We start from the raw sequence: 72,089 nt of genomic DNA on the forward strand, positions 1-72,089 counted from the left end.
TTCGATTTTATTCAAAAATCTTCTTCAGGGCTCTATAATAAATTACAAGATTTTTTTTTTTTTAAAACACTAATAAATAAATCATGTTGGAATATACAATGGGACATTACAATTGAATAAATAATTACATGAATATCTGAACAGTACAATGCAAAAAAGGAATTTTTTTAAAAAAACGAATAGTGAGAGAAACACTAAAAACAATCCAGCTCAGCATACAGGTACTTGATGATTTTACATTAAAAAGGGGAAACCAATTACTTACAGTCTATTTGCGGTTTTTTTGTCAGAATCATGAAATATATGAAATAAATATCACTTTTTGACACCATCAAATTATAATCTAAAACGAACGAAATGATAAAACGGGAACAGACCACTCTGATAATACATATGCTATAAGTAAATAATGAATAATGTTTATATCTACATACATGACATTGACATTCAATTTGAATAATTAGTTCAAGTTATTTTTCTTTTTATTTTGTTGATGAGATAGTAATAGGCCGTATTCAAACTTTCAATGTCTGTTCTCCTGTTAATGGATTTTTCATCTTGTTTAATTGAGATCATTTCATGTAGCAAGCGTTTCTTTAAAATTTTTTGGTGTCCTAATATTTTTATTGAATCGATGTTAAAATCAAAAGAATGGAGTGTATTTGACACATGTTCAGCTAGAGCGGTGTTGTTCTCCTTTTTCTTTTTTAGAGGGTTGAGTATGTTGAGGGAATCTCTCTTATGTTCAGAGATTCTGTCTTTAAGATATCGACCTGTTTGTCCTATACATATATGTAGATTGACAATCCTTGCAACAAATCTTGTAGATAACATTACTCAACAATTCTTTTTGAGTTGTACTCTTTAACCTTGAGAAAAGCTTTCTGTTTGTGTTATCAGATCGAAAAGCTATGTCGACACCAAGCGATGAAATAATTCTTTTGATCTGCTCAGATAAACCCTCAACGTAAGTCAAGGCGTAAAATTTTTTGTTTTCGATTATTTCGTCTTGAATCCGTTCTCGATTTCTCCTGTAAATAATTTCTTCAATAATCTTGGTGGGATAGTCATTTTTCTGTAAAATAGATTTTATTTTGTTCAAGTTATCTTGGTGAAATTCTGGAGATGACAGTTTCAGAGCTCTATTTTTCAAATTGTTGACAATATTAATTTTCTGTGTGATAGTGTGTTTTGAATTAAAATTTAAAACTCTGCCTGAAAAAGTAGGTTTTCGATACCAATTATATTTTATTTCATTACTGCGTCTTATCAGCAAAACGTCCAGAAAAGGTAAGGTGCCCTCCTGTGATTCGATTTCAATGGTGAATTACGTGAATTTAATCGTGAATGTACGCTGTTAAACACAGTGATGGTTTCATCTGCCTTATCGGCTGGTATCGACGTGCAGATATCATCCACGTATCTCTTAAAAATAGGTGTGCAGAAGGAAAGTCGGCCTAGAGCGATCTTTTGAATTTCTACCATAACAATGTCAGCCACCACAGGAGCAAGACAGTTCCCCATTCCAAGTCCAAAAATCTGTTTATAGTATTTGTTGATAAAGATAAAGAAACTATTTTCAACACAAAAATTGAAAAGTTGTAAGAATTCTTGCATTGATAGGGTTGTATGTGGCTCGATTTGATTCCACTTTTTCTCTATTAATGTAATGGCAAGATCAATAGGTATATTTGTATATAAAGATGTTACATCGAGAGAAACCAGAATATAACTATCTGGGAGGATTACATTTTTTATATTATCTATGAACTCGAACGAGTTCCTCACGTATCTTTCATCTTTGTCGAAGGCATAGGACAAAAGATCTGATAAGAATTTGGTAAGATTGTAGAGGGGACTCCCAATAAAAGCAACAATAGGTCTTAGAGGATGACCTTCTTTATGTATCTTTGGTGAAAAGTATGCTTTAGGACATAAACCATTATTACATTTTAAGAACTTATAAGTGGTTTCATCTATTTTTCCTGCTTTGTATAAAGAGTATATTATCTTATTAAGTTTTGCTTGAACTTTTTTGGTAGGATCTTCAGCTAATTCGCAATATGTTGAGGTATCATCCAAAATATTCATATATAAATATAAGATAAATGAGTTATCCCAATTTCATTGATGATCAAGATTAAATATTTTTCTCTTGATTTTCGATAATCATAACGAATTGAGCTCGCTACCACCCATATTGGCTCAGCTCTGATATTCATAATTCATATCCATTCATTTATTATATAGCAGTTATATTACTTATATCGTTGTTTATTTCATTTCGTACAAGAATGCCATTTAACCTAACATTCTAAAATAAATAATATACATCTGTGAAAGTTCTGACACAGACTAGTAGTCTGTGATTTTAAGTTTGAACCTCAAATTTCGAGTGTTGCAAATTTAAACAAAGTAGTTCGAATAATCTATGTTCTAACCTGAAATATTCATTTTCATTTCCTGTTTACACTGTTATTGTGATATGATATTTGATATTATGTTTGCATAAAATGAAAATCATCGAAGATTTGAAGAAACCTAACAGAATATTGAAGTTCCATACATATTTTCAAGAAATTTAATAACAATTTCCAAAATAATTCTGTGGATACAAAATAAATAAGTGTGCATTCTGATAGAAAGCAATTCCTTTATGAAATGGAGCATTTGATTTGTTCCAACTATCTCATAAAAATATTGATCTGCATCAATATTTTTGAAGCCATCAGTGTGAAAATATGGAAATAAAGTTTTATGGCTCTGTAATCAATGCAGAATGTTGAACTCCACTTGTAATCAAATTTGTACTATAATATGTACCTACATTATAGCCAACCCTACTACATGATTCATCTTGATTTTGCCATTGAAAATAAATGAGAAATATTCAATATAAGTATCCACAATTTCTGTTGTCTGTTTCTTTCAACTCAACTATTTGTTTTCACATTAAAACAATTATGGCACTCTTGGAAGTATGTCAATCATATGCTCTAGGATGAATTTATGGAATAGCAAAAGAATAAAAGTATTCAATCTCAATCAATTGAAAATTTGTCTAGTATGTACCTAGTGGTATGTTTCGATGTGAGTTTGAATGGCCCGAAGAAGAATATAGTGTTGTTCGATAGCAGCAGTCTTTAGTGGGATATTGATGGTTTTCATTATAATGGGACTATTTTGTGAAAACTTTCTTAAACATGGGCTTTATGGGTAATCTGGACTTTTCAAAAAGAATGTTGATTTTAATGAAGTATCTTCTTATTATCGGAGCTGTGCCAAAGCTCAGTAATTTGTAATCAAATTGAGGAGTTGAGGTGAGCTCATTCAAATAACTTCATTCTCAAACTAAGTTGGCTAGTACTTCAATTCTAAAACCTGGGACATGACATCATAGTAAATATTCATTTCTGTGGATTTTTTTCCACAACAGAACAGAGTTGCATTTAGCCAAAGTACCCAATTTTTCGAATTTCACAGATAATTTTTTTTTTAAGATCAAGTTACTCGAAAACGGCGCTTTGTACAAGAAAATATGAAGAATACTTTTATTTTTCAAATTAGCCAAATATTCTTCAATGAACGTTCAAATAACTTTTGAGAGTTGGGTTCTTTAAATTTCTGGTATTTTTATGGGATGTAATGTTCATAATGAAGAAACTGAAAGATGTGTAGGGAATCTTGTATTCGGAAAAGATGTATCACATCAAGGAATAGCTATATTCCAAAAATCATTTCCTTCGATAGAACCATTTACGAGATATAGCCGAAAATCAAATTTTTTAATCGATTTTCAACAGCCTGTACCTTTGTAACCGGGCCGAATCGGAAAAAATTATAAAGGAAAAAAGTGTTTCTTTTGACTTCAGGAATCTTCGGTTAGAATATATGTACAAGTCAAAGACTCACCCTGTAAATGAATATATTCATTTCGAGATCTAATTGATTTTGTGTCTATTGTATAATTATAATCAAGACTTATATAGGGTGACGTAGGGTGTCCTATTCAAAAAACACGAACTCTCCTATATATTAATTAATTAATAATTGAACGGTTCTTCTGAACGGTTATAAACCATGATAATCACTGAAAAAACAACAATAAAACAGTTCTACCATCAAAATAATAAAGTTGAAAAACTCAATCTCTTTGAACCGGATAACATTTTTGAAGAAGCAATACTTAAAGGAATGCTTCGACAAATCCTGTGTTCAAAAATATATAGTGTCCGATTTACGAAACACCAACTTCGATCTATATCTATAAAACAGTAATTATTTTCTTTGATCTGTCACGACTATCAAATAAACCCTCTTATAACCATAAAAATTACTATCATTTTTCAGAAATGCCCTGTAACTTGAGAGTTAATTAAGATATCTATGATCTGCTTTCTGAATATTTCGAAAAAAGAGCTAGGGGATCCTTGAAAATTTTTTTCTTTGAGTCTTATAGTAGTCGAGATGCTTTCAGAGGACATCGAATTTAGGACATCCTATACATAAACATGCGATTATTTCATCATACTTTTAAAATGACTCTAGTCAATTCCTAACTCTTCTTTAGACATTCTCTCATCTCTACATAAAATAAAATAAAATTTTAAATAAAATTATAAAAGAGATTTTGGTATATCAAAGTGGGTGTAAACCCCCCTCATGAGTCAACTCTAGTTACGTCAATGGTCTCTGTTCAAAAAAGCGTTCACGAAACTAGGTATCAGTATTTTTTCCAAGTTGCAGGAAAAACCACGCATTACAAGGTAAAATAATTTTTACTTTTTATTTTTCATTTTTTTCTTCTAAAATACTTGACTGTCCACAAAAAAGATAATCTGATATTAAACGAAATTAAGGTTAATTATAACCATAAAAAATCAATAGGAATCGTGGGAAGTAATAGGAAGTCATTGGGAAGTCATTTTACAAATTTCGGGTACCTGTTCGCCCCTCGGTGTCCGCTTCTTTTCTACAGAACATTTTTTGGGTGGACCACTGGTAACTCAGAAAAATGTGAAAAGAAACTTTGGTCCACTACTACACTTTATGGTTTCCTATAGTTTTGCCGTATATAAGCTATCGGTTTCGAGAGAAAAATTTTCGGCAATTCCCTAGTTATCCTCAAGAAAATCCGAATTATGATAAATCTCCAGCTAGTAGGCTGTAAGGAATAAAGGCTGGTTTTAGAGTCACGCTGACCGTCAGCGCTGAAGCCTACGTGCGTAGCGCTCAGCGCGTAGCAACTAGAAACTCGTTTCAGAGTCACGCTGAACGTCGTGAGGTACAGTCATGCCCAACCACAACTTCAATAAAAAAACCAGTATCAATATCGCGATTCATTGTTGCGTTGACTGTCCCCATCAGCGCGTACGTTTTACGTAACACAGTAACGCTCCCTGAGCTTGGTAGCGCGTCAGCGTGGCCCGGTCAGCGGCGCTGACGCGTGGCGCGTACGCGCTCGATTCCTCAGCGCTGAGCCGTCAGCGTTATTCTAAAACGCTTCATAAGTAATCATACATATTGGCCTGTCAACGCCGACGGTCAGCGTGACTCTAAAACCAGCCAAAGAAATTATAAATTTTGATACTTACTTATTCTGTGGCGAAGATTATAAAGATTTGATTGAATGGTATAATCATTGCAAAAACTACTATGAGAAACATCTTGTATCTCGAAAACATTTGCCTTTGTACCTCCAGTTTAGGAACACCAATTGTTTAGTTGCCGACAGTTTCGATAACTTTATTATCATCATCAGGGCTCTGAAATGAGATGTACACATTATTTTATGATGTTAATAAAAGCTATCGAAACTGTCGGCAACTTAACAATTGGTTTTTTCATCTACAGACCTAAAACCCATAAAAACACTAAACCTACTTTGGTCTATTTTGCTGATCAATTGCTTGTTTGACATTGACTTCTTAGTTCAAATAACCACAAATCCAAAACTCTTAAGTAGCAAAAGTGTGTGGCTGTTGAATTATTAACACCAAATCCATGGACCATCAAAGTACCAAATGGAAATGTATTCCATTCAGAAACAACACGAAGGAATACAGACAAATCCAAAGTCAAAAACCATCAAAGTTGCTAAAGGGCGTAATGCGAGGCGTAATCACTTTCGTAGAACTTTTTTTCAATTTATTGACACTAAAACTCATGAACTTACCATGCTTCAGCTATATAACGGAGATGCATCAATGTTGAAGGGAGACGTACCTACATGTGTAATTTTCTTAATGCCCGCCACTCACGAAGCGTTTCTTCGAGCGTTTGGTAGCAAGCGTCAAAGAGATTCCAGTCAGACAGTTCGGGACACGGCCGTACGACTGTAAATCAGAGTATGAACTTGACTGCACGACTGGAATCTCTTCGACGCTTGCTACCAAACGCTCGAAGAAACGCTTCGTGAGTGGCGGGCATAAGAAATAACTCCGAAACTTTCAGATATGATGTCAGATGAGAATGAAATATATCGCAAAAGTTCTTGACTTCACTAATTCCTCATTCATTTTTCCTCACTGTTCCTAAATTTGGTCAGATGTTCAAAAAATATTCTGCAGCTCTATTCATATCCCAAGATCCATAAATATTCCACAATAAAACTTATTTTCGAAATGTTGAAATAACACAAAGAAAATTTTGATATCCTACTTCTATTCTTTTGAGGAATTGATATAGCAAAAATTGAAATATATAAGATTAGGTGATTAACAAACGAAGAAATTATTTGTTCCCGAAATAACATATTGGATACATATGAAAAGAAATAACACGCAAATATGTTAAACAAATTTTATTTCAACTCAATAAATCAACATGCAACATCTCAAAAGTTAGTCACATTCAACATTAATAAGTACCAGATTCGATTCACTTCTCAGTTCAATCACTCTCTTCGCTAGATCAAATGAAGATACCATATCACCAGTAACCTCGATCAGAAAGTTCGTTTTTATCACAACCAGAATAAAATTTTCACATACGCAATGTTTCGGAAATATTGATTGCTGAAGATGGGTCTGCCGAAAATGTAGGTTTTATCATCGTTGCCTTTTATACATGTACAGAAACCACTCCTTCAGAGTCCAGGATTCATTCACATGCTGAGAAAGCCTCCGAACGGATTGGAACCATCACTTTTTCGGGGTTGATGCACTTTCAATTTACCCGGTTTCAAATGAAGAGAGTTTCAATCTCACCATATCAGACATTTTATGAAATCGGCTTCTGAAAGTCCCTCTGCTGTTTTCGGGTTTATTCTGCAAGAGATCGAAACAAAGAATGATTCAACATTTTCTCGAATAGAATTTGTAATATTAATTCTCTTTTCACATCTTTTGTCAATTGAAAGAAATTCATCGTGAACTTTCGAGAAGTTTTTTCTCTCGGGGAGAGGGAAATATCTATTTATTTTAGTTGGTGTCCCGAATTGTAGGGCTATTTATTATTGTTTTGAAATGATGGAGAATATTCCGAGCGAAAAACATCAAATGAAAGCGTTTCAAAAGTTTTCCAGTTCGGTTAGAAATAAATTCCGGATCTTATTACATCAGAAGTATTCATTCGACCAGAAATAATTAATTTATATATAAGTCTTCAAAAAATTGAAAAACTACTTATTTAAATTAGAAAATCCCCTGTTATAATGTGAAGAAGAATATATTATACTCACATTGCCTGAATATATGTTTGAAGACTAAAACACAAGTAGCAAGACTCAGCCAAACTTCATATCTCACCGTTTCGCCTGCACTACCTGAAACAGTCAAAGAATAATATTTATAAATTAAATCAATTATCATTTATATTCAAAAGCAAAAGCACGAACTTTATGAAATTCATGATGATTCACATCAAAATATATATTATGTTGAAAATATCTGTAAGATATATCTTCTTCGAAATTGATTGTTATACAATAAAATCCGGATATAACGACCTTCAAGGACCTACGATATCGGTCGTAATAGCCGAACGACGTACTAAACGAATATAATTATTTTTTTATCATCTCAAGAAATATATATATAAACATACATAATTCTAGTGAATATTTTATTATAACTTGAAACAAATTAGAATGTCATGAAAATTAAATACATATTTTCGGTATTTATACATTCATTTTATCGAAACTCAACAAAAAGGTGTTGGAACTAATAAAAATAATATTATTATTATTATTAGTATATTGTATTATACTGTAGTCCTTCGAATGATTATTCCTTAACGATTAAATATTCTGTTATTTTTCACTTATGGTAAAATTCTCTTAGGAAATTATTGATATGAGACATCATTCTTTTCAACATATCATCTTCATTTGCCCATTTCACTAGTGTCAAAGGTTTTGAAAAATTTTTGCATATTGACTGCCACCATAATAATAATTCTATATCCCGTTAATTCTCCTCCCATTTATAGAAGAGCCCGATTTCATCTGCATTGAATATTTCTTCATTTGAAAATTGTAAACACAAATTGGGCAAAATTTTTTCCAACCAATCCTTCACTCACCACTCCTAGCACTCACCAGTAATTTTGCCAGCTACTAGGTATATTGTGACTTTGCTTGAATCTGTCGATCCAAATCATTAAGCAATTGAAATTAGGATGTTTCAACTCTCGTGCGAAAAAATTAGCTTTTCCTTGAAGCAGACGTCCGTTCAGGGTAAAATCAGTAAATTGAAATGTGACATTGAATAAGAAATAATATACCTAAATATCCTATACTTCGAAAATCAATCACAAATTTACACCAGGAGAGAAGTTTACGTGAATTTCCTATCTTAATTACATTCGCTGGAAAACAAGTAAACATTGGGGATAATAACACCAATCAAAAAGCCAAACATAAGAAGAAAGTGATCAAAAAGGAATCACAATGTGGCGAATGCAACAAGGGAATTCCCAAATCAAAATACAAGATTCCATGTGCTGGAAACTGCGGAAAATATTTCCATAAACTGTGCACTAAATTGGAAAAGGATGATCTGAGACAATTAAAGCATGGTAACTTGGATTGGTACTGTACCCGATGTCAAGACTGTGAAACAGTAGAGGAATCATCGACAGGAGCGGACTCAACCTCTGAGGATAATGAAAAATCGGACTATGAGAATGAAGGAAGAATCTTATCCGATAAGGCCAGTGTAAAAAAAAGGGAAAAAATCTAGGATTGCAAGAGGACAACGTTCTCTACATCAATAACGAAGTTACCAGGGAAAACCAATACCTCTTTAAAGAAGCTAGAGAGTTCCGGAAACAATTCGATTATAAATTCGTTTAGGCTAAGTCTAAAAAAAACTAATAACATTGTTCTATCTAAATATAAGATCTCTAAAAACTAAATATAAACACGAAAACATTAATCATTACCTATGTAAGCACGGCTATCCAGAAACTCTAATTCTAACAGAAACATGGCTATATGAGGATGATTGTAAATTTATCAAATTTGAGGGTTATACAGGATACTTCAGCTGTAAGAAAACTAGTGGTGGAGGTATAGCCATATTCATACAAAATGATAATAAACATGACGATATATACAGGGTGAGTCTTTGACTTGTACATATATTTTAACCGAAGGTTCTTGAGGTCAAAAGAAACACTTTTTTCCTTTACCAATTTTTCCGATTCGGCCCTGTTAAAAAGATATAGCCATTTTAAATTTTCAAAATGAGCTAATTCACCCCTGAAAACCGGAACACTGAAGTTTTCTCAAGCATAAGATATACCTCTTGAACCTTGGAAATAAGCTACTAAATTAGAAAAACCATCATAAACTCACGTTTAACATTCCATTTGTTGAACAAAGTAGTGTTTATAATCAAATAAATGAGTTATTCCAATTTCGTTGACGCTAAAGATTAAATATTCTTCTCTTGATTTCTATTTCATTTTCGATAATTATAACGAATTGAGCTCGCTACCACCCATATTAGCTCTGATACTCATATCCATTCATTCATTATATTTCATTTATATGATATCGTTATTCGTTGTTTATTTTTCGTGCAAGAATTAACCTTAAAATCTCAAATAAATAATATTCATCTATGAAAGATCTAACACAGACTATAGTAATCTGTGGTTTTAAGTTTGAATTTCAAATTTCGAGTGATGCCAAATATAAACACAGCAGTTCGGTTCGAATAATCTATGTTCTAAGTTCTAACCTAAAATTTTCATTTACAGAATACAGTTTACACTGTTATTGTTATAAGATATTTGTTATGAAATGAAGCATTTGATTTGTTCCATCTATCTCATAAAAATATTGAAATGCATCAATATTTTTGAAACCATCAGTATGAAAATATGGAAAATATTCTGGCTCTGTAATCAATGGAAAATGTTAGACTCCACTTGTAATCAAATTTGTTGTTAATTTTTACCTACATTATAGCCAACTTTACTACTTAATTCATCTTGATTTTGGCATTGAAAATAAATGAGAAGTATGTATTCAATGTAAATATCCACAATAGAATATTTGGTTTCTTTCAACTCACCTAATTTGTTTTCACATTAAAACAATTATGGCCCTCTTGGAAGTATGTCAATCATAAGCTCTTAGGATGAATTTATGGAATAGCAAAAGAATAAAAGTATTCAATCTCAATCACATGAAAATTTGTCTAGTATGTACCTAGTCCTAGTGATGGTATGTTTCGATGTGAGTTTGAATGAGCCGAAGAAGAATACAGTATTGTTCGATAGCAGCAGTCTTTAGTGGGATATTGATTGTTGTCATTATAATGGGACTATTTTGTGAAAACTTTTTTAAACATGGGTTTTATGAATAATCTGGACTTTTCAAAAAGAATGTTGATTTTAGTGAAGTATCTTCTTATTATCAGAGCTGTGCCAAAGCTCAGTGATTTTTAATCAAATCGAGGAGTTGAGGTGAGCTTATTCAAATAACTTCATTTTCAAACTAAGTTGGCTAGTACTTCAATTCTTAAATCTGAGACATGACTTCATAGTAAATATTCATTTCTGTGGTTTTTTTTTCCACAATAGAACAGAGTTGCATTCAGCCAAAGTACCCAATTTTTTGAATTTCACAGATAATTTTTTTTTTTTAAGATCAAGTTATTCGAAAACGGCGCTTTGTACGAGAAAATATGAAGAATACTTTTATTTTTCAAATTAGCCAAATATTCTTCAATGAACGTTCAAATTACTATTAAGAGTTGGTTTCTTCGAATTTCTGGTATTTTTATGGTATGTTATGTTCATAACAAAGAAACAGAAGAATGTGTATGGAATCTGGTGTTCGGAGAAGATGTATCACATCAAAAAAAAGCTATATTTCAAAAATCATTTCCTTCGATACAACCATTTCCGAGATATAGCCGAAAATCACATTTTTTTAACGATTTTCAACAGCCTGTATCTTTTTAACCGGGCCGAATCGGAAAAAATGGTAAAGGAAAAAAGTGTTTCTTTTGACCTCAGGAATCTTGGGTTAAAATATATGTACAAGTCAAAGACTCACCCTGTATAGTTATCAAGAAAATTTTGTAAACATTATTGGTATAGAAATACATCGATATAAATTGAATCTATACTCAGTATACAGATCCCAAAAAATCAGACGGAATATTTTTTTCCCATACTTGAAAATCTCTCGAGTATAAAAAACAACAGCATAAAAGGAGATATCAACTTGGAAAGCAAGAACCATAATAACATGACAACCAATTATAAAGAAATTGTTTTATCTAATACTTATGAATTTTTGAATACCAAACAATATACAGGAGTAAAACGATTCGAAGACAAATATTGATCATATAATAATACCCCAAAAATTAACTGCATCATGTAAACTGTATGAGTATGACACTCCAATATCTTATCACGAAAAAAATTGTTGTAAATCTGCAAACGAAAAAGAAATCCTCCAACCATACGAAATCTATTACTACAAAAATCTTGGATAAATCGAAATTCGTGAATATTGTAAAAGAAAAATAAAAAAAGGATGACTTAGTTCTTTTGTTGGCTGCTCGGGTTTCTATGGCGTATGTCATAATAAGCCGAACGCAAGTTTTGTAAAACCTGGCCTTCGAATGTAGCAGCCAACAAAAGAACTAAGTCATCCTTAGATCAACAGAAATGAAGATACCATGAAGAACCGTATCTGGATAATTCATTCATTACAGCTTACCAGTTGGATCTTTATAATAATTTGAATTTTCCTGAGGATTACTAGAGAGCTGTTTGAAATTTTTTTTTTTCGAAATCAATAGCAGATACGATAAAACTATAACAAATCAAAAAGTGTAGTACTGGACCAGAGTTGCTTTTTACATTTTCCTAAACTACCAGCGGTTCGCCAAAAAATAATTCTGGAGGGAAGAATCAGACACCCTTCTAGAAAAAATATCATCCTGTGTATTTGCATTCAAAATTAGCATATTACATAATGAAAACTTCAAAATGGAATATAAATGACCAATTCAAATTACTTATATTGTGAAGGGAAGGTTCTATGAGAAAAAAAAATTAAACTTTAACACATCTCAAGAACAAAGAGTTTGGGGACTCATGTTTTAGGACTTTTTCATTTTTGTATCTCCAATTTAGGAACACCGTGCAGATATAGCCAATTCAAAACTGATGTCTTCACAAAAAAATTGCAATTTGAATAAAATACAATAAACCATACAACACATCCTAGACAATATTTCAGAATCTAATAACTACAGTATTGAAATTTTGTGACGAGAATGATACAAAAAAACGAAAACAACGGGTAAGTGCAGTACTTATACCGATGACAAATGCAAAAATCACAAATGGCAAATAAGAAGACGACAAAGCGGATAGATAAAAGAAAATAATAAACCTCGGACATAGACGTGCTCGTAGTGCAAAGAAAGTACTGATCTTGAAAGCGATAATAAACTCATGCCGTATGGATTTCGAAGGAAAGTAAAATGATTATTGGTTCATTTTATGGAAAAATTTTCGTTCTTCGTCTTTGCGAGGAGAAGCAATTTAAATTTTGGAAATCTTGGGGGGTAATTACCCCGAGTACCCCCCTTGTATGGCAAAACAATGGTCGAAGAAATGAAAAAAGGAAGTAAAATATTTCTATTCGTAATTTCAAAACGAAATGTATTGGTTTTTTGTCTATTAGACTTTTCGATTAAGTTTTATCCTTGCCTTCGGGGAATTAGAATTTCCATTTGAATATTCGAATTTGAATAGTCTGGTATATTTAAAATTGAAAAACCTTTACCCAACAGCTTCATACCCATATCAAACGACCGGGAATTATTCAAATCCCCGAAAACATCTTCACGATGTGAAAACGCGCCAAACCGTTTTCAATCATGTAAAACGTTCGCAGCTCCTCGTAACGAATTGACATAAGTAGGACTCACCGGGATAGATGACAGTTTCTTTCCTGACTGTATAGTTAGCTTGGGGAATCCTCAGTTCGCAGGAGAACTCCTCCGGCACTTCCAAAGCTTTTAACGTCGCTGACACTGAGATGTCGTACAGATTTCCCCGTTGTTTCGAGGTTATTTCAGTTTCGACCAGCTCCCTGAGGAAAAGAGATAATACAGAATTTTCCATAGAAAAATGACTCGTTAAAACTAATATGATAACGTCGACTGACCAAGTATTTATATTTTCTCTATTTCAGTATCGTAATGAGTTCATTACAGTTCTAAAAACAGTGCTGTAATGAACTCATTACAGCACTGTTTTCTGTTAAATTTTTCGTTTTGTGCTTGTCTACCCAGATTTCCAATCCTATCAAAATTCAACACACGTCAATTGTCAATGTAATATAATTTGCATTTAGTGAAATGATTTGCGACATTATTCGTAATTTCTCTGAATTATGTTGATGTTAAATCTATTTCGTCAGACATAATTAACGAATTTAATGCGTATTTATTAATTATTTCAAAATTCGAAAAGTACGATTCAAAATTAAATTCCGTAATCTGTCAATTTTCGTAACAGTCACACCTACTGCTAAGATACAATACAAATGTCACTAGGATCTTTAATCTGAGTTTTTCATTGAATTTCGACAATATTTCATGAAACTTGACTGAAATAGAGAAAATATTGTCTAATACTCGTTGCAGAAGGATGGGAGCCCATTCTGCAACTTGTTTTAGAATATACTATTACACACCGGCAAAATTAGGGCCGATTTTTGCAATTATGTTTTAGAATTGAAGCTTGATTCTCCGGGAACATTACAGTTCAGACGAAGTCCTCATTATTTTCTTGTTATATACCGGGGTGCACAAAAAAAAACGAAACGTGAAGTTATATCCAAAACACTTGTGCAGTGATTCGTTGGCAGACGAGAATATTTACGAACACTCAGATATCTAATCTATATTTTTGAGAAATGTTTGTTAATTTCATTATGAAGTTAGAACTAGTAATTTTTACTAAATTAAGAAATATTATTTTTATTATTACACCTTCAAACAATTCTTATTTTTATTAATTGCGATGTCTTAATATTGGAAGAAATTACAGAGCCAAAAGTGTTGGTACATGAATTCAATCAAAAATTGTATTTATGAATTCAGTCATCATTTTCACCCATAAACAGAAATATCAATTTAATGAAAAGTCATTCATCAAATTGCCGATTTGTTTTCACTAAAAAGGAACTTCTATTAAACCCATAAAATATTTATTATTACAATCTCCGGTTCATTATTCGATCGGTTGTATTTTGTATCAATGAAGTATTACAATTTATTGAAATTGTCCGAAGTAGTTGATGTACGAATCAAGGCCGTAGCTAGAAAAAAATTTAGGGGGAGGTCCGTTGACTTGAGCTCTGGAAAAATAATGTGGAGTTTGCGACCAATAATTTAATAACAGTTTTTGTTCAATCAGTCAAAAATCTCGAAAATGAAACATTTGATTTTTCCGTTTGAACAACCTTAACGTACTCGTTCCATTAATCAATGGAATTCGGACGTTTTCTGCTGAACTGTTTGTTTTCAGTGCATGTACCGTCATTGTTCATTTGAAAACAGCGAAATTATTTGTTTTTGTTTCGAAATATTCAATTGAAAAGGATGTATCAATTGAAAGAAATTTATTTGCAATCAAGTAGAAATATCCGTCTATATTTATGCGCAGAGCATTTTCCATTATTTCAACGAATAGTTGGACAATTTACGACTAAAATCTCATATGAATGATTAATGGAACATAGACATTCATGTTTTTTCAGACAGAAAATTCAAACTCGATCACAAAGCCATCAGTGACGATTCGTGAAAAATTGTTCGTACAATAGTTGTTTGTATTTTTTGCCGTAAAATACGAATCTTCAATAAAAATCAGTGATTCCTATTTGTAATTCCAAAGTTGACCCCGTACCCCCCACAAGGGGGAATTAAATGGAGGAGGTTTTGGCATAGAAGAAGTTCCCCCTCATATACACCTTTCATTTGAAACATTTTCCCGTAAGATGTTTTCGAGATACTAGACTGAGTTAACATAAAAAATTACCAGGTATATATAGGGTGTTTTTTTTTTTCGAGGTATGTAACTTCAAGTTGGCATTACTGTTCAAGATGGCGACCGATTTAACAGCTGTCAAGTGATTTATTCTCAGTTTGGTTTGGCAATTCATCATGAATAGATTCACGTCTGAACAACACTTGCAAATAGTGCAATTTTATTTCGAAAATAATGATTCTGTGCGGATTACGTATCGCGTTTAGCAATAAAGCGCACTTCTGGTTGAATGGCTACGTCAAGAAACAAAACTGCCGCATTTGGAGTGAAGCTCAAGTGTATGTCGAAACATCGTTACATCCTCAGAGGATCCTCTGAGGTTACATCCAGAAAAACTGACTGTTTGGTGCGATTTATGGGCTGGTGGAATCATTGGTCCGTACTTCCTCAAAAACGATGATGGCCAGAACGTTACAGTCAATGGTGATCGGTATAGAGCCATGGCTGATACTTTGTAATGAATGAAGAAAATACAAAAACAAAAAGAAATACAATTTCCAAGAGTGTAATAATATCATACGATATTAATTATCTATCTGGTTGATGTATCAGCAAAAATGCCATCAACATAACCATGGTCAAAGAGAAGAAGTTAGTTAAAGTTAGGTGTATGTTTATATTTGAAATTGAATTACCATAAACCACAGGACTATAATTGAGAATTATAATGGGTGAAAAAAATTATTCAAATTCATTAAATTAAGATAAATGGAATGAAATCGATATCAAATAATATATCCCTTTCTGTCAGAATGACATAGGTCATAAATTTCATTTTTCTATTTAATTTAATAACAAATGTTCTGAAGAAAAATGATCACTTTCCAGAGTTTCGTGAATAAGAAGAGTGTTATATTATTGGATCATACAATAAAATAAACATCCTTTGATTTCTCCCAAAATATTCTCGTTTTTTTACTATTAAAATGAAACCTTTTATTGGAAAATCCTTTATAATTTAGCATTTAATCCATCTGACGACTTGTACTTCAACAGAATTAAGTGCCCTCATGATTATAATGGAGGTAATTACTTACTACTGGTCTTGGAAATTTTAAAATGAATGAATTTTTCAGATAGAAAAGTTCAATTCTCTAGAAGACAAATGAATTCTATGTGACCTATGCATTTTTGCGATCGAGACATATAGAAGCGCTAATGTAAGTGTGGATTTCATCAAATAATAATCACGTAATTGATAGAAAGCTCAAGGAGAAATATTCAGTCGATTAAATTGTTTCAATTAACAATACCCAATATAAATTAATATTCAATGAATTAGGTCCTTGTGATGGAAATAAATTATCGAATGAAATAAACTAAAATTTAACATCCACAAATTTAATTGCTTCGACAATTATTTCGATGTGACTTCGTCAAGTGATTTCACATTGATGAATACCATTTTACCAAAAATCTAGTATCAGCTTCTAATAAATATTTAATGGTTTCGGTCATTTGATGGAAATATATCAACCGACAAAGAAACTGCAACAGAAGGAGCTGTCTAAATTTTAATTATTTTTTTTTTAGTAAAACATAGATAGCATAGCAAAGAGTAAATAATTGAAATTTGGAGAAAAAGTGAAGGGTTTACAATTTTTTTATAAATGGGTTAGTAATGTGTTTGTCCACTCCGATTATCTATACACTCCCCAAAACGTCCCGGCCATGATGAATTAAGATGGTCTATTTATTCTTGAGGGATACTGTCCTAAGCTACCTGTACTTCATGTTTCAGAGCCACCAAAGTCCGTGGGGGCTGGGAAAAATTTCCAAAACTTCTATCCATGATCTCCCAAACATGCTATATTTGCGAAAGATCGGGGGATCTGGGCGTTCATGGCAAAAGATTCACATGGGTCGCTTCGAAAAAGTTTAAACTAACTCTGGCAACATGAATTCGGGCATTATCTTGCTGAAATATTGGCTTCTCGAGCCGGTTGAGGTAACGGTGAACATTTGGGTCCATTTTTTCTTGAAGGTAACGCAGCGCTGTCATGTTACCTCGAATAAAGACAAAAGGCAAATAGCACCTTATACCATTATGCCTTCTGTCCGGTGTACATGACGCTCAACATCAAATTGACTACTGATATTTACGTCTTTCTCCCCGACGTCGTCTAACCCTTCTTCGGCTATCATATGCACCCAAGTAGAATCGAGTTTCATCAGAAGAGACGACCTGATGCCATTCCACATTCCGATGTTGACGTTCTCTGCACCACTGTAATCGTTGCCGGCGATGCTCAACCGTCAGAGGTAACACAAGATGGATTCCATAATGCTGCTCTCAAAAAGACCTTATCCGGCAGTAAACCGTTCAGACAGTCACAGGATGGCCTTATTCGCCTAACCACTCATCAGCCAAAGATCGAGTTGTCGCAAATCGCTCTCTAATGGCCGTAATAGACGTAATAAACTTCATTTGTACCCCTTCGACGTCCGGTGTAGGTACTCTTCTTCAATTTTGGGAATTATCAAACCACGCTCGACAACATCTCATAACAGTAGTTGGATTTCTGTTCGTATGGTTAGCGATCTCTCGAAATGACAACTCCGCCTCCCGTAGGGCGTAGACCAATAATTCGACCTCTTTCAAATTCACTTAGCTGGCGATAAATTCCGCATACAAGGGCTCTAGGTATTTTAACAACTAAACATCGACTTTGGATCTCCTCGAACAGCTGGTTTGTTGTAGAATTCAAAAAACTTACGAAAAACGACTACAATATTCAAGTAACAAAAATTGTTCACATGAAAAAATCTTCACAATTCTTTCCTCCAAATTCAATACTATGTTTTACAAAAAAAAAATTGAAATTTGGACAGCTCCTTCTGTGGTTGCAGTTTCTTTGTCAGTTAGTACCAATATATTATCAAATACAATAAAACATAACCTAATTTCCTCAGATTTATATGTTTCGACAATTGTCAAAAGAAATGTAAATTTCCATTTGTAAGTATATACGAATCAGAAAAATTTCCACAAAATAAAATTTAAACGCTATAGAATAACACTTCATTGAATAATTCCCGGGCTTTACAAGTGAAAACCCCTTTTTTTTCTTGAAAATCATAATTTATTCGTCAACGTAGCAACCTTTAAAGTTCTACAGGTACTCCAACCCCTTTTTTATGTGGAAAGATTCGTCGGCAATCGCTTCCTCATTACAGCCAAATTTCTTTCCCGGAACAACTTTTAACAGTGCCTGAATAACACTAGCCATTGCTTCGCTTGTTCAGTATTTTTTCATATCAAAAAACACTTTTTTATCAATGAACGAAATTCGTTTTAATGCATTTTTCTGAGAAAACAGCAACAAATGTAGCGTCACTTAACTTAACGTTTTTTCTGAATATTTTGGAGACTCTATGAGATAAGAGGAAATATTCAACTATGGTGCAAAATTTGCAGTGTCTCAACATTTTTACTGCTACTGGAAAACATTTTTAGTACCGAGCACTTCATAAGAAGCACGAAAGCAAAACGTAAAAATTATATTTAGTATCATCACCGAATGGGCCATAGTATACTATCACAATAAAAAATCGCGTTTAATTAACGTAAAAAAGTTGGTGATTGTCCAACTTCTATTTATAATTTCAAGAACGATAAAAACACACTGTTGAAATGAATTATTTAATCTTTGGCAATCGATTTCGGTATATTAACCATCATCAGGCCAGCTGAAAATATACATTTATGAAACTTTATGTTATTAATTTGACAAAATTTGAGGTTATCTCAGTGAGAGCGTGCAATCAATTACCTACCGTACAGTGCATCCCATTTTGGGTGAGACTGCCAGGTTTCTCGCTTGTTATTTAAGATAGAGCCTTGCGGTTTTCACGTTCCTGTCCTACTTTTTCGTGAAACTCAAGTTGGTCTAATCAGATTTTGCATAACTGTTTCCGTTCAAGAGATACAGGGTGATTTTGGAAATTGATACTTTTCGGACCCCTCCTTTATCTCCGAAGTTATTAGAAATAATGCTGAGGTGAAAACTACGTCTGAATCAGAATTCTGCGTAGAATCCAGTGGCGTACTCAATTTTTTTTTTCGGGGTATGGTTTTGAAGATTCAACACAAACCTATATTTTTTTCAATGGAACACCCTATATATCATTACTTCGTTGAATTCGTTATTTTTTTCCCTTCAAAATGATGTATGATACAATATAGGTAGAATGGTCAGAAATGTTAAAAAAACACTAAAACATCAAATAATTATGATTTTTTGTTAATGAGCAATGGATTTTAACATATGAAAAAAAGGTTCAATTGGATAATTTTAATTTGTGATTTTTATAAATAGTAGAGTAAGCAAACAAAGATAATACACTCATCACTAACATGAAAAACAAAACGTAGGTACCTACCTAATAGCAACAAATAAATAATACAAAAATTCATAAACATTGCATGATATCTTACAGCTCAAACTGTTCAAATTACTGTCCATTTTCCTCTAATACATAATTGACGAAACTTTTCAATACGCCTGAGTGCATTTAATATTATAAAAGGGCGGTTTTGTAAATCCTGGAAAACTGCCTCTGTTGATGCACGAAGTTCTTCGAGACTGTTTTGTCTTTTACTGTAGTATATTATATGTATAAGGGAAAATGGACAGCAATTTGAACAGTTTGAGCTGTAAGATATTATGCAATGTTTATGAATTTTTTTATTATTCATTTGTTGCTATTAGGTAGGTACCTACGTTTTGTTTTCCATGTTAGCGATGAGTGTATTATCTTTGTTTGCTTACTCTACTATAAATAAAAATCACAAATGAAAATTATCCAATTAATCCTATTTTTCATATGGAAAATCCATTGCTCATTAACAAAAAATCATCATTATTTGATGTTTTAGTGTTATTTTAACATTTCTGACCATTCTACCTATATAGTATCATACATCATTTTGAAGGGAAAAAAATTACGAATTCAACGAAGTAATGATATATAGGGTGTTCCATTGAAAAAGTATAGGTTTGTGTTGAATCTTCAAAACCATACCCCGAAAAAAAAAATTGAGTACGCCACTGGATTCTACGCAGAATTCTGATTCAGACGTAGTTTTTACCTCAGCATTATTTCGAATAACTTCGGAGATAAAGGAGGGGTCCGAAAAGTATCAATTTCCAAAATCACCCTGTATCTCTTGAACGGAAACAGTTATGCAAAATCTGATTAGACCAACTTGAGTTTCACGAAAAAGTAGGACAGGAACGTGAAAACCGCAAGGCTCTATCTTAAATAACAAGCGAGAAACCTGGCAGTCTCACCCAAAATGGGATGCACTGTACATTGAGGTGGATTATACGTATGATAGATAGTATATATTCATCGATTTGATCTTCAATATGCAATTTAAAGTTTTTATTTTGACAATAAATATCAATTATATTCTTCGAAGAATTTTTCTTGCGTGGTTGTGTTGATTTTAGATTAGACGAAAGTGATGAAGTCTGTTTACGTAGTATGGCATATGTCTATCTTTGGAACAATTATTGGCGGGAATTTATTAATTTGAAAATACTATTGTCGCGTATGGTGAAATCAGACATTTCGTTTAGTAAATGTTGACTATCTTTGTTTTTTAAAATTTCGTGCTGTTCTAATAGTGTTAATTTATAGTAATTACTTTCTTTATGTAGGATCTTTAAATTTTCAAATTTTGTGTTATGATTTGACTCATTCAGGTGGTTTCCTAGTGCAGATCTAGGTTGATTTTTTTGGTGTTCATTGAATCGCTTTTTCATGTTACGTGTCGTCATACCGATATAGAATGCAGGACAGTCTGAGCAGTTAATATTGTATACTCCACTCTGTTCTTCTGGTTTTTTCTTATTTTTGTTATTCAGTAATAAATTTTCTAGGGTTCTATGTCGGCTATTCATTATGGTGTAATCGTATTTATTCATAATCTGTTGGGTATGCTGGTGTAAGTCTTCGTAATATGGTATACTTATGAAGTGTTTCCTAATTGCAATGTGGGGGTAAATTTTCTTCAAAAGTTGTTTTCTCTTTATAGAAGTGAGAATTTGGTCAATGTATTCTCTTGTATACTGGTTGTCGTTGCCTATTTGATATATCATATTTATTTCTTTCTGGTAGTCCTCGGCTGACAGAGGTATGTTGAGGAGTCTGTGAATTAAAAAGTTGAAGGCGGCTCTTTTTATCGAGGGGGAATGATATGAATGATAAGGTATAATGGTATTGGTTTGTGTCGGTTTTCTGTAAATATCGAAAGAAAAATCATTATTATTATTTAATGTTACTTTAAGATCTAAGAAATTTATTGTGTTAGATGTAGGGTGTTCTAGAGTGAATTTTATGTTATCAGATAACATAACTTCAATAGGTTCATAACATCGGCTGTATCCAGATTCAGGAAGTTGTCTGATAACAGAACAGAACTTCTTCATTTTTGATGACGTCATATACACGATGAAAGATGGCTTACCCATGGGTTCACCATCTAGTGGTCTCATTGCAGATATTTATGTAGACCATGTAGAAGAACAAATAATGAAACTACCATATAAAGACAATATAATCATGTGGAAGAGATATGTCGATGATATATTTTGCGTTTGGACGGGGACAGACAAAGATCTCGACGAATTCTTTAAGATGATAAACTCAAAATTTAAAATAAAATTCACTCTAGAACACCCTACATCTAACACAATAAATTTCTTAGATCTTAAAGTAACATTAAATAATAATAATGATTTTTCTTTCGATATTTACAGAAAACCGACACAAACCAATACCATTATACCTTATCATTCATATCATTCCCCCTCGATAAAAAGAGCCGCCTTCAACTTTTTAATTCACAGACTCCTCAACATACCTCTGTCAGCCGAGGACTACCAGAAAGAAATAAATATGATATATCAAATAGGCAACGACAACCAGTATACAAGAGAATACATTGACCAAATTCTCACTTCTATAAAGAGAAAACAACTTTTGAAGAAAATTTACCCCCACATTGCAATTAGGAAACACTTCATAAGTATACCATATTACGAAGACTTACACCAGCATACCCAACAGATTATGAATAAATACGATTACACCATAATGAATAGCCGACATAGAACCCTAGAAAATTTATTACTGAATAACAAAAATAAGAAAAAACCAGAAGAACAGAGTGGAGTATACAATATTAACTGCTCAGACTGTCCTGCATTCTATATCGGTATGACGACACGTAACATGAAAAAGCGATTCAATGAACACCAAAAAAATCAACCTAGATCTGCACTAGGAAACCACCTGAATGAGTCAAATCATAACACAAAATTTGAAAATTTAAAGATCCTACATAAAGAAAGTAATTACTATAAATTAACACTATTAGAACAGCACGAAATTTTAAAAAACAAAGATAGTCAACATTTACTAAACGAAATGTCTGATTTCACCATACGCGACAATAGTATTTTCAAATTAATAAATTCCCGCCAATAATTGTTCCAAAGATAGACATATGCCATACTACGTAAACAGACTTCCTCACTTTCGTCTAATCTAAAATCAACACAACCACGCAAGAAAAATTCTTCGAAGAATATAATTGATATTTATTGTCAAAATAAAAACTTTAAATTGCATATTGAAGATCAAATCGATGAATATATACTATCTATCATACGTATAATCCACCTCAATGTACGGTAGGTAATTGATTGCACGCTCTCACTGAGATAACCTCAAATTTTGTCAAATTAATAACATAAAGTTTCATAAATGTAATTTTCAGCTGGCCTGATGATGGTTAATATACCGAAATCGATTGCCAAAGATTAAATAATTCATTTCAACGGTGTGTTTTTATCGTTCTTGAAATTATGACTAAACATACTATGGAAACATTTATCAACAAAGTTCTATTTATAAGTTGATGATAATCAATTGTCATTCGACTGCTTAATAGTATCATTCATATTTTAATTCCTTAAGTTTCATCTGATAATTGCTATTTTCTATTAATTATTTGATAGTAATAAATCCGCAATAATTCGTTGAGATTATTGTGTAAAATAGTCGCTTTATCTACAAAACTATAAATATATCCAATTCAAAAGTTCATTTATTTTTTAGATTTTAGTTGAAAAATTTACCTCTTCTTCGATTGTAATGTGATTACTGGACTAGGAAAGACTCCTTCTGCTGTACATATTATTCTAATAATTCCTTCATTGGAACTGAGTCTTCTTATAACTAGAAGTCTTTCTGGAACTGAAAAAAAGAGATTTATGATTTCATGTGTTGAAAGCAAATAAACTTTATTATTATTATTATTCGTTTCTTGAATATTTCATCAAGTAATTATTAGGGTTTTTTTAAGAAGAAGATAAAAATGTAATATCTGCTAGCGTATTTTAACATTCAGTCAAGGAAATGTTGGCACAATCAATCATCAATCAAATTTAGCTTCCTGACAATAACTTTTTGACTCTGAAAGCAGAATCACAAAAATGATTAACTGGGACTTAATGTGAGTATTCCGTGTTCCGAAAGCAAAAAGTTATCCGTTCAATTTATTCTTCAATATATCAAGAAGTTACACAATAATATGTGGCGCACTTCCGCTGCTAAAATACCCCAATAACGCTCAACAGTAAGGATCAGTTGCACCGTTCAAAAAATAAATAAAAATAAACATTTCCATAATCAATGTTTAGTACCTATTAACCGATGGTTATAATTTCTACCGATGGCACCGTTTGCTAATTGCTGATGTTTAGCTGAAAAGGAGATAATGTTAATCAGTTTAAATTTCAAAAAGAAGACATTTTATTGACAAATTTTTCTCTTTTGATTGTGTCGATTTATGCTACAACCTTTTCCATTTTTTCACCCTTTGGGTTTACTTTATAGCCGATTCGTATTTTACGGCAAAAAAAAGAAAAGCTATGTACGAATAATATTGCACGATTCGTCATAGATGGCTGTGTAATCTAATTTGAATTATCCTTATTATGTATGTTATGCGACTTTTCACGGTTTTCGAGTTATGAATTTTTTATGAACTTTGAGAATTTTCGACTTGAGCATCTAAAAGAAGATATAAAAAAAGTACAAGACTTTTCTGTGAAATTTTTTTTGTATCTTAATCTCCATGAACTGTACTTTTTTACATAAAATAATCAGCTTCGCAACTTTGATAAAAATTATGGAAATGTTAGTCTCAAGTGAAATAATTTCGTGAATTGGATTATGATCTAAATTTTCGAATCGAAATTGAAAATGTGAAAAGGTTAATTCACGGTTTCTTAGTATGCTTGAGAACTGCGCTCAACAGTCAGCATTTAGAATGTGTGATTTATTGCCATAGCATTTTTTTTTTCGAAAACTTTTCTTGGCCAACATCCAAAGCTAATTTTCAATAATTTTCAGCATTTTTCATCATAACTTGATCAGAAAAATCTTAAAATGGCAGAAAATAATTTTTGAGTAAATTTCTAGTTCTTTGATTTTTTCCACCTCGCTGACTTTGAAGGCTGATTCTATCAAAAGTAGACTGTTAAGTACCATTTTTTATTGATGATTCTAAAAACTAACTGTTGAGCGCAGTTTTTAAGCTTACTAAGAAAACGTGAATAATCCTTTTCACATTTTTAATTTTGATTCGAAAATTTAGATCATAATCTAATTCACGTAACTTTTTCACTTAACATTTTCATAATTTTTATCAAAGTTACGATGCTGGTTATTTTATGTATAAAAGTACAGTTCATGGAGATTAAGTAACAACAAAAATTTCACAGAAAAGTTTCGTACTTTTTTTTATATATTTTTTAAGATGGTCAAGTCAAAAATTCTCAATGTTCATAAAAAAATTTATAACTCGAAAACCGTGAAAAATCGCATAACATACATGTTGTTGATTCGAATAGCCCATGACACGAGGGACCTGTTTTTTCTTTTTGACGTCAATCTCTTGGCCACCCTGTATATCCGTTCGTTTAATTATTCACATGAAATTAAGTCGTAAACTGTCCAACTATTCATTGGAACTATGGCAAAAGTTCTTCGCATAAAGATAGGCGGTTTAGCGGAGAATTCTGCTGCAAATATAAAAGAGATCCATTGCAACCTTCTTTTAAATTAATCCTTTTTAATTAATGGGTATTTTGAACCAAAAACAAATAATTTCGACATTTCCACATGATCAAAGAGAGTCATGTACTGAAAACAAACAGTTCTTATTACTCGATCAACATAAAATTCTGTAAAAAGCTCACTATGATGATTGTATGGTATATCCAAAGTCACTTGGAGGAAGTCAGAATATTTCGATTTTACAAGGGTTGTCCAAGTTTCCTGAAATTCCTTTGGGACCAGTGAATTTATTGCCAGACAATACTTTCAAATAAACCCCGGTATTTAGCGGATCACGATATCCACTTCAGAGGGACATCTGGCCAAGCGTTTTTATGAATTAGTTCAAGTGACTTTGGATATACTATATATCCACATGAGAAATTTTAATTGGGTCGGATGTGTTGTCTTTGAAATATTATGTCAGAGGTGGGATCTGTTATTTCCCATCTAAATGCAAATAATCTCGTTCAAGTTTTTGGTTTTGAAATTATCAGGAAAGTGAAATTTCGAACGGCCATATGTACGGAACTTAAACGCTTCGAGAACTTAGCCTACCCTGAAATATTCAAGATTGTTCCATTCGAGAGTCATCGTGATCACGGACGTACAGGGTGTTTCACGTAAGCGGTTCACTGGATTTTGCGGTCTATCCTTGAAGCAAAATTGAAAAGTGACCCATCAATAAGATTTCTCACGGGCTTCCAAATATGTCATTGGAAAAACAATCAAACCAAGACATAGAAAGTCATTGAGGAAAAACCGCATTTCAAAAAAAAATTTTTTTTGCTGATTTGACTGGTTTTCAAAATAATAAGGTCTATAGACAATTTTTCACCAATTGTTTCTTCATTCGATATTTAGGTTTTCAAGAAAACGGAATTTTTTTTTCTTCGAAATAAGCCCATGATATTCATTAATATTTTCTAAATGCTTAATCGATTCTGAATCCGAATTTGAGAATAAAGTCATAGTTTTATATTTGTTTCAAGCTATTCCATTCAAAATCAACCTGAGGAAATTCAGATTCCATATTCGGAAAATATATCTATGTTGTCTATGGTTCTATAAATATTTGATTGTACAATTCTTAAGTTTTCATTCTCGATTATAATAGAAGCCACTATCGTGGTCAAAAAAGGAGAAAAAGAGGGAGAAATTATAGAATAGTAGAAGCTTCAGATTTCGGCTTTTGTAATCGAGAATGAAAACTTCAAAATTTGACAATCAAATATTTATTGAACCACAGACACATGGATATATTTTCTGATGTTTATTTTATTTGATGCATGAAATAAATATAAAACTACCACTATATTTACATATTCGGATTCAGAAGGATTGAGCATTCAGAAAATATGGGAAAATATTATGAAATAAATTTTGCAAGAAAAAATCTTCTGTTTTATTGAAATCTGAAGTTCAAATGAAGAAAAAATTGGTGAGAAATAGTCTCTAGATTCTCATTTCAAAAACCAGCCAAATTCACCAAAAATTTTTTTTTTGGAAAAACAGTTTTTCCTTAATAACTTGCCATGCGTTGGTTCGATAGTTTTTTCGATAACATATTTGGATAGTCCGTGAAAAATACTATCATTGTGATGGATCACTTTTCAATATTACTCAAAGGATAAGCCACAAAATCTAGTGACCCGCTCACGTGAAACACCTTGTACGGATATGGATATGGATATATTTTCCGAATATGAAATCCGAATTTTCTGATGTTGATTTTGAATGGAATTGCATGAAATAAATATAAACTACCACTATATTTACATATTCGGAGTCAGAAGGATTGAGCATTCAGAAAATATGGGAAAATATTATGAAATAAATTTTGCAAGAAAAAATCTTCTGTTTTATTGAAAACCGGAAGTTCAAATGAAGAAAAATTTGTTGAGAAATAGTTCTTCTCATTTCGAAAACCAGCCAAATTAACCAACATTTTTTTTGGAAAAACGGTTTTTCCTTAATAACTTTCCATGCGTTGGTTCGATAGTTTTTCCGATAACATATTTGGATGGTCCGTGAAAAATACTATCATTGTGATGGATCACTTTTCAATATTGCTCAAAGGATAAGCGACAAAATCTAGTGACCCGCTCACGTGAAACACCCTGTACGGTCTCTTGACACCACCGAATACAAACTGTCATTGCGATAGGGTATAACCGCTTGAGGAGCCTACATTTGGTTATTGATTTTATATGAGAGAGTTCTGAAGTATATCGAAGTATATGAAGGCCATATCATATAAATACGAAAGATTCACATTGAATAGCTTACAATTAAAATAATATAACAGTACCAGTCATCATATTTCAAATAAGCTACCAAAACTATTGATACTAGTTATTGTCGATACAGGGGTTTAGTTCAGATTATATGCTCATTCATACCTTCCAGCGTCTGGTCTTGATCGAAACAACAACGCATCAAGTTGCAACAACATCCTAATAGGCATTCAATTAAAGATTTCTCAGTAAACACCCTGATGCTCCGCCAATGACTCCCACTCATTAAAAGTTCGCTCTGAAGTAATCTCGGGCCTATTGCTTGTGCCCACTGGAGCTTGTTACATTAAATTTAGCGAATTCCATTAATTTCCAGAGTACAACTATGTAAACTATAATATAACTCGTTGGTATAAACAGAGAGGAAACCTATTTCGCGATCTGGAGAACCATCGAATGTTGTACGCCTTTTGGAATCGCTGGAATTTCTAGAATGGAAATGTGTTTCCTTATCAAGGCAAACTTGCTCTTCGCTCACCGTGCAGTATTTAGGTATTATCTTTCCGCAAACATCCCTTAGAGTTGATCCAGCGTAATTTCAGGAGCGAGTGGCAGATCAGCTTACTTCAATTTAGATTGATCCTGTAAGGGATCAGAAATATGTACGAGAATAATAAGAAAGATAATTCTTGGAAGTTGAATATCTGGAGGAAAAACAGTAGGGTGTGTTTCAAAATCGCGAGATCGCAAGGTTGAAATTCTACCTCAAATAATCAATTCAAATTTATTATGCGTGGAAACAATTGTTACAATTATAATAAAAATTGTAGGAAAAAAAGAGTAGTCAGTATGGTTACAGAATGGCGAATGCGCCAAACGGAGTGTAACGTTTCAGAATGGAATTATTAATCTTCTCACTCCGATTGAATCAAATGGATCAAGTACTCAGCATGGTCATTTATAATTTCATAAAACAAGTCCAGAAGGTACCGATATTCTTCCACGAGTTCAACAGTTTTTGAATGAACGAGTGTTAGAATGAACCTTCTCTACACCTACATTATTTTCACTAATTTTCATTAAGATTAATGAAATATTTCCATCCACATCGAGAAAGGTTGGTTGGCAGAATAGTTTTCTGTATCAAAAAGGACTAGGTGGCAGCCAAATGGAAAATTTTTCACCTGTTAATTTTTCAGAATTTTACGTTTTTTGTAGAATATGACCTTCTGAACAAGAAAGACAATGGGTCCAACTCAATCATATGTTTTCGAGTATACAGAGTGATGAAGTTGGAAACTCTCATTTCTTTGAAGTGACATATCTCGTAGGACAACATCTTGAATGAAACACTTTTGGGCGACAAATATTGCTTGCCCCTAAGATAATAATTTGAGACTAGTTTTTTATGAAAATTATCGTTAGATACGGGGTGAGTCAAACATTATTCAAAATGAGATTCGTACAGTTCATTCATCCTGTACATTCGTTCAGTTCAATTCATCCTGTAAGTAATTGAAAAAGAAGTCCGTGGAATCTTCCAATTTTTTGTAATTAATCTTGATTCAAGTACATTATTATAATGTCAAACAGTATTGGTTTTGCTATGACCAGTTTCTGAGATACAATTAGGTGGCCCAAGAGGGAATGTTCCAAACTCTGAATCCTTACGACTGTGAAGGTCAGTAGTCCAGGCCAATGACAGAAAAAAAATCTAATTTTGGTAGACCAGCGCCTAACCGTTAGATTTAAGGTGAAAAATCAGCAATTCTCTGGCTTAAAACCATCAAATCTCTCAGCTTCTGAAAAGGCTTGCACTCGCACAATCCAATCTGATCCAAGTTCAGAAATATTTGAAACTATCGATCACAATTTGAAAGTTACGAAAACAAAGTTATTTTCCTGAATTCATTGAAAAATTTAACATATTTATCAACTCCATCCAACGCCTCAGTGTTGTAAATAAAGAAAAACCATCAGCTTATTCTGTTTATAAATGGTCAAAGCCATAGCAAGAGTAATAATCGAAAAATTGTTTTAATATCAAGCAGATAGCTGCAAATTATGATTTATTTTTCATTTAAACTAATCCCCTAAAACAGTGTTATAAGGAACAAGGCAACCTTCAGCTGAAATTTATGTATTACAATAGCTAAGTGAATTTGATGCTACTGAGCTGATTTTATTAAGGTGTTATGATTAATCTGAGGAATATTGTAGATTCCATGTTTCAATATTGAATCAATTAACTACGTCGTTCATAGAGTATGGAATGCTGGTTGAATAGATATAGCCTGATTTAATAGAAATTTCAGGATGTCAATATGTAATGAACTCATGCTTGAGCTGGTTACATTATTCATGTGTTAAGAACCTAATCGAAATATCATGTACTGCAAAATGGCGAGCAGATTCTCATTAATTCCAATAAACAATACTTTTACTCGGGTATAATATTTTTATGATTTGAACTGTTACTAGAATAAAATTTTTAGAAGGAACTAGCTAAACCAACAAGTTAATGTGTATTTCTAAGGGGTGTTATGAAAATAAATAGAGAATGAGAGAATCGCGTACAGGCTCTAAAGCCTCTGAGATTAATGTTTATGAAATTAATTAAGGTTTTACCACTGAAGTGCTTTGTAGACTTTTTTCTTCTATTCAGAAATCATTATATTTATTCTTTCAGATATTCATACCAAACTTTCCTTCTTATATTGAAAATTTTCATAAGTTTCCCACTAATAAATTAATATTTGTGTGCAATTTTATATTTTAGGCAGTAATGAATGGAACATTTTATTCAATCTCTCAGATATTTACACCAAACTTGCAATCTTGTTTGAAAAATGCTCAGAAGTTTCTCATAAATGAATTAATATTTGGATCTACAATATGCAAATTTTTTAAACAACAATGCAAGTTTTGTGTAAATATTTGAGCGATTAAATATAATATTCCATTCATTTATTCGTGAATTACATAATTGTAAAGAAAATATTAATTTATTTGTGAGAAACTTATGAAAATTTTTATGTAACAAGGCAAGTTTGGTATGAAAATCTGAAAGAATGAATATAATGCTTCGTTTATTCCTCCCTAGAATATATACTATTACAATCAACATTGAGTCAACAGCTAGCAATAAATATTTTGTTGAAGAGAAAGAAATATATTGTTTGCCAATTGTTAAGATAAACAATATTGTACATGAACTTACGTAAGTTCGGCCCTATTCAAAGCAGATATTTCTTTGGTACTAATATATTTTATTGAATACAAATAAACGTTTCTCTCAGTGTATGATAAAATAAACTACATTATTATTATTATTATTACATCCAAATCGATTATCAAATGTGATCTATAAATTTCATGGTAACCTCAATAACTATAAATAATACAACAAAAGATTAATTAGACATATTTTCGCATTTTTTTTCCATTATTATAACTGTATAGCCGAGACCATATTAGAGGGACCACGTGAATAAGACGAATGCTTTGATCTGTCATCAATTTGAAATATAAAAAGCATTTTTCAAACAGCATGATTCATTGTTATACAGTTTAAAGTCCAGCCGGATGTTTCCATAAGAAAAAGTCTTTCTGGGAACGATCAAATCAAATCAATTTTGATTTGAAGCCGGCCATCCTCTGATCGTTGGTGTACGATCACCTTGATGTAAAGGGTTTTTCAACAAGAACTTTGTTTTTAAAAATGGTCACACCAGAACTATACGTGACAGTTTTAACATTTGGTTTTTTTGAAATATCTACAGATGCCCCCCGTAAATATGCGACAAACGGTTACCATGAACGGGGTCATCATAGAGGACTCGTATCAAGGAAATTCAATCGCCTGAGTGCCTTTGTTTGGGATATACAGTGTGATGTTCATCTTATGAGTAAAATTTCACATTTCAATAACTCTTTCACTAATCGACCGAATAATTTCAAATTTTGAAGTTTTGTCACCCTTTACTATCGCCTTCCTTCAAGTTTGCTGAAGTCGAGTAAATCAGATCCGGACTAGGAAAATTCCAAGTATAACCGTGGCAAACAGAGATGTAGAATTTTTATTATGAATTAATTCTTTGTGGTTACCAAAACGAAGAAAATCGTTCAATGCGATCCAATATTCAGGAAAATAAAAAAAAGTCTGAAATTTTCCTAGTCCGGATCTGATTTATTCGATTTCGGAAATATTGAAGGAATGCGCTATAAAAGATTGACAAAACTTCAAATTTTGAAATTATTCGGTCAATTAGTCAAAGAGTTATTGAACTGTGAAATTTCACTCATGAGATGAATATCACCTTGTGAAGGGTGTTTTTTTCAGAACTATAGAACTTTAAAAAGAAATAAAACAACGATGGATTATTCGATTGACATGAATTTTATTTATCCGCAAGAAAATCTTGTGGCATTACTTTAAATATGATTTCTGGCATATGACCGCCACGGCTGGCTCGGATGTAGTTCAATCTGGACGTACAATTTTCGATGTTTTTTTCCAACATTTGTGGCCGTATATCGGCAATAACACGGCGAATGTTGTCTTGTCGAAGGTTTATGGCTTATCGGCATAGAACCAATGACTTCACATAGCCCCACAGAAAGTAGTCTAGCGGTGTTGAATCACAAGATCTTGGAGGTCAATTCACTGGTCCAAAACGTGAAATTAGGCGGTCACCAAACGTATCTTTCAATAAATCGATTGTGGCACGAGCTGTGTGACATGTTGCACCGTCTTGTTGGAACCACAGCTCCTGGACATCATGGTTGTTCAATTCAGGAATGAAAAAGTTAGTAATCATGGCTCTATACCGATCACCATTGACTGTAACGTTCTGGCCATCATCGTTTTTGAAGAAGTACGGACCAATGTGCCCATAAAGCGCACCAAACAGTCAGTTTTTCTGGATGTAACGGTGTTTCGACACACACTTGAGGATTAGCTTCACTCCAAATGCGGCAGTTTTGTTTGTTGACGTAGCCATTCAACCAGAAGTGCGCTTCATCGCTAAACAAAATAAAATGAACGTAGTGCGCGATACGTATTCCACACAGAACCATTATTTCTGAAATAAAATTGCACTATTTGCAAGCGTTGTTCAGGCCTGAGTCTATTCATGATGAATTGCCAAACCAAACTGAGAATGAATAACTTGACAGCTGTTGAATCGGTCGCCATCTTGAACAGTAATGCCAACTTAAAGTTATATACCTCGAAAAAAAACATTATTCAACATAATAATGGACGATATAATAGAAGATTTGAAGAATACAGCAAGAGGATACAAGCTAACAACCGGTGAAATAAAGATAATCTGCTACGCCGACGATGCAGTAATTGTGGCTGAGAGCGAAGACGATCTACAGAGGCTCTTGTTTAAATTTTACACAAAGGCAACAAAATTGAACATGGAAATATCTACTACAAAAACTAAATCACTCGTTGTTTCAAAGGAACTAATTAGATGTAAACTTGTAGTTGAGGACCGACCAATAGAACAGGTTATGAGGGTTGCATATTTGAGCGTGCAGATCTCGTCTAATCAGGACAGAACTGGGAAAATTAAAGACCAAGCAAATAAGGCGGCAAGAATTTCGGGTGCTCTTAAAGACATTGTGTGGAACAACAAACACATGCGCAATCAAACCAAGGTCAGAATATATAAAACTATTATGAGACCAATTATGACATACGGTATCGAAACAAGAGCCGATACTAAAGTAATGAAGAACGCACTGCGAACTGCCGAGATGAAGGTGCTCAGAAACGTCCTAGGCCTCACATTACGAGACAAAAGAAGAAATGAAGATATTCCCAGCGAATGTGAAGTTCCGGATGTAGTCCGATGGGGTCGCAATAGGCGAAGATTATGGAATGCCCACGCGGAAAGAATGGGCGATGGAAGAATTGCGAAGATTGTGAGAGACGGAACACCGGGAACGCGCAGACCGTTGGGGAGACCACCAAAACGATGGAGAGACTCATGGACTTCGATCTCACAGGAGGCATAATAATTGGAGAATACAAGCCACGGCTTAAAATATGAAGAAGAAGAAGAAGAAAAAAAACACCCGTTATATCCCAAATGAAGGCACTCAGGCGATTGAAACCTCTTGATACGAGGCCTCCATGATAACCTTCATTCATGGTATCCATTTGTCGCATTCTTCCTTATATAATAGTAGAAGCTTGGTCAATAATTGTTACAATGAATTCTATTTCACTCGAAAAGCGAATTGAATTAACAAAAATGCTTCATGAAAAATGCGGATCTGTAAAATTTACATTTCCTAAAATTTAACATGATCGTCCTTCTGAGACTGTTATCAAGAATTTGGCCAATGAATTTGAGTCGATATGGTACCTCAGTACCTAATGCGTCATCCCCAACATGTATTCCATCAGGTATTTCAAGGGAAAACATTGCTGCCTTGAGCCACAGTTTGCAGAAGAGCCGAATTTGTCTATTCCTCGAAGTTCTCAACAATTGAAGTTATCTACAACAACCACATGGCGAATTGTGCATAAGATTTTGGCTTCAAAGTCTTACAAGGTGCCGATAGATCGTTCATATTGCTCAATTCATTCAAAAAACTCCTTGTTTTTTCTGGAAAAATCTTTTTTCAGACGAAGTACATTTTCTTTGTCAGATTACGTCATCGAGCAAAATTGTGGCATTTCGACTTTTAAAATAAAAGATATTTTGTTGAGAAGCATTTAGATGCTGAACGTGTCACTTTTTTTCAAAAATTTTGCTGAAATCTACGGAAATGCTGCTTACCCATCAGATATGTCAACAAATCAATTTTGGCCTAATATTGATAATATGTGCTTATGATGATTCAATTTCCTACTGAAAATATTTGGGAATTTTAATGAATTAAAAACGTTCAAAAAAGCTATATTATTATTGATAGTTGAACGTGAACCTTACACACTTTTGGAATTTAGAAACTACTTCTGTGGATTATAAGTTGAGGTTATTATGAAGAAATTTTAATATGCATTGTGTTATGTTCTAGTAATAAATAAAAATTACATATTGCATCAAGTTTATAATGAGTTTGTTACGTACAATTCTGGAAAAAAAAAATTATTAATATGGATATGACTAACATGTAGTTACAACAAAACGATGCCGCAAGTAACACAGCCGCTGAAACAAAGAATTTATTGCAAACCCAATTTCCCGATAGCATAATTTCACGAAATTCAGCCGTTAAGTGACTATAGTTCGATCATGTAATTTAAAACCGCTGGATTATTGATTATGGGGTTATGTTGAAGACAAAGTCTATAGGGAGCCAATCGATTGCAGCCGCAAAATTCAAAATTCGTGAAGTGATTAATAAAGTAGACCCACCATTCTATCAAAAAGTGATTATATAATAATAATAATAATAGTTTATTTTACCCAATAGGAAATTTCCCAATAACAGGGTAACATATTGACAATGAATAATATGAACAATTATTCAAACAAAATTACATATTCAATGATACAACAATAAACAATAACCGCCCCGAACTAAAAAAACAAATTAAACTTAAGTTCATCAGCAGCCCTGCACAATCGATAGACCGGAGCTTGCTCAAGTATGTTAGTCCGAGGTTTAGGGAGTCGAAAAGTTGTGGTCCTCGCTTCAATTCTTGGTACATTATATACTTAATCCTGATTCACAAAACAAAGTTCTTTTTAAAAAACCCTGTATAAGAAAAAAAATGATAAACCATAGCGTAAAATGAGCAGTATTTATGATTAAGGCCTTCGTTCTGAATACCAACCGAACAAAATTGTGTTAACAGATTAGAAGCGTCTTTTACTTGTTGCCACAGACTTTGAACCAGGCAGAAACGGTATGAAAGAGGGCGGCGCACTGAATCGTGTGAACTTCCACGCCACATTCTGACGGAAATCAGAATTTATGCAGACGCCGATTCCGGACTGAGGCACTACGATAAATCAGGAATGCGGGATTCCGGGACCCTTCCTAACCCTTCGAAAAGGGGGTTATTGACGTTATTGTTTCCTTATTCTTCTATTCCTTCAGATGAAGAAGAATTTGGCGCCTTATCCAACGAACGTACGGATGATGTGATATGGTCCAGGGAAACATAGGGTTTTTTTGCAGATATATTCACGTTGTCGAAACCCTTCTGGAATACTTTCATCGATAAATATTCAAGTTAGATTGGTTCAAAACAAGTTCGGAAGGACTGAATTTCGATATACATATAATTACGTAATATAGCCCCATTCTGATCATATGATATGTTTCACGAAGACGTATTGTCGATTTAGCTATTCAGTCTTTTGTTTAAAATTTGTCTTAGAATCATACCACTTTTATTAGAAATAAGAATAAGAGTTTATAAATACTAAAATTTTGTTTTGGTAGCGAGTCAATTAGATTCAAATAGTTAATTAAGCTTCTGTATTCTTTATAGACAAAGTGTTTTTTGAAAACAAAGCTTTCCATGTCAAATTCATAATTTTTTACATACAATGATTTCGGAATAGGAATGCAATTTCAACATATTTTTCTTTTGCAAATCAACGAAAATTTATTCGGAACCGTTCAAGAAAAGCAATGAAGTATTCAATAAAATACTGGAGGGTTAGATATACTGTCTTTCTAGCCATGGTCAAGTCAGTTCTGTACTTTAAGTTCGGCCCACAACTGTGGAGGTAGTGTTTTCTCGGTTGTAACTGGAAGCTGGATATATCAGAACAGGTTGTTCTTTGAGCTTTGAGAATCTTTTCTTTTGCAGTGAGACTATTAGCCTTTTACTGCTCTATTTCAATGTAATTCAACTCCAGTGAAGTATTCATTTTATTTATTTCCTTCAAACAATTCAGCGCATGTACTTGACCCCGTCAAGTGCAGGCGCTGAAGCGGAATGCAATTCACTCTCACACAAAGATTCATCGAATACTTAAATAATATACTAGCTATACTTTTATATAGGGTGTTTCAAGTTCGAACGCCTATTAGACGTTTCTGGAGAACGAGGCCCGATTGGAATCTGAAAATACGGAATATGACTTGATGCCTTATTCAGCTGGAATATTTTCGAAGCTCCGGAACTTCCGGTTATACCAGAAATAAAATAGTAATTTACGTAACAAGTCCGAAAAATAGGGTTTTTTTGGACGAATAGACAAAATTCCAGGACGAGCGTAAGCGAGTCCTGGAAATCTGGGAGTCCAAAAAAATTATTTTCGGGCGTGTTGCGTACAATATTTTTTGGGCAACCGTGTAGAATAACACTATAGCTGCTGCTTTCCATATTTTATTGCGATTGCGATCAAAAAACATGCAAATTTTTGACAACTATAATAATTTCATATGAACTGTCAGCCGTTAACTCGGTTGCTTTGGTAATGTTCAACTGCATTTATTAAAAATATACCTACCAAGATTTTCATATTTACAATGACACGAACGACGTGATTCTTTTCCGGCCTAGTCCGGGAAGTACGTACTTTCCGGACTAGGCCGGGAAATGCTACTTTCCCAGAGAAAAAGCGTCCGGAAAGTGAGCACTTTCCGGACGGTTGCCGAAAAAATCTTTTTTTTTCATTTTATGTTTTAGATATTATTAAGATTTCCATTCTCAACTACTCCTGCGTCAGTCCTTATAGTTTTCAAATTATTTAACTTGAGAAATATCATCACAGGGTGTTTCAAATATTGTGCCAAAAATTGTGAACAAAATTCGATCATAACTTTCGATTTTCAAATTAGAACCCTATTTTTTATGATTGCGTTGGATCAACGGAGAAAAATAAGGCTAATGTCGGAACATGATTATGCTCCCAAATTCAATAATTCAAGACAAGAACAATGTCGTATTCCGAATTTTCAGATTTCAAATAGGTCCCGTTCTCCAGAAACGTCTAATAGGCAGTCCAACTTGAAACACTCTGTATACAGTATAAAATTTTGCATGAAATTTAAAATTGTCGCTTCAAATAGAAATGCAACCTTTTCGTTCCATCGAACCTCCAGTTTTGGAACTATAAAGAAATCAACATTTGGAACGATCATAAGGCTTCCCTAGTTAGATTTTGTCCGTGGCATCTAAAATCCGAACTTACTATATTTCACCAACCTTAATGTTCGAGATCATTCCCGATCGAAAATAAAAATTTACAGCCATCGTGACCAATGACGGGAAATTTGTTTAGAAATGAGTGCACAAAAAGTGGTCTCACAACACAACTATATCTGACTTTTCATTAAAGCGAAGACTATTCAATGAATATGAAAAATTAATATAAACCAGTCAAAGACAATAATTGTAGAATAACTTTACTCACCAAAAACGAGCATGCTCTTCGTCCTTATATCCTCACTTTGGAGGGAAGACACAGAGCACGTGTAGTTTCCTGAAAGGTCAGGCTGAGCCTCCAAAATATGAAGCGCTCTATATAACCTGTTAGCATCAGGAGCTGCCACATTCTTAATATTCAAACGATCTTTCAACACTCCGAGTACTTGAGGTCGGTTGTTGGAGGCTGAAAATATTCATAGAATATCAATATTTATTTTTTCTCATTTTGAATTTCGAAATGAATCTCTGTGTAAGTGTATCTTCATCAACCTAAAGTGTTTGTTTATTATTAAATTATAGAAAACATCAAATCTTATTTAGATACCCAGTACTCAGTTGAAGAAAACAAAGACACGAAGATTCTTATACAGGGCAATATTCTTTGTAGATGTAATATTATCATAACTTCCTTATGTGTTACATGACTAGGCCACAACAACATATACGAATGTTCAATATGCCGCCTCAAAAAACACATTGCAAGACATTTAACTTGATATCGATAATAAATATTCAAAAATGAACAAAGTTACCCCCAAATGTATATTAACTTTGTAGCTGGCTCAAACCCGCTTCAGAGCTGAGAACTCATAATTAACATGAAAACGATAAATACTTCTTAACCCTTAAGTGGAAACGTGAAATTTCAGATCACATCAGGTAACGTACCATCTGTGAGACTACGAACTTTTGCGAAGAAAAGCAATTGAACAATTTTTATTTGTTTCTCCTTGAAAATTGTTACAACAAAGGGATAAATGCCATCGTGTTGGATGAAGTTTTTGTGATTATGTTTTCTTCATGACATTATGTTACTCTACAGTTTAATTGAGTATTATATCATAACAATTCAAACGATCATGATGAAATCTTGAAAACATTACATCTTTACGAATTTGCATATTCGCGTAAGAGTTTCTGACTTCACTGTTGTGATTTTCATTTCATTTCATGTAGGTTTTTTTTGGGATTGTATTTTGATAGTCTTAAAAATATGCACTCCAATTATTGAGTAATAGTTAATCTTTTCTTCACCTGGAATCCACTGATAAACCAATGTCCTATTATTTCTATTCAAGTACCATTTCACGACCAAATCCTGCTCGGAATCTTCTACGCTAAAATCACAGTCCAACACAACAGAAGTCCGATGTTTGATAACTTCAGGCACATGTAGATCGTTTATTCTCACACACGATGAAATTGAAATTGTACCTGAAAAAAAATAGATTTATTATTTTCCATATATTATATGCATCATATGGTAGGTATCTCCAACACATCACAAAATAAATAATTAAGGGGAAATTCGTGAGAAAGAATAAAATTACCATCATTTACTTTCAATATTTATAATTAATAAATGATCAGATAGAATTCCTAATTCTTCAAAATGTTCTCATGGCTAACGGACTATCAATGGGTTATTCACTTAGCGGGGTTCTCGCAGATGCCTACATGAACTTTGTAGAAAAACAAATTATCTACCCCTGAGTGAATTTATAGTATTCTGGAGAAGGTAAGTGGACGATGTTTTTTGTATTTGGTCCGGCAACGAAAGAGACCTAGATTTATTCTTAAAAATTTTGAATAGTCAGTTCAATATAAAACTCACTTTGGAAAAAGCCATTGACAACACCCTCAACTTCGAGTTCAATATTTACAGAAAACCTACAAGCACTGACTTTATTATTCCTTATGACTCTCATCATCCTTCACATATAAAAAAGCAGCATTCAACTTCCTGATACAAAGACTGAATGCTACAACTTCATCAGTTGAAAATTATAAAAAAGAACTTGAAACTATTTACGAAATTGGCCTGAATAATAAATATCCAAAAACTTATATAGATAAAATATTAAAACAAAAAAAGAAAAACGAATTGATTGATAAAAAGTTCTCCCCTAATCATAGATAGCATAACTCTCAATTATATCTCCATCCCCTTTTGTCAAAGCCTCAATTACAATATCAACTCAATCCTACAATATAACTACTACGTTACTAATAAAGGAGGTAATACTCTTAATATCCTAATTAACAACAAACCAAAAATAAAAACAGAACAAAAAAGTGGAGTCTATAGGATTGAATGTGAAGATTGTCAGGCTTATTATGTTGGTATGACTACACGCGCTGCTAATATAAGATTCTCCGAACACATGAAGCATAAACCTCCATCAGCATTAGGAAACCACCTCATTAATAACAACCATAAAACTTCAATTCAAAATCTCAGTATTCTTCACCACGAAAGGAATTGTTATCGATTAACCCTTTTAGAACAATTAGAAATATAATATTTTCAAGACGTTCATTTAGAGACTACAGCCAGAAAAAGAACAATTTTATCTCTATGTTTGTATATATTTCTATACGGTTCAGACTTGACGCATGCCTGTGTTGTATCAACGTCTGTCATCCAGACAATAAACCTCATTTTATATGTTTGACTGGTGAAAATTTCGATTTATTGATTGAGAATCCTTGTATTTTTGTACTGCATTTTATGATTTGTAGCTTGTTGATGTGTTTCATGACAGTATTATTTCGTTTTGTATGTACAGTGCATCCCATTTTGGGTGAGACTGCCAGGTTTCTCGCTTGTTATTTAAGATAGAGCCTTGCGGTTTTCACGTTCCTGTCCTACTTTTTCGTGAAACTCAAGATGGTCTAATCAGATTTTGCATAACTGTTTCCGTTCGAAAGATACAGGGCGATTTTGGAAATTGATACTTTTCGGACCCCTCCTTTATCTCCGAAGTTATTAGGAATAATGCTGAGGTAAAAACTACATCTGATTCAGAATTCTGCGTAGAATCCAGTGGCGTACTCAATTTTTTTTCTCGGGGTATGGTTTTGAAGATTCAATACAAACCTATATTTTTTTAATGGAACACCCTATATATCATTACTTCGTTGAATTCGATATTTTTTTCCCTTCAAAATGATATATGATACTATATAGGTAGGATGGTCAGAAATGTTAAAAAAATACTAAAACATCAAATAATGATGATTTTTTGTTAATGAGCAATGGATTTTCCATATAAAAAATGGATCAATTGGATAATTTTCATTTGTGATTTTCATTTATAGTAGATTAGGCAAACAAAAATAATAAACCCATCACTAATATGAAAAACAAAACGTAGGTACCTACCAAATAGCAACAAATAAATAATACAGAAATTCATAAACATTGCATAATTGAAAATCTTACAGATTAAACTGTTCAAATTACTGTCCATTTTTCTCTAATACATAATTGACAAAATTTTTCAATACGCCTGAGTGCATTTAATATTATAAAAGGGCGGTTTTGTAAATCCTGGAAAACTGCCTCTGTTGATGCACGAAGTTATTCGGGACTGTTATGTCTTTTACTGTAGTATATTATATGTATTAAGGAAAATGGACAGCAATTTGAACAGTTTAATCTGAAAGATATTATGCAATGTTTATGAATTTTTCTATTATTCATTTGTTGCTATTAGGTAGGTACCTACGTTTTGTTTCTCATGTTAGTGATGAGTGAATTATCTTTGTTTGCTTACTCTACCATAAATAAAAATCACAAATGAAAATTATCCAATTGATCCTTTTTTTCATATGGAAAATCCATTGCTTATTAACAAAAAATCATCATTATTTGATGTTTTAGTGGTTTTTTAACATTTCTGACCATCCTACCTATATAGTATCATATATAATTTTGAAGGGAAAAAAATAACGAATTCAACGGAGAAATGATATATAGGATGTTTCATTAAAAAAAATATAGGTTTGTATTGAATCTTCAAAACCATACCCCGAAAAAAAAAATTGGGTACGCCACTGGATTCTACGCAGAATTCTGAATCAGACGTAGTTTTTACCTCAGCATTATTCCTAATAACTTCGGAGATAAAGGAGGGGTCCGAAAAGTATCAATTTCCAAAATCGCCCTGTATCTTTTGAACGGAAACAGTTATGCAAAATCTGATTAGACCAACTTAAGTTTCACGAAAAAGTAGGACAGGAACGTGAAAACCGCAAGGCTCTATCTTAAATAACAAGCGAGAAACCTGGCAGTCTCACCCAAAATGGGATGCACTGTACATAATTGTATATAATTTAGTGTCATTTCAGGACAGCCTGATGATGGTATGAGTATTTTGCCGAAATTGATAGCTGAATAAAGATAATATTTGAAACCAGTGTGTTATTCTTTTCATATTAGATCAAATATGCTTATCTACATCATTACAATATTATCATAATGATGAAAAATCTAATACGAATTCTACAACAAAACTTATTTCTCGTTAGAAAAATAAATGAAATCCGGATATATCTACGCTTCAATTAAAGCAGAGTATTGTATTATATTATCTGCATGAGACTATGTTTGAACCGGTCAACGTTTGAACAACCATTTTTTGTCACATTTTTCGAACATCCATGTCTGCAAATTATCGTCATAAATACGGAACAAATTAAAATTTATGCCCGTAGGGTAGCTCTACAGGATGAAGTAATGAAGGATTAAAGGAAGTACTTTAACAGATGTGGAAATCTGATAATTACCCGTACAATGTTGGGTTCCGTCACCATTGCAGAGCAGGTGGACTCATGTAACAATGTGACAAAGCCCAATTCATTATTTAAAACTCAATTCCAATGCTAAAACCACAAAGCCGGGTTTATATTGGGACATTGAAGTTGACTAAACCCAGTCTGGGAGGTTTTAATATCGTCGTCGCATATTTCGAATAGTAATAAATATAATTTACGAACGAATCTGAATTTTCCATGACAAATGACCTAGCTGAAACAATATGATTCGACCTACTACCTTCAACCTACTTAAATTGCAGGAATACCATTTGTTGTAGAAAATAATGAATAATTTCACAAATAATGAATTTTGCGACCAAGCTTCGACTGATTGTCGTTAATTATGACGTCAAATTATATTCGTACGGCAATGTTTATAATTATAAAGGGTTTTCTAATGAGAGGTTTCATCTTTACTAGCCCTCTATCTGGGCAGCTGTCACTTTCGAAGCTGTCAACTTTTGACATTTGACAAAGTAGAAAATACGCCATTACTAAAAATGGAATGATATATAATTCTATAAAGCGATCAAGTTGTTGAAACTCGCTACAAAAATGGTGAAAATTTTGCAGTCACTGACGCAAAACTTTTGGGTCGTCGTGAAGTACCTTCTCGACCGGCAATATTGCAACTGGTAGAGAAATTTGAGCTGTTGGAACAAGTTAGTGAATAGAAACGGTGTGCGTCGCTCAAGAACAAATGAGAATATTGCTGAATATACTGACGGCAAACCAGGTTTGTCGGTTTCTCGTCGATATTGGGAATAAGACAATGATTAATAATTTTGTGGACGGAACTTGAAGATATTGATGGGGCCAACGTTCATTTTCAATAGGATGGCGCTTCATGTCACATAAAACACGAAACAATAGCAATTTTGCGAGAAAAGATTCCTGGTCCTGTTATTTCCCGAAGAGTGAATCACAATTGGCCACACAGATCTTGTGATTTAACACCTTTAGAATCTTTTTTTTGAGACCACTTAAATGACGAGGTCTATGCAAATGCATCCATAAATTGTAGTGATCAACTGTTCTCAACCAATGAAGATTTTTCACTGCATAATAATTTCATTTGCATGTTTCGACCGGTTTCAGAGCAATAATAATAATAATAATAATATATTTATCCACAAAACCACATATTCACAAAGCAAATACATTTGGTATAGGATATGTCAATAATACACAAATAATATATTCACTAGCATTTACGCATAAGATATTCATCAATGAATAAACAGTCAGTTTTCAAGTAAAACACCCCGCACCTCGGAAAACGTTACATTTGCGGACAAAAGTTATTTAGCATAATGTCATTATTTTTTTATGTAGAACCACCTCCTGATGTTTGTTACACTTATTGACTAACACCCTGTATAGAAACTCTGAAAATCACCCATTTCCGTTCGTCATTGACGATGAATCAATAATTCTTTTTCTTTTTTTATTTTATTTTTGATTCGTTTTAGCCTCAACCCTACCGAGTTATTAAATCAAATGACTAAAAACTGAATTGGTTAATATGCCAGATACATTTGCGAAATCGCGATACGAAAGGGTCCATAACAAAAACCCTTTTTATATATTCCTCTACGCACACATTTAACATACGACGGATGGGGTCACTTGACTGGTTAATTCCAACCACCGGGGACCAATTATTTCAACCTTCCACCCCGACAGTAGAGGTTGGATCTGCCGACCACAACACCAGCAAACGGACATGCAAAAAAGTACTTTTTTCCCATCGAAAAAAGGCCAGTAAAAAAATCTGTTCCGACCGCAAAAAAGGGAGATCGCAACTGCTGAAAAAATGCATAGCACGGCCGATTACGGTCATGCGAGGTGGACTAAATAATTTCAGTCGCAGGTACAGCATCAGAACGAAAATAACCGTAAAAGGAAAAACATGTCAGATGCAAATAAAACGGGAGGTTGGGGGCAGAATGACATGACACAAACAAGCGAACAACGGGCGAGGATGAATACCTATGAAAATATTCAAAGGAATCCGCGCTGAATGGGGAAGAAAAGAAACGATTCTAGACACGCGACGGGTTGAATTCGGATGGAAAATCTGCTTTCAACCCCTGGCGAAAAACTAATGTCTTCAGAGTACGAAGAGCAAAGTTTCACGCTGCTCTTTCAGTTCAGATGAACTTCGCTCAAGTTTATGCATCTTTTTAAGGCCAAATTTCTTAGATTTTTATTAGGTTTCAAGTTTAAAAATGAGGAAAGCGTTGAAGTATAGTCAGCGCTTCTTTATTCATACACCAATTGCGCCCTTAGAGAACATACAGGTACTGTATATGAGAGTACGCGGTCCTCAAGGGCTTAATTAGCGCTTGAAGAGAAAAGCGCTCGAAAGCACCTGAATTTTCCTCATATTTTCGATATTCCGCTTCAATTTTCTATTTTATTCTTAAGGTCGATTCATATTATCCGACACGTATCGTTTCAGACACCAAGCGAATCGATTTTCGGAACGGAGAGCGCGTTCATATACACATTCAAAGAGCGTTTCAGTTTGATTCAGGCATTGGATAAATCGAGGTGTGAAAAAATGTTAAAACTTTCACGTAAAGAATGTGCTATTGCATTATTACTGGATGAAGATGAAACAAGAGAAAACTCAGTAAGAAGATTTAGTGTGCACCCAATATTCAAAAACAGAACCATCTTGTTTCAATTTGTCGGCAATTGCCCTCCAACTTTTTTCTCTTCATTAGTATCATGATACAATCTTTGATTAAGAATTTAGATTATATAGAATTTCCTGCTCACGCACTGAATACATTAATTTTTCGGAATCCATTAACAACGAAAATTACCTGTCTTCTGCAACTGTCTTCTAATTCACATTATCCGTTCAGGCACGTTCTGACACGTTCATACAGACTCCGCTCATAAGACATCAGACAAAATATTTTCTCGGAGAATACTGAACGGAACGGATGGCGAATGACACGATCGGTAACGGACAATGTGAATTACTTCATATGAAACGCATCAAATGATATTTGTCGTAAACGATTCGCTTGGTGTATGAAGCGATACGTGTCGGATAATATGAATCGACCTTTACTATGGTTCTGACGACGCTATCAACACGATATTTTTTACGAACATTGGATGGTATTGTTGTTCAATATGTACGAGCAAAGAGACCACGCACCTCATCAAAGGAAAATTGATATTCGGTGAATTTGCTCACATTTTTTATATGTTGTAAAACTCGTGAAGCTGATCAAATGTCTTCGTTGCATCACCACATCACCACATTAAATTCAACCGTTTAGATTATATATACCTTTTCTAAAATTTTAAATGGCCATTGTGAAGAAACAGTTCCGAATATATGAACCAAATCGTGTATAGTCCGTTCAGGAATTATTGACATCCCAGGCGGCTGTGGCAAATCGAAATTAAATTCGTAAGGGCATATTCGGTAATATTTTGAATTCCAGAATTCGGGTTGGTATTGGAAATGTCATTGACAGAAGATTGAATTGAGTTCAGTTTGTGTTGTTGTTATCTGTATAAAACTTTTTCAAGGTTCTTTACCTTTTCTTTATTGAGCACTCAAAAATACTTTGATTTGACCAAAGAACGTAACTTCAAAAGTTATACATAACTGACCACACTCAACAGAATATTGGTCAGAAATGACATTGCACACCCTGTATCTCGCTTATGCTTCGAAAACGAGGTATATGTCATAAGGCAAAAATGATTCTCCTGGTGTCATCTGCATGACTTAATAGGTTTGGCCGGTATAAAATGAAACACTCTGTAGTATCCGCACTCACAAGATATTCAACTGAAATTTGGCATAAATATCATTATTGATAGTTCACACCATGTGACATGGCAATTTCGATAGTAAGTCCACAGGATGATATTTTCTCTCGAACACTGTTTTCAAAATCTGGAGGAAAACAAGTTATAGTGTTCCAGAGAAAATATCACCCTGTGGATTTCCTATCGAAATTGGCATGTCACATGGTGTGAACTATCAACATGCCTAATTTCAGTTGAATATCTTGTGAAGTGTAGATAATATAAGATAAGAGAAAAACTTGAAAAAAATTCTAACTTTAACACACTGTTTCTCGAAAACGAATAACAATCGTATAAAAACATATGGATCTGATCGGATAGGAAGCATTCAAAAAAACTAATCAAAACTTTTCTAAACCCAATCTATAAAATTGGAATCATTGATGACAGATATTCGCATTTTATTAAAGCTTTTGATTCAATTTCAATAAAGCTAATTTCATTTACATTTACATTCAAGTTTCCAAAAAAATCATTGAAAATTCATGAAAATAAATGAAAATTTATAGATGAAATTTTCTGAATTCTGCAATATCTTTGCCTTATTGTGGATACATACATTAAATAGTGGATGGAAAAATTCAGAATCATCCATTAATACAACAATAATACGTGTTTAGAATCCAGAGAACCCGATGTTCCACAACGTATACCAACATAACGAAGCGTAAATAAATACTACATGTCTCATACCCAAAGGGCTTTTACTTCACTTCAATTATGTTTATTACACAAGAAAGAACTGAAGTTTTCCGAATATATTCCAGATTCGTTCGAATTAAAACGATAAAAGTTATCCAGTTTTGAGAAGTGTCTATTTTTATGAGAGTGGGGTAGATAAAACCTAAGACATAGAGTAGGTAGATATATGATTTACCTCGAAGTTTTCTTTCTAATCTCTGTTTCTAGTGACACTTAAGAGTTCTTCATCACAACCAACCCAAGTTTTCAAACTGAAATTTCGAACGGTACTTTCAGATAGCAGAAAATATATGTAACTTTTCTGCCTGAAGCATAAAATATTGAACCTACGTATTCAAAACTTGGATACTTTAATACGACAAGATCTTCATTTTATTCAACCATATTTTTTTTCTATATAATTACCATATTTCTCCTTCAAAGGTGATTGTTTGGACTAGTAGAAACATTTCTGTATTCGATAATACGAATTAAAAATTTAGAAAATATCTAGGACATATTATGGGAGCTATATCGAAAATTAATATATAATGCTTTATGATTTGGCTTTTAATAATCCACCTTTCAAGTGCTACAGTCCATTCAAATTTCGGGGTTTTCATTAGTAAACTCGCGCGATACTAACCTGCATCCTTATTATTAATTTTATTTTGTCTGCACTTCAACTTCTAGGATCTTTATTAATTTTTCTGATTTTCAACAAGATGGAGCTATGTGCCACACAAGCAACTAAACAATGACAATTGATCATCCATTGAATCCTTTCAAAATGTGCTCTTTTTCGATATCAAAATAAAACTTATTATTGGAAAACCCTTTAAAATCTCAAATAAACTATTATCTGACATTCAATTACAGAAATCATTAGATTAATATGTACGTAATATATTAATTGAAAAAAAAGTCATTGAACAGTCACAATGTTTTTCTACAACTCGAATTTCTGTACGCCTTCCAGCGCTCTTTTCAAAATGTAAAGAACTATTTGCATGAAATTTGAAACAAAATCGGTTGTTTTACCGCATTGATCCTCCTGGTTCGACAATAGATTCATGAATTTTCAGGGGAGAAACAAAAAACAAATTACCAAATTTCATTTCTGGGAAACTTGATACAATTTCATATTCAAATTGAAAGCAAGAATTATGCCGAATACAATATTTCCACTAGAAAGTAACTTGTACAAGTATTTCGGATCAAATTACCCCTATTCGAATCTCATCACTAGATATTTATTGAATTTTTTTGGTAAAAATAGCAGTTTCTTGTTTTCGGCAAATAATAGAATAAAAGTCATCCAGTTGAAATAAGTATTTTATACATTGCAACTTGTAAGACAATAGATAAAGTTCATCTGAAAGAAAAATATATCAAGTACGTCATGAAATTTACTCCGTTTGAATGCCTTTTTACTGGACAGGAAAGTTCAACGATCATATCTGAATTCATACGCCTATCACAACAAATTTCAATTGTCGCCATCGAAGAAACGGATGTCGTTGATTGATTTTTAAGTAGTACATTATTTAATTGATCAAGTTATGTAGATAACTACACCCGTATTTCATTCTTTCACTTCATTTTCAGGTTATAAAGACCTTATATACATAGTCACTTCGATCATTTTAAGAATTATAAATCACATTCAATAATATCAGCTAGTTATAAAAATCGCAGCCAATCGCAGCAGATTTGAAACCTAGGATTTATTGCGTCTGGGGAAATATGAAAAAGCTCTAGAGTATGCCGTCGAAATGATTAATGAGGAGGAACTTCAGGAAATAATTAAATAAATGAAATGAAATTTGAAATATTTCGGGACTATCACATTCAATAAGATTGCGATGTGAAGAATGAATTGAGAAGGCGAGAATTTATTCGATCCATATTTACAATGATTATATTTTCATCTGTTCAAGAGAAAAAATGTTACGAACATACGTACCTAAGGTCATCAAACATTTATAGCTTTTTCAGTGAAAAAATGTACCAGCTACAATATTGTGTACTGATGATACTGAAAATCCTGTTCATTGATGACTAATTAGTGGTTAAATTCGAAGATGTCTGTCCGCTCGACCGCAAACAAAATTTTCAGGATAGGTTTGGATCTCGAAAGCTGTGATCTGTGATGGGCAATAATGAATGTAGAGTTCCGTATAAATATGCATAAGTTTGTGTTTGGATGAAGAATGTCCATTTAAAGCTTCATGAAAAATTTCATTTCGTTAATAACCAAAACCATATAAATTCAAGTAAAATATTTAAAAAAAAATGGTTGAGTTTTTGAGTAATGATATATATTATTAATTATAAGTGATTTTTCTCGTGGTATCGATTGAGCCCATCAGATTTTGAATGCAAAAGGGCCTTATACGAGATAAGAGGCCCAACTTCGTAATTTCAAATGCAAACCCATCTTTTTTATACTAGATTTCAAAGTTGGGCCTCTTATCTCGTATAAGGCTCTTTTGCACCCAAAATCTGATGGGCTCAATCGATTCAACGAGAAAAATTACTAAGGACTTCAGAATCAGAATATGAACTTGTCTGAACAACTCAAATTTTTTCATCAGTTTCACTATTGCCGGACAAGAAAGAGGTTCAAGATGAACCAAAATTACTTTAGTTTTGCGGACTGTGACTGCTAAAATTTCATCACTTTCGTAGTAAATTTCGACAATTTCAATGCGTTGATGGAACGTAAATTGATTCATTTTTAGTAGAGGAAAGTCGCCTTAATCATAATCATAATCATAATCATTTATTGCATCCCATAAGACAAATTTACATTTATATAGGACAGGTCAGAAATTAAGTAAACAGGAAAAAGAAAATCAAACTAAATATTCAAATCAACCTGAAACAAAAATATTCTTCTTTGCTATAGAAACACTGCTCTAGTAATAAATCCTTGATAATTTTTTTGAAACTTAAATATTCAAGATGCTTAATTCGCTCTGGTAAGTGATTGAAAAGTTTGATTCCAGCATACATGGGTGATTGTTGAAATTTCGTGGTTCTGTGAGTTGGTAAGCAGATTATTTCCTTATGTCTGGTATCATACTTGTGATATTCAGAGCACTTTTTTAGGCTATGTATATTCTTACGTATGAACAGCAAGGAATTAAATATATAAATACAAGGAAAACAAAGTATTCGATTCTTGATAAATGATGGTCTACAAGACTCCCGGGGTTTTAAGCCGAACATCAACCTAATGATTCTCTTCTGAGAAACAAAAACCTCACTCTTACTAGGAGATTCTCCCCATAGAATGGTGTTATAATTCATATGGGAGTAGGCTAGTGAATAATATACTCCTATCAGTGATTCCAAAGGCAAAATATTTTTTAGTCGCTTCAATGCAAAAAATGCACTACTCAATCTAGTGCAGACATAAGCGCAGTGAGTTCGCCAGTTGAGCGTGTTATCAATTCGCAATCCCAAAAATTGTACACAGTGAGAGGACTTCAAGTCTCCATAATGGAGTCTCAAAGTGAGTTCGTTACTGTAGTTCCGAGTCTGAAAATACAGTAGGCCCGTTTTTTCAATGTTGAGAATGAGTAAATTTTTTTTGCACCATTCCGAGAAATATTGGACGAGCATCCCGCATCTCACACGCAATTCCGCAAGGCCAGGGGCGGCAATAAGAAACGATGTATCATCTGCAAACTGCAGGATCCGAATACCCGAGATTAAGTTTTGGAATTTTTCTTTCAAGTAACTTTGGATATCATTCACGAATAATATAAATACCAAAGAACCCAGAATAGATCCCTGAGGTACACCCATTTCAACAGGGTATTTATCGGAATTTATTTCTCCTATACGAACAAACATCTTACGATCTGTTAAATAACTTCGAACCCATTCAAGGAAAATCCCTCTGAATCCGAGACTATACAGCTTGTCCAAGATGGATTCAATATTTAAGGTATCGAATGCACGAGATTCATCAAAAAACATTCCCGCCACCGAAACGCCATTATCCAGAGAGTCGTATACGAACTTCACAAAATCGCATGCCGCTGTTCCAGTAGACCTGCCAACTCTAAACCCGTGTTGGCAGTTCGTTATGATAGAAAATTTGTCAAGGAAATTCATAATTCTGTCAAAAACTAATCTCTCGATAATCTTTGACATTCTCAAAGTGAGTTCGTTACTGTAGTTCCGAGTCTGAAAATACAGTAGGCCTCAACAATGATATCGGACGGTAATTAGAAATGTCCTCTCTAGATTTTTTCTTATGCACAGGGATAATCTTTGCAGTTTTGAGCACCGATGGAAATTCGCCGGAGGTGACCGAGAGATTGACCAAGTAAGCCATATGGTTAGAAATCTGTTCAGCCACGACTTCTAAAATCCTTAGCGAAACCATGTCATATCCACTGCTTTTCTTGTTTTTTAGGCTCTTTATTACTCTCAAGACCTCTTCAGGCATGACCGGGAAGAAGAAAAAATTAATGTCGGCCAACCTCTCGGTTGTACAGGAGGTAGAATTGTATGCACCATAGTGCTCATATACACTTCTTTTGCCAATGGTAGAAAAATATCTGGCAAACGCTTCAGCTACTTCACCGCAGTCAGAAACAACGTTACCATCTATTTTGAGGGCAATTTTTTCATTTTGAGAATTTAGACACATTTCGTCTTTAACTATTTTCCATACAGTCTTATTCTTATTAGAAGAAGACAGCAGCAGATTTTTATAGTAGGTATTCTTAGTTGCTTTCAACGAAAACGTGTATTCTTTTTTCGCTGACGAATACAGAGCTTTGACATTCGGAGAATTCGAATTGCGAAGCAGCCAGTGGAGATTCTTTAGATCACTGGCTGCTTGCCTTATTTCCGATGTAATCCAATGATGTCGTACGTAATTTCCGTTATTTTGGATAGTTGCCTAATTTTGGATACTGCATTATCTCAATATCCGTTCACAGTTTCCTTTGATTGAATCCACAGAACAAAGCACCCCAACATAAAATGATCCCGTGTGAAGCACATAGTTCGACTGTTCAATACTAGGTGGCACAATAATATGTGTTTATTTGTAAAAACGAGTTTTTTGTTTCACCTCGTGTAAACAGTTATAAAAAGGTAACTACTTAGCGTAGGATAGTGTAAGTTTACGAGGATGTAATAGAATAGTGGTAGAATAAGCGTATGTATCACTTAACCTAGAGTCTAGTGGGTTATTTACAGGCGTCGAAGACCTTCAGCGTTCCAAAATCAACTCTTGAACTATATTTCAAACGTGGCCAACCCTCAGAAGAACAATGCACACTACAAATAGATCGAAAACCAGTTTTAACGTCTGAAATGGAAGAAGACTTGGTACAACACTATTTGGAAATGGACAGAAGAAATTACGGTTTAGGACTCGCAGATATTCGTAGATTGGCGTATCAGCTTGCAATAAGGAATAACCTACCTCATCATTTTTCAAAGAGAGACGCAAATGCTGCGAAAAAATGGCTTAGAAATTTTTTCAAACGTCATCCCAATCTATCTTCGAGAAAACCCCAAGGAATTTCAAAGAATAGAATAAAAGGTTTCACGCCAGAAAATATTAATCTTTTTTTAAATATCATCTTCTAGAACTCGCTATGGAAAAGAGTGGGCTGGTAGTGAGAAAACGAACGCTTATGTGTTTGATTTTTGCTCGGAAAAATAGGTTCCCAATTTTGGATAGGGTATCCAATTTTGGAAACCCTTTTTTTTATTTGAAAAAGTGTTATATTTTACTTTGGTCTATTTATTATGTTCTTTTTTCTCTTGAGTTAATATAAATATTTTTGTGAGCGTATACTGTTTTTATGGAGTTGATAACATATTTTAGGCACAAAAAAAAACAATAAAATATCTTTTTTCCACACAAAATAGTTGAATAAGAGAAGCTATCCAAAATTGGGCGACCTTCCTCTAATGGCGTAATTTTTCCTAGTCAAATGACAGCTTCATAATGACATGATCAACAAGTTTAAAACACAAGTTCATCTGTTACCTAATAAATTTAAACGGAAATACAATCAGCCTGTTGAGGAAACACAACGGTTGCGAGGTTCATATTTCGAGAACAGAATGGAAGTTATCATCGTCCGGTCCGATGCACCCCACTGGAGCACATAGCAGGAGGACGCGTGGCATGTACACCAGCGGGCTGCGACGGTCTACTAGAGTTACGGGTGCAGTACCGTCCGTCTTTTTCAGCCTCGCGGATTATTTGAATTTGCCAGTTTACGAGTCGTTTTTTACCTCCGTGACAATAGGATTACACAGGAAACGCAATTCGCGAGACTTTGAACGGGAGAATAGACGGACATAGCGTCCCCTTTAGTTTATAGCACAAATGATCTAATGTACGCGATACGTGACCGGAAATAATGGCTGTAAAACATGACAAACGATCTATTTTTTCTTTAGTGAGAGGTCGCCACCCCCGCGATATCACCTGGTGATGTTGCACCATCAAGACATACATTTAGCAGCAATAATTAGCGACGGAACTAACTACAGACAACGGTCCAAAAAAAAAAAAATGGGGTGTACAGAATGTCTCAAATTCGATGCTCACTATAACAACTATACTACTTAGAAAACCTCTTTTTTCGAAATAATAAGATACCAGAAAGCAAAGTTCATTAGAGGGTGGGCCACGATCGATGGTTCACTGGACTTTTACGGAGAACAGAAAGTAAAATTTTATTGAAAATTTGGTTTCTTAGGTAGGAACCACTGCTCTCTCGATCTAAAATATTTTCATCGCTGCGGTTCAAATTTTCCTTAAGAATTGCGTTCTTCGAAATCCTGGTATTTTTATGGAATACAATGATAATAATAAAGAAACTGGAAGATGTGGATGGAATTCTGAGTTCGCAGAAGATTCATCACCCCAAGGAAAACAATATTCCGAAAATCATATCCTTCGATAGAACCATTTGTGAAATATAACTGAAAATTAATTTTCTTATGGATTTTCAATAGCCTGTATCCTTTTAACCAGGGCCGGATCCAAGGAGGGGGGTGGCATAGGCACCATGGCCCCCTCCCTAGCGGACCTCATAAATATAAAAATGTATCCTGAATTATCGAAAAATAAGCGTGGGCACTCAAAAGAGTGAAAAATTGGATATGAACTAGAATGGTTGAATGGATATTGAATGGTTGAATGTATTGGCATTAATGTTTATACACAGGCATTTGAATGTTGGAAATATCATCCAAAGATACGTTAGTCAAAAAAAAAGACTAGAATTTGTTATTAAGTTTTTGATATTTGATCATATGTTATATTTAATAGGTGTAGTAAAAAGGAATTAATTATTTTTCCAATAGATGGCTTCAATTATCTGTATCTCGCGTTGTAAAGTCCGATCGGGTTCCACTATATGGCGTTAGGGATAGAAAGATGAGATTTCGCACTACAGAAACGTTCTGACAGTTATATGATGAGTTGACTCAGTTAAGTTTGAGCGTGCCACAAAGATGGACACTAGCAGGAAAATATACGCTATATGTTATAGTTTTTCTCAGATAGAGACAAGCCAGGCGGCTGGAAATGTAAATAGCGTTTATGGACCTGATACTGTAATAGCCGATCACGTGCAATTTTGGTTTCGTCGATTCCAATCATGGACATTGTCGAGTCCCATTTCGATTGCTCAAGAGTTCACAATAAACCGCTTGGAACACTATTTGCATGAGGCTGATCTCAAGAAGGTACTATGTGTATGGGTACCACATGAGATAACGCAAAAAACCGCATGGACCCAATTTCCACTGCGAATCGCAACAAAATCGCCCAATTTTTCAAACGCTTGGTAACTGATGATGAAAAGTGGATCATTTACGACAACGTCAAGCAAAAACGGTCGCATATTTGACCTAAATTGGTTCATTCTAACTATGGTAATTGAAGTCTGGTTCTTCATGCAAAAATAATTGATTTTCTTTTTACTGCACCTTATCCTTTCATGAGCCTGAGTTTTCTTATGAGATAAATCACAAATAATATTTTTTTACCATTTCAATTTTAAATACACAATAGTCTTTTAGCTAATGATAAACAATATAGAATCCCCACAATTCATTCATATTCATTTGAGAAAGAGCAATACAAATTGTTAATTTCAAACATTGAAGCATGTGACGATGAATCTCAGTATTATCAAAGGAAATGTTAATGGGGCATCACACATTTCAACGTATAATACAAGGGAACAGATGAAAACTTTAGCAAAAACTCTATCTCCCTGAATAGGTGTAGTGATTGGTTTGTGTATTTTTTACAAAATTATTACGTCCTACAGCATTTTCCGAGTTACAGATTTTTAAAATTACCTATAAATTGATTTTTTTATCGGATAACACTGGATTCAAATCTTCTAGCTGATATTCATGTTTTTCATCTAGGTATATTAGCTCCTGTATTCAGTAGTACAAGAGAAAACAATAAACTCTAATACCAAATGAAGTTTGACTTTCTTTATGATGCTTGAAATATTACCTATTAAAAATTCAACTAAGGGATATTTCTTGAATGAGATTGATTTTTAAAATACATATGCTCATTCATGAGATCTGTTTGAGCGACATTTCAAAATTATACCAAAAGAGACCTAGTCAGCTTAAATACAACATAAGGTATATTCCAAGTAAATGATGACCATCTGATTTCCTATCTGATCGAAGACAGGAAGAGTGTAAGTTTATAATTCGACCAGCTGGCATTTCTTGGCACATGCCAGACTAGTGGTTCCGCTAGAACAGAAGGGGCAAGGAAGTTGAAGTATTGAAGGAAGTGAAGGTGCAACTAACGTCTTCTTGGCGTTTCATTGACCAGACATATTTTATCATAATTATTAAATGCCTACTAGAGAATAAATTTTCTCCTATAAAAATACTAAATAGTTACTTGTGCACGAAGTTGCACACTTCAAATTTACTGTAGGTACCATGTACCATTCCTTCCAGAACTTTCCATTGTGTTTTAGTCTAGGTTTTAGTTAATCATTTTTAATGGAAAATATTGAAAAAACCTCGTCTAATCTTCATTAATGAATTAATTTCAATAAGTACAAACGGTAAAGTCATCTTCTAGTCGTTATTGTTGCTTGACAGGCAATCATAGTGATGATTCATCTATTTTATCGGAAATTTGTCGGGGATTAAAAATATTTATACTTCCTTGCATAATATTCAATAATACTTTGTTTTCGCTAAGTAGGATCAGCTTAACTTGATGCACTAGAGTAGGTATTATTGATAATAAGATAAGAGTGTCTTGATATTCTTCATTCATAATGAATTTTCATGAAATGGATAAATCATGAATACCACATGTTAATACATTTTTTACTTACATTTTCGAAAATAATAGAATATAATAATATGAAAATAGCAATATTCGTATATATTTCACAGATGAATACAATTATACGATACGTAGGTACATTTAATGCACTTAATTTCAATAAACAATGTATACAAATATTTATTACATTTTGTGGAAATTACGCAGAGATTCTTCAAAATTCATAACTACCAAACTAATGTGTATTCGAAATACGATTTTTTTTTAATTTGATTTCTCGTTAATAAAATGTATGGATCAGTTTTTTCATATTTGCACCTCATTTGTTCATTAGCTATAACGTCCAATTTTCGTTATAACTAAGTCTTAACTTAAGAACTAGTCACCTGTTAATAAATCAATATTTTTTATTTTTCATTCCAATGAATTTTTGCTCTCTTGCTCTTATTCCTATTTACCTACAACTTTATGTAACCATCCCATGATACTTTAAGTAGGATGATCGAAATACGATATATCTAGGGAATGAAGTTTTAAAAATATATATACCGGGTGGGCCACCCGGACCTCATTTTGAGGGAGTATATGAAGATATTTTCTAATTTAATTATTTACCCTGTTCACTTTTTATTGTAAGGTGAAATTTGATTTCAGGGTTGTTACTGAATATATTTATTGTTTACGATAGAACTGTCATTTGATAGGCTTTCTGATTTTTATTTTTAGAACTATTGTGAAAATCATTTCAAAAATCTACCAAATCATTCGATATAGATCTATTAGTTTAATGTTATTCAAATATAAACTCAAACATCATGTAAGATTACATTGGAAAATCTTACTACGGGTCTTTGTATAGGTATAAAAATATTCCTGGTCTTGTCTGCCATCAATATCTATTACATATATGATTATTATATTATTTTTTTTCTTTGTTTGTCATTATATTTGGTTTTCATTATGGTCAAATTTGGTTACTGGCGTGAATCTGTATTTTCACACAAAAATTTTAGGGAAATTCGATCACACACTAACGAACGAAGTTTAAGTGATGCCTGGTTTCGAATTCAAGGTTTCATTTTGTTTGTAAATTTCAAGCAAAACTCAATATTTTTATTATTATTAGAACTCTTTTCTACATAAAAAGTTGTACATAAGTTAACAAAGTGCATCAGGCGAGCATATCGCAAAGACAAGTCTTTGTGCCTTTAACCTTTATTCGAATGAATACATTGAATTGAATCAACAAACTCAACCGCCCTGAAAATGTTGCCTAGATCTTTCTATTTATTTGAAAGTTATTATGCTTCAGTAGAAATGAATTGAATTTTAAACTATTTCCGGCTAAAAATTCCAAAATTACAGACATAACAGCTAATGAAGGAGCTCTAGAAAACGCGCCAAAAAAGTCCATTCGAAACACTCACCGATCGTCAAAATCACAAATAGGTCACTGCTTAGACTTCTTCCGAACATTTTCTTCACATAACTGAGTTCCCACCACACAAAAAGATATTACTCGGTCTCACGAAAAAGTATTAATTATCGTCGCTGGTCACGTGCTCCAGAGGTTCGAAATGAAAACTTCTTCACCCTGACGACGGCAGCGAAGAACTAACGGCGTTAACGGCGGCAAACGGCTCGTTTGAATTGCTGGAAATTGACGCGTGCGCCTCAAGCGAAGAAACTTTTTCGCTTTTCGTGGAAAACTTGGCGAAACCAAATCGTCTGTTGGATATAACGCCGAATGACTGCGGTTTGAGGAATTATGTTTGGTGCGAGCGTTGTTACTCGAAAAACTTGGGAAAATTCCTCAATCGGAACACCGAGCAATATGGAAACGTCGGAATATAATATTCCACGCTACGCTGCACGCTCTAATGCGCACTTGAAGTAGAAAAGTTCCTACAAAAGCCGCGCTCCAACGGTTCTCCTCCGTTTCTTCCTGGAATCACAATTTTCTTATAACTGCAATCGCAAGATTATTCACTTTGTAATGATAACCCATTAATTAATATTTTCGATGTGTTGTAGGAGTAGAAAGAATCATTCAAAAATGGAACCGGAATTGCATATCTACCGGGTTTTTCACCTGTTAATGGTATCTCTCGTTGGTCTGGGTCGGTCAGGAAACCTCTCAATGAACAGTCGAATCGTTCTATCTACAACTTTATTACATTCTCCATGAAGTACAATGAGATTTAAATAATCTTCATTGGTAAAATTAGGCATAGTGATTGATTTTATAACTTAATACGAATTATCACCAAATTAATAGTAAACACAAAATGCTACTGAATAAAGAGGAATTTGGCAGATGTAATTAATGATATCTATTATTAAAAAAAAAGAATGTAAAACATGGTAAGTTTTTGCATATGGTTCATAAGGAATTATTTATTTATCACTGGAGAGAAAACCGATGGCAGATTAGTTGAAATAAAGAGGTTTCCGATACAAATTCGAATCAAAATTCGCCATCTATTTAGGAACAACCTGTAACTTTTTTCTCTTGCATATTAGGGTAGTAAAATCTAAACATTTTGTTTAAGTAACAGTTCCTGAAAATTTCATCTTTTTGGCGTGAAGGGAAAAGAAATAGCTGAAATAAGACGAAAAACAGTTTTTTGTGAATAACTCAGAAAATATCCACTTTAGGGCAAGGGTGTGATGCATACACTCACATTATTTTCTAACGTAGATTCAATATCTGCCATAAAAAAATGGGGTTCTAATTTGAAAAAATTGATTTTTCACGATTTTGTCATCCCTAACTTTGAAAGCGATTTTTTCACCCCCTGTATCATGAATCGCGATTTCGATTTTTAAAGTGGATACATCAATCTTACATCTTGAAAAATCCCAAAAATGAAAATTTTCCATCCAAAAACCTCGAAGTTATTCTTGTTTCAGCGGAGCTCTATTTTCGATTTTTTTTTCGAATTTTCCCGCTCAGAGAGAATTTTCCAACCAAAACTGAAAAATGTTACATCAAAATAACTTGAAATTTTCTAAGGAATCTATTTCTGCAATAAAAAAATGGTGTTCTAATTTGAAAAACGGAAGTTGACGTCATTTCCGGAAAAACCGGAGGTGCTCATGCCTTGAAAATATTTTAGATTTCATCAGCATCGTGAAATACTTATAAATGCTGAATTTCATGAAAATACGTTCAGTATTTTCCCGTATAAATATGGGTGAGGTTCCTCGTGAAAGACCCTGTATATGTTTGGCCTATCTCTCCTATTCTGAGTACCACAGAGTTTCAAATTCTTAGAACAACCTGTCAGAAGTAATCAATTTTCAAGTGGAAGGCTGCGACAACTCAAAATGCCTTTTTTTGGGTTATCTCGTTGGCAACGATATGACATACGTTTTTCACTATGAATTGGAATTGGATCATTTGGATGCAATTCCATGTATTCTTTCCTTGTAGCTTTCTTATTTTTATTGTTCTCCACATAAAGCGGAACTATTTCAAATTTTTCCGCTTCTGTGTAGTGCATATTCGATGAATAGTTTTATTCAATGACAAACGTATGTTATATATCGTAGCCAACGAGATAACTCAAAAGAGGTCATTCTGAATATCGCAGCCTTCCAATTGAAAACAATACAATACTTGTCAGGTGGTTCTTAGAAACTCTGTGGTACTCAGAATAAGAGAGATAGGCCAAACATATGTTATATATTCGAAATCAGGGGAAAAAGAGCTAGTCAAATATAGAAAAATATACAGGGTGTTCTATTTGAAAAAATGAAGTTGCTATCAATATGTTGCCCACTCTGCATATATTTCGTTTTGTGAAATCATTTTAAAAGACACTAGTCGATTTCGTGAAACTTTCGTAGAAAATATTTTTTTGTACCTCTTCTAGTAACAAAGTTAAACGGGAAGTCAAATTATAGTGAAAAACCCGGTACATACCTACTATGGTTGTCCTTTTTTGTTTCGTATAGATTGAACTTGTAATTTGAATTTCGAGAGGAAGAAGTTGGCAATGGTCATATCAAGGAAATTGTTCGATGAAATTCGTGCACTTATTTGCAAGAAATTTTTTGACGAACGTTGCATAGATTATTTCAATAATCGTTTTGCCATAGCAAATCATGCACAACTATTATCATAAACTGGCAGGCCCGTCGCTAGGATAGGCAGGGTAGGAGGTCGCCTAGGGCGGCAATTCAAACTCGATCAACACAAATCAAATTTGTAGAAATTCAAAGTACCGCATTAGATTTAATTCGGTCAGCAACAACTGGAAGAAATACCTACAAACCAAAAACCATCAAAGGTGTCGCATCCCCTCATGGTGCTGTTTACGAGTTATTGACTCTAAAAGAAGCACATGAACTTATCAGGCTTGTCAGCGTTCACTTTGCTAAACGTTGACGAATTTTATTGCCACTTGGGGTGACTTTTCCTTTTCAATTCTCCGATCAAAATGTTGATTTCTCAGAATGGAATGCAAAATATACGAGGAACGATTCCATTTCACCAATTTCAACTTATCATTCTTGAAGAATATAAGGAGTTTCATTTTTTTGTAGTGACTCTGTCTGCTCCAGAGATGGCATTATGGGTTTCGCGCCACACTTTGGCAGATTTTTAGGGGTAGACGCGTTGCAGCAGATTCTGAGAGTCACCTCTACACGATGGTGTGTCTAAGGCAGAGACCACTGGAGTAACTGATGAGTCCACCAGCGATCTCGGGACGAAAGAAGGTAATCCCCTGGAAGAGGGCGCACCTACACAAACTTGCCTCGCGAAATACTCTCCAAATTGGTGACCTCGACATGATGGGGGAAAGCTGCAGCGTTGGGACGTTGAGGGAACTCACTGCCCCGCTCACGTCACGGCTAGCTAGATTGCCTAAATGATGAGTCCACCAGCGATTTCTGGACAAAACACGGTAATCCCGTGGTAGAGAGTCACCTACACAAACTTAGTTTGAGAAGGACTCGCCAAAATTTCATACCACATTCTATCATAATATTATTCTTCTTTTTTATATCAAATTAACGGATGTTGGGCGTGGGCGCATTCGAATTTAAAATGATGGTTCATCAGCATAATCCGATTTTTCACTCAATAATCTTAAAGAAAAAAAATGTTCAAGTTATGATTTATAGAAATATAAAGTCATAACTGAGCAGAAGAATCTGAAAATGGGCGCTTTCAGCAGAAAGATCGGTAGCGTAAGTAGCTCCGCTACTGATAGGTATCAGTTTGGTAACGTTGATTTTCTCTGCTGGACGGGTTGCTCCTTTTCTTGACAGTTCTGTTCTGTGGGTTCTTCTTGAAGGTTATGTTATGATTACAGAATTTTGGGTTATAATTGATTTTAATTTCTAAGTTTAACTTCGCCTTTCGGTATTATTACTTTTTCATTTCGACACCTTCGAAACACTGATCATGGATATGAGAGTTATTCCATTCGTTTTTGATGACGACGAAGATATAATCACACAATCATTGGATCTGTTCTAGAATTGGCTGAACCCTTGCCTAATTTGGGAAGTGAAGCCGTTATTCCAAAAGCCCACCTTTCATTTTATTGTTTGGTGAAGTTTTCAGAATAGTATTTTATTAGTTATGATGAATTTTGAATAACTCTTTAGATTATTATACTTGAAGTAAGATAGATCTATAGTCTGTGCAAATATTGTTTGTCCCGGATAACTAGAGGGAAATGTTGACAACATAATTAAAACATATAGATAGTGTTTTCTGCTTCACCAGTGGAAGTGTGCAATTTCAACTTATAAATTATTTATGTGAAACTCATTGGCAGAATCCCTGTTTCGAATTTAAATGTGCGAATATACTTCTTGTATAAAACCGAAAATAAAATTCATCAAGGAAAAAATATAAATTTGTTTTCAAAACATTTATTCCAGACTATAAAACTGGCACCAAGGCTTTTAGCTAATACATGTTAAAATATCAACAACAAAAAATAACTCAATAAATTATTCTTAACATTAAGTCAATTATCTGTTCTTGAAATGTTCATTGAAAAAACAAAATTAACACAAGCAATTTCATTTTTACTAGTCATGAGAGGATTTTGAGGCAATTCATATCTAAATCTAATCAAGAGTGATTAGATTTAGATATGAATTGCCTCAAAATCTCATTCCTTTCTGCCAATAATCTGTTGTGCTCTTTTAATTCTTTTGTAAGTTCGGCGAGTTGATTTAATCGCCTAACCTATAGGTATGTTACGGTTTCAAGTTCAAATTCAAATTTCGTCCCAAAACCACTGTCACTTGTCAGTTACTCAACATGTTCCCAAAAAGTAGCCTAAAATAAATTCGCTACCTAAAATGGCGACTGCTCCGTAGCATACGCTCCCTAGCGGAAACTGATGAATTGCGTTCAGCAGAAAAATCATAGAATATTGACAACTGTTCCACAACTGTTGTGTCTGCTGAACGCGCCCAATAATGGCAAATAATGGAGGGCGACATTATCTACTTTTTTCGAGAAATCTGGATTCCTGTAAGAATGAATTAAATAATTTCTTTTCAATTTCAACGAATTTCAGAATTTATTTTTTTTTATCAAATTCAATAGTCTTGAACATCTTTGCATCGAGAATGTCTGCAACATCTATTCCAATTTAAAAATAACGGTTTATCCGCATTACCCGGTTGTTTTATTTAATCATATCAAGGAAAAAAAACGAAATGTTCGAGCGTTTTATGAAGTCGGAACACAGCAAAATAATCTGAAACCTGAATTCAATTTATAATTTATTTCATAATTTTTTCATAGGAATTCAGTTAAGTACGTTTATAGTTTATTACATTCTACGTTTCCTAAATAATATATTCAATTTAAATTTGTATCCATAAAAAATTATAACACTTAAAATACATTTCGACATCCTGAAATATTTGCATAGTGTGGAGTTCCACACTAAATCTATGAATACAAATTCACCAATCTTATTAGTTAGACGTAGTCGGGATATATTTTGAATTCGAATCTTCAGTGGATGAAAACTATATCATGGCAAAGATATTGACGAAACGAAAGAATATTCAAGGAACGAATTTATAACTGTAGTAACTGTTATTTATTGCCTCTAAACGAATGGGTCTTTCAGCCTTTCAAACTATGTATAAATTTTAACAAAAGCACGATATTTTTCCTATATCATCCTGATATCCTGCTTCTGTAACCTAGCTCTAGCTTGGAATATAATGTCACTTTAATAGCCAAACCAATTATTCGAAATTGATATTACATCCAACTTTAACTCTATCGAAGAAATAATTGTACAACATTTAATAAGGATTCTAGAACTGTATAATACTCACTACCAAATTTCTTAGATTGATCAAAAAAAGGTTTTCATTCTAGGGTAAGTTTTGAAAAATTTACAAAATATGTTCAACTGCCCTCTTTCAACCACGGTCTTCTCAAATAGATAGGGATATCAGATGGGCGAATCTTTCGTTATTCACGAATTTAATTGCTTCCGTAAATATCTCCCGATGCTCAGCTATTATTTTAATTAGCTTCAAATGAACTTTTTCTTTTACTGCTCCCCAATGAAAAAGTCTAAAGGATTGAATCAGGTGAGCAAGCTGGCAACAAGATTGTACCAGACCACCTTATCCATTTTATCTGGATATTCTTCATTCAGATATTCTATAACTGAAAGCGGATAGGGCACTCGGCAGCCGTCTTGTTGATGTTGTTCTCTTAAAATACCTAGTGGCATGTCCTCAAGTAAATTTGGCAAATGGTTAACAATTTTACAAGAAACTCTCTATTACTCTTACACTCAAATGGTTTTGTAAAAAATCTAAACAAATTTCGGCATTTCAGACCTCTGGCAACTTAAAAGATCATATGAATCTTCTATTCAGAAGTCCAGTCCATATTCTCACTTTGAAAAGATATTGAGATCTATCTTGTCTCATTAAATTCATTTTCTACGTGCCACTCCTATAAATTGTGTAGGTTCATGTAACCTTTTTTTTAATGTCATTTCATCTGACCATAACAATTTTTCTATGAATTGTGGGTTTTCCCTGTTTTTTGTAGCATGGTTTGGTTTGGCAAAACGCAACCCGTTCCTAACTCTCTGAAGTAACAGAGCTGCACGTGGATCTTCTTCAGCTGCTATGAAGTACTTGTCCTTGCAAGGTATAGAAATTCTTCCTTCACCATTCACTGGGAACACTAGATGGTGCACATTCGTAAAAACTCGATGATGCGTTTGCCAATAACAAAAAAGAAGTGGCACTATTTGTCTCACTATACTTTATGGAAGCACTCTATCTCATTCAAACTAGATTCTTAAAGTTATGGTGTTGAGGCACGCACTGAATACACTAGATTACTAGAATCCATTTCATAAGGTTAAAAGAAATTGTTCGTTGTTTCTTTGGGGAAAACATTTTTTTGAGCAATCTAAAACACCTTCTTGTGTCATGAAGCCCTTAAGCGAATGTACTGTAGAACTTTTCCCCAACATACTCACATTACTAAAACTATTTTGATATTATCCAATGATCACTGCTGAACAGTGGCGTACCCAAAAGGGATTAGGGGGATATATCGCCCCAAGAGAAATATCCATTATCCACAATGCCCAATAATTAAATCCTGCAAAAATTGAATCAACGAAATTATCAACCAGTGGTAATAACAAAAGTGCCGTCGGCACAATACTTATTTACATACGAGCCATAAATTTCAAATTATTGCTAAACAATTGCGTAAAAATTTGTGAAATCCTGATCTAAATGCTCCGAACTACTCGAAATGAATCGGCGGCACTCTTGATAGCAATTTCTCCAAAATTATAGGACCCTTAAGTGAATAAATAATATCATATAATATCTAATCATCCCTTTGTCGCAAAGAATCTCTTTTTCGGCACTTTGGTGTCCCTTACATACTGCGTTATCATTTTTACTCAAAAAGATAGGTGTTATTAGTTTGAGGTGAATGACTTGAAATTTTTCTATTATATTTTGTGTTTAACATTTAATTTGTATTGATCTCAAAACTAATCAAAATCTTATTTTGAATGAGCAATCTTCTTTGGAAAACTTCTTCAAAAGAAAGAAAATTGATGCAGGGGAATGTTCACGCTTTTCGCGTTTGAATACAACAGCTGACACTTCGACAGGTGATAATCAATCTCAAGAAGTGTCTGTAAATTCGAAGGACATTGGAAACGAATAACCAGTTTTTTTTGTTTATAACTCTTTATCACCCCCAAGATTTTATGTCTGGGTACGCCACTGCTGCTGAGAAGACATTCTCCACACTCAGAAAATTGAAAGCATATCTGAGAAATACTTGTGGACAAGAAAAACAAGGTGGACTATATATGAATATAAATAGTGCTTACTTGCATAGTTCATTTACATAGTTGTTATTGTGTATAAAGGAAATAAATTACTTTAAGCTCTGCAGACAATTTAATTTGGAAACGTAACTAGAGGAGAATAAAAATATTGAAGTCTAAATCATAACATTGTGTATGATTCTGTTTTATATCAAGTTCGTTAGTAATACAGAAAAACTCAAATGAATATTTTTTATTCCAGTCTCTAAACATCCCAATTGGAAAAAGAGGAAGTCGTAAATAATAGGAAAAATAATAGTGGTTAAACTCAGGTTACATAATTACCGTGACCAAGTTTCCTAAACCTGAATGTGATACACGAAATTGCTCCAGAGCGCCTCCCAAACATTATTCGGGCATTAAAATAATGAAAGGGGGATTGAAATTTGCATATTTAGTTGTCAACTGGGAATTTTCGAATAACAGTATAATTGAAATTTATTATTTGTTCCACCACCCAGAATGCAAATATTCATTCAGCCACTTTCCCTCGTAACCGTAGCTCGATAAAACACGCGGTGGAAATGAATAAATTCATTAAAATAAAAAAAATTAGGCATATATTGAGTTTAGCTCAGAAAGAAGTGGAAATAATTCAATTCGGGAGAATCTTCTTTCCCCATTTTCTGGTGTTTTCTGTTTGTTTTTTCGGCGGATTTACATATTCAACGAACTCTTGATGATGGCCCCATATTTTTGGACGTATAAATAAGAGGAGGAACAGGCTCTATTGTCACATTTTGTAGGTCCTGCGGATTTGCATGCCAAGTCTATCTCTGAAGTTGTTTCGGAATGCCGACTAGATGGAAAAGCCGATTCAATCAAACAGAATCTTTTTTGTTGGTGTATTACGTCATTGAAATTTACATTTATAATAAATAATAAAGTAATGAAATTTCTGCATGAATATGAGTTTAGAGTGAAGTGTCTCAGATTGTCTGTCTGACATTTTCTTCGAAATGTTCCATTATCAATTGAGCTATCACCTACTCGATATTGGGTTACCCATATTATAGAAGAGTACACAGACATACCCAAAAAATAATTCAAGAAGCAACTCACATTAGGAACATGCCATTTTCAATATAACAACAAATTTCACCAACATTTGTTGTAGAGGGCTCCATAAATTTTATGTGACAGAAAAAAAGGTCACAAATATTCAAAAACCCAGACAGCCCTCTACAAACGCATAGTGGATAATAAGCACACATTCAATTTCGAAGAAAAAAAAATATTAGAAAAAGAAAAGAGTGAGAAAACCAGAGAATTCCTTGAAATGATTTACATCAAACAAAATAGGAATGCAATCAATGATAGAACTGACATAAAGGGACTTACCAAAATTTATTCAACACTAATACAAAAAACCAAACGTAACAAATCAGAGAAAAAGAACAAAACACACACTACCTCGGTAGTACAGTTAAAAGTCGACTGTGGTGCCGAAGGTACCGGGATCGAATCCTGGCTAGGATGGATGTTGTAGTACATGTCTGATAATGGTTAGGTTGGAGGCAAATGACTGTTGCAGTCGAAGCCCTCAACAAAATTACAAAAAAAATAAGAAAACACAGTCGAATATTTGTTAGGTACTCATGACATTTAGTATTTGAAAATATATGAAGACACGTTAACGCTGACGATTTGGTTTCCAAACTAAATATTGAGTTATTATTACAGTACTCGAAGAGGTAATGAATCTCTATCTGTTTAGGTTTTTTTTATATATTTTATTATTTTTAGACATTGAAGAAAATTTCTGCCTGAAATGTATGTATTTATATTTTTGACTGTGATAAAAATCATAATGAAATTTTAGTGAAAGACCATCCCTAACAATCAAATACCCAACAGATCTGATTATAGAAATTAATAGGATCAATTTCAATTATCAATATTCCATGACTGGACTCATTATTTCTCAATTGAAGTGTTCAGATTGAAAATATCACTTTGTATTATGAATTTAAAATCATTGTTCATATTTTTAAAAAGTACATAAATTCAGCTTCAAAACGCGGTATCACTCAAAGTTGTCACTCTAACATTCTTTCTTTATAAATTTTTGCAATTGGACAAAGTTCGAAAACTTCAAACTGTTTGAAGAAGTTTGATTTCAAGCCAAACTTTAAATACAGAAATCAAGTCAAGTCAAACTTTTTTTACATAAAAGTCAAGTTTGTGAGTAGAATCGAACTACTGTAGTTTGACTTGAATGCATCTCTACCTGAATAAATCACATTTTTTGGACCTTGTCCAATTTCAAAAATTCATAAAAAATAATGTTAGATGTGACAACTGTGAGTCATACCGCGTATTGAAGCTGAATTTATGTACTTTTTGAAAATATGAACAATATATTTGAATTCAAAATACAAATTGATATTTTCAACCTAAGCACTTTAAATGAGAATAAGAAATAATAAGTCCGGTCCTGTAATATTGAAGAAATTAATATGTCTCTGACTCTACCTCGGCATGTGTCAATTGCATCCCAAGTTTCCATAAATTCCGCCGATAAGTTTGGTTCTGATGATGGTTTCATTATTTCCATGAATATACAAACTCAACATGTACTCTCCCAAGGATCTATCTTAGGTCCCCTACTTTATATAATATACGTAAATGACTTGATTAATGTAATATCGAATGATACTGTAATGTATGCCGATGACGTTTCAGTAATCTGCGTTGGTTCCACTCCTGATGAATGCAAATCCGGAGTTGAAAAAGATTTGGAAAACCTCGAAAAATGGTTCGGGAGGAATAATCTCACACTGAACATCACCAAGACCAAATTTATAATATTCAGAGAAAAGAATCAACATGCCATCAACTTAATTTATCATGGTGAGAATATAAGAGCTCAAGATACTCTACCATTCCTGGGAAATGGGAATCCATTTAGATCGGGATTTGAATTGGCGGCCACACATTGAATATATGGCAACAAGCCTTGCAAAGTACTGCTATGCTTTAAGGATCTTGACAAGAACAATTGGATCAGATGCTTCCCTGACCGCATATCATGCATATGTCCATTCCAGACTCAGATATGGAATCATCTTCTGGGCGAATTCTGTTGATGTTGAAAGAATCTTTATAATATAGAAAAAATGTTTGAGAACTGTTTTTAAACTAAAATATAGTGAATCATGTAGGGATATCTTTAAAAATTATAATGTATTAACTCTATACTGTCTGTATATATATGAGTGCATAATGTATGTAATCAATAACTTCACTAACTTTGAAATGTTAATGCTTGATCATTGTTATAATACCAGAGGAAAAACTCATTTTAGTTCAGAAAAACCAAATTATGCCTACATACAGAAAAATGTTGTTCATTCTTTAGTAAAAATTTGGAACAAAATGCCACAAACATTCAAAACAAGACCAAAAATTATTCAAAAGAAAACTTTAAAAAAATTTTTATATAAAAAAGGTTATTACAGTGTAAAAGAGTTTATGGCTGAGAAAGATTTCAATGAACTTTAATATTTAAGTTATGATTTTTGTGACGTGATCTACATCATTTTTTGTGATATTTTCAGATCAAATAAAGGTTTATTATTATTATTACTCACCTACCTTTAGTCCTACTCTATCTCTGGTTAAAGTATGTACAGTTACTAGCGGGACACCCTAAATGTCTAGTATATTCCGTCAGCTTCCTACCCCAAACAATAAATAGATTAATCTATAACAAATCGACCGAAACGTACAGGTTCAGTTCAGAATTCGAGGAACGAATAGAAGTAGTATTGACGAAAATAAACGACGCGATGTCACCTTTTCGAGAGAATAAGCCGGTAAAAGAAGATGAATACGCTACAGTCCGGCATCAAGAGTTATTGGGAGAAGAGATAGTAGTTGGTCCTCGTGTGATGTGCGAGGAAATTACCGATAACGCCTATTCGGGCTTTCCTGTTTCGGTGTCTGAGTGAAACGGAGTTTTTCCAGTGAAACTTTATAAAAAATGGATTCGGAATTTACTTCGTGACGTTTGATATGTCATTCAGGCCGAGCAAATGAGAGGGAAGGATATCGTTTTCCTTGTTGATGACATGAATAAATACTGCACCGCCACCTCGAAAATAAATGCTGCATTTTTCACAATATTGTTTATTATTTCTCAAGAAATTTTTGGGCTGGTGGTCCGATTAGACAATCCGAAAATGAAGCTGGTACAATTGTTACGTTGCGGTGAATGGATTGAGCTACCGAGCTATCAGTAATGATTTTTTACGGCCATAATTGAAAGATTTTGGGGTAGACCTCGATTATTTTCAACACGAGGGCGCTACGTTTTACACAGGCACCAAAACAATTGAACCTTGCGAGAAAAAATTCCCAGTCTTGTTTTTTCTTAAAGAGCTGATCAGAGATGAAAATCGTTAAGTTATAATGTATCTACACGTCTCTTTAAATATTATTAATGAAGTGTATTATATTCAAATTGGAAGGACTCGGTGTCAGGGTATTGTGTTTTACCACTGTTAATAATGCAGTTAACAGTAGAGCTATGAGTAACTTCACAGATAAAAAAAACTCGAGATAGCAAGAATATACAATTTTATTGTTTTGAGAAAACAGGACCTCTCTTTTATTTGTTCGATTCGGTATACTTATTCGCTGAAATGCAACAATTGATTCATTTCTAAATAGGAAACTAAATTATGTTGACCCGATTTTGAAACAGCCGATAAAAAAATTGCTTCAGTCGAATGAAAAAAAGATCCACCACTTGGAAAATGATGAATTATTGTAATTCGGCTACTCTTGGACCTTGAATCACTTTTCCTCAAACATAGAAAGACAAAATGATACTTTGACCTAGAGAATTTTCAATTCTCTCATAGCAGAATCGAATCTAAAGGAGATCACGCAAAAGCTACCGCCAATTTCCCAAATATTTTCATCAAATGGTGGAAAATCAACATTCAGACTCCTTTACCTTTCAAAAGGTGAACGTTTGAATGATATCTACCAAGAGCCCTTTTTTGGGAATAATTTCCAGTAGGATGTTTCATTTTTAAATGATATGCAGACAAGGGTTCAACGAAGACTGTGAAAGGAAGCTAGAAGAACTAAATACGGACCAATCACTGTGGAAAATGAATTCAGCATTAACTGGAAGGAAGACGGGAGCGAAGATGCCAAACCTGAAAGAAGGAATTCGAGTAGCTATTACAAACGAAGAAAATATTTGCAGAATCACTGGATATCACCGATTTACGGATAAACCTAAGACGAATACGAACATCAACGACGACCAATTTAACCAAATAGTTGAAATACATGGAAATTTAACAGACAATGATTATATTGGAATATAAGAAGATCCTAAAGAAGTGACAAAAGAAGAAATTGAAGAAATTATCAGAACATACAAAAAAAAGAAACGCACCCTTAATAGATCGAATAAAAAGTCAAGCACTTAAACACTTACTTACTCGAGATGAAACTGTTAAAGTACCTAGATTCATACTTGAAACTGGATATTATCCAAATAAACGGAAAACGGCGGATACAATCTTCATTTGGAGGAAAAGAAAAGACAAGAAAACTCAATCGACTAAAGACCTAATCGATTATTATTTTCCATTATCGGCAAGTAGTGAAGTGATAGAGAAATTAATTCATAGAAGATTAACAAATCTCGTAGAAGAAAAAAAAAATTTCAGATCAGCAGTTTTGATTTCACAAAGAGCATTCAACGATCCACTAACTGGTACGACTCACTGAAAATATTAAGGGGCAAATGAACCCTTCTACAAATATTGGTGCAATATTTTTGGACATAGAAAAGGCATTCGATAAAATGTGACACCAAGATCTGATATACAAATGAACCAAACTTACGAGGTTGATAGAATCGTACCTGGAAAATAGAAAATTCAGAGTGGATATAGATAGTATTAGGTCGACGATTAGAGAAATTGAAGCTGAAGTTCCCCAAGGATCGGTCCTAG

The 72,089-nt window shown here is 33.5% G+C and overlaps 2 protein-coding genes across 2 annotated transcripts; one reads left to right on the forward strand and one right to left on the reverse strand.

Moving 5' to 3' along the window:
- Nucleotides 1-6,789: 6,789 nt before the first annotated feature.
- Nucleotides 6,790-58,497, reverse strand: LOC123678466. Its single transcript, XM_045615501.1, has 7 exons — nt 58,159-58,497; nt 39,304-39,483; nt 38,255-38,452; nt 23,691-23,808; nt 13,413-13,576; nt 7,682-7,765; nt 6,790-7,268 (listed from the first exon to the last, which is right to left on the reverse strand). Coding segments are annotated over exons 1-7 (795 nt in total). The 5' UTR covers nt 58,208-58,497; the 3' UTR covers nt 6,790-7,266.
- LOC123678465 lies at nt 22,043-23,391 on the forward strand. Its single transcript, XM_045615499.1, has 2 exons — nt 22,043-23,243; nt 23,330-23,391. Exon 1 carries the CDS (start codon nt 22,081-22,083, stop codon nt 23,035-23,037), a length of 957 nt encoding a protein of 318 aa, XP_045471455.1. The 5' UTR covers nt 22,043-22,080; the 3' UTR covers nt 23,038-23,243; nt 23,330-23,391.
- Nucleotides 58,498-72,089: the final 13,592 nt, after the last annotated feature.

Source organism: Harmonia axyridis, chromosome 4 (genome assembly GCF_914767665.1).
Source record: "Harmonia axyridis chromosome 4, icHarAxyr1.1, whole genome shotgun sequence".
NCBI classification, from domain to species: domain Eukaryota; kingdom Metazoa; phylum Arthropoda; class Insecta; order Coleoptera; family Coccinellidae; genus Harmonia; species Harmonia axyridis.

Coding starts and splice junctions, on each gene's coding strand:
- LOC123678465 (XM_045615499.1), top strand. CDS start 22,081: ATGAAACTACCATATAAAGACAATATAATCATGTGGAAGAGATATGTC.
- LOC123678466 (XM_045615501.1), bottom strand. CDS start 58,207: ATGTTCGGAAGAAGTCTAAGCAGTGACCTATTTGTGATTTTGACGATC. Junction 23,809..38,254: donor GAAGAGCATGCTCGTTTTTG/GTGAGTAAAGTT, acceptor TCTTTTTTTCAG/TTCCAGAAAGACTTCTAGTT. Junction 7,766..13,412: donor AGAAACTGTCATCTATCCCG/GTGAGTCCTACT, acceptor TGACTGTTTCAG/GTAGTGCAGGCGAAACGGTG.